At 42.1% G+C, this 72,089-nt stretch overlaps 2 long non-coding RNA genes across 2 annotated transcripts in view; both read left to right on the forward strand.

Annotated features, from left to right (window-relative positions):
• Positions 1–48,886: 48,886 nt before the first annotated feature.
• Positions 48,887–57,458, forward strand: LOC149310398 (uncharacterized). The gene is made up of 3 exons (XR_016281575.1): positions 48,887–48,974; positions 50,489–50,618; positions 57,268–57,458. It is a non-coding gene; the product is annotated as an uncharacterized LOC149310398 (long non-coding RNA).
• A 6,094-nt stretch (positions 57,459–63,552) lies between these two features.
• LOC149310399 (uncharacterized) overlaps positions 63,553–72,089 on the forward strand; it is a 12,644-nt gene continuing 4,107 nt past the window's right edge. Inside the window, exons 1-2 of the long non-coding RNA XR_016281576.1 lie at positions 63,553–63,647; positions 67,761–67,899. This is a non-coding gene — a long non-coding RNA (uncharacterized LOC149310399). The remainder of the gene's footprint in view (positions 63,648–67,760; positions 67,900–72,089) is intronic.

The following is a 72,089-nucleotide window of genomic DNA, read 5'->3' on the forward strand; positions in this document are numbered from 1 at the left end:
GCAGTGGATGCTTGAATTCATAGATAAAAAAATCTCTGGATATGGAAAGCTGACTGTACAACAGCAGCCAAAATCCACAAAACGATACCTTTATTGAGCTATGGATGCTCAAGCCCCATTAAATATAATGGCATTGTAAAATGGTATTCCTTATATAAAATCACAAAATCAATTGCTTTTTGGAATGTGTGTGTGTGTGTAATTTTTTATCCATGGGTAAAGAATCTGTGGATACAGAGGGCTAAGTGTACAGTTTTATAATATTCTATTTTGAGTTATTTTCCAGGAACAAGAAAGCATATAAATGAAATAAATATGATGAATGGATAGTTAACAAACCAGTTAAGAGTAGTTGCTTCTCAGAAATTTTCAATGTTCTGTTCTTTGTGCTTGAACCACATAAGGAGCAGCATAAAATGGTCTCACTGTACTTAGATTCTGACTATCATGGCTTCTCAAGACAGCATTTCATATTTCTCCCAGTTTCCTCTGGGGCTTGCAGTTGTCCAGTAATCTATATATTAGGGAGGCCTTCCATCTCCATTTCTGTGGGCTATCAGAACTTCAGTAACATTTAAGCAGCCATGAAGCACTTTTACCTACTCTATGGCTTCTTTCTCTTTTCCTTCTCCTTCTTTCTGAGGGCCACAGGTAAGCTTTTGAGCCATATCCAATGACATGTAGTGAAAGGATCAACAATAATGTTTTAGGTGATAAAGTATCGCTTCTGCTATGCCTCATAAATCCTCCTTAGTAAGGAAAGTAATGATTAGAAAATATTTTCTTTGAGGAAAAAAACCATTATTTTTCCATGTTCTAATATTGCTTCATCCTTTTGAATTTCAACTACTGTGTATCTTTTCAAACAGAAAACAATTTCAAGTGAAATATAACATTAATGCTAAAGCCTATGTTTATGATCTTAAGCTGATGCTTCTTTAATCAAATTGGGCTATGAAAAAGAATGAAAGAATAATATCTGATTTTTTGCATCATCATGCATCTCAGGCTGCATCTACACTGCAGAATTAATGCAGTTTGACACCACTTTAATGGCCATGGCTCCATGTTATGGACTTCTGGGTTTTTTAGTTTTGCAAGATATTTAGCCTTCTCTCTCAGAGAGTTCTGGTGCCACAGCAAACTACAAATCCTAGCATTCCATAGAACTTTGCCATCTTGACCACCCTCTCATGTCACATGGCAACACGTGTCATGGTTTTCATCTGGGAAATGTTGGATGCTACAGGGTATTGGATGCTATATAGCCATGGCAGTTAAAGTAGCGGCAAACTGCATTAATTCTGTAGTGTGGTAGCAACCTATGAAACTAGGGGCACATTCACACTATACAATTACAGTGCTATTATTCCACTTTAACTGCCATGGTTCCATCATCCTATGGCATCCTAGGGTTTGTAGTTTGGAACACTTGGGCTATGAATTCTAACGGCCAATCCCAGGATTCCATGGGGTATTGTCATGGCACTTATAACGTAATGCAGCAGTATAATTGTGCAATGTGAATGGGCCCCTGGTCATGCAGATGGCATCCTAGATGGTGTTGAGCCCTGTATCCTGCTGAAGGACCAATTTCTCACTTTTCTGAGTTGGGTGATGGCCCTTTGCACTCAGCAATATCTGCTCCCTATAGCATCCAACATTTCCCAGATGAAAACCATGACACATGTGGCCATGTGATATCAGAGGGTGGTTAAGATGGCAAAGATGGCAAAGGAAGAACACACAATTTGTGAGGGGCTGCAGCAGTTTGTTTTTGCTTGAGCTGCCTGGGAAGGACAAGATTCTACATCTGGTGAGTTATATGAGTGCAAACTGATTTACACTTTGAACTCAGTTTGTAGCAACTAAAGATAACACTTAAAGGGGGGGAAGTAGGAGAAAGGAGAGACTAAGACAGTTTAAAGGCAGCTGAAAAAGTGGGATGACATTAGATTAATTGGGATTATCCTGGCCAAATCAGGACAGTTGGAGGGCATATCAAGTTTGAAGCCTTTTCACCATCCACATCTTCAGTATTGCAAAATGTTATGTAGATAGAAATGTAGAATACTATATAAGATCCTTATGACTGATAATTAGCACAAGATATTCAAAGTATTATTTCCCAATTGGTAATTGTTCTCATTTGCAATCAAGTTGACTTTGACTTCTGGCAGCCCTAGGAATGAGATATCTTCAAGGGCCATGGTAGTCAAGTGCCTTGTTTCAGTTTTTGTAAACTCAGGGCTATGATTTCCTTGATGGAAACAATCCACCAGTAATATAGTCTTCTCTTTTCCTACTAGCTTCTATTTTACCAAGCACTACAGGTTGAGTATCTCTTATCTGAAATGCTTTGGACCATAAGAGTTTGGGATTTTGGATTTTGGATTTTGGAATACCTGTATTTGCATGTATGAACATAATACAAGATAGGACCCAAGTCTAAACACAAAATTCAATAATGCTTCATATACACATTATGCACATTACTTGAAGGTAATTTTATACAATATTTTAAATAATATTGTGCATGAAACAAAATTTGTGTAAACTGAACCATCAGAAAGCAAAGGTGTCACTCTCTCAGCCAGCCATGACAAAATTTTGTTTATATGTCAGAATTCTAGATAAGGAAGACTCAACCTTCCATTTTGTTTTCCACTGAATCTTGTCACCTCTTGATACAAAATACAATAGCCTCAGTTTAGTAATCTTTCCTTCTAGTGAGAGTTGAGCCTTGGTTTGTTAAATAATTGGTTTGTTACTAATTGGTTGTAAATCTAACTAAAAACAAGTCAATTTTTGATTTGGGTGGAGTGGGGTTCTAAAGTTACTATTCAGTCAGCCTTCCATATCTGTGGATTTGACTTTTTCCAATTTGATTATTTGTGAATTTGATTAACATGCTATTTCCAGGTCCTCCAGCATAACTCTACCAGAAATTGACCATAAAGTCATGCTGGGGGCCTTCAAGATTCCTAGAGAAAACACTTCTTTAGGCATTTTCAAGTCATCCAGTGCTATTTTATAGTCTGCATCTGGCAGATGTTGACCATAAAGTTGCACTGGAGGATCTATATATTTGTAAAGAGGTGTTCTCCCAGGTATTTAAAAAAATGTCTTTTTTATTTATCTTCCCCCCAGTTTCATGGCGGTCCTGTGTCTCTAACCCCAGCAAATGTGGAAAGTCCACTGTACATTTTAACAATATATATTTTTTAAAAAACAGCATATGCTCCACCACAAAACATGGCAGAATGTGAGCAACTAGGGGCAAGATGTATGTTGATGAGATGCCGCGATCGCTGGACAAGAATTGGAAGGTGTATGAGGAGTAGTGTGTGCTGCAAACTTGAGTAAGACCCCCACCCACCCAACACAACCTGTCTGCTTTGGAAAGCCATTTTTAAAAATTCTGCTGCCTCTGTGTGAATGAGGTAGGAGTAACCATATCCAGTGACAGCTATCCAGTGTGACTTTTATGTAGTGTTCTGAGAATCTTCCTGTTTTGGGTCCATAGCACATTCTTATGACAGCCAGTGTGATATAATAGTTTGAGTTGTTGGGTTAGCATTCTGGGAGACCTGGGTTCAAATTTCTGATCAGCCACAGAAACCTACTGGATGAACTTTGGCAAGTCATGGGGTTGTGTCTACACTACCAAATTAAAGCAATTTGATACCACTAAAAATATACAAGTTTCAAGGCAAGTTGAGTCAATGTATAATTTTTGCCAAGTCAAGTCCAAGTCAAGTCGTTGAAGTGAATTAAGTCCATTTAGAATCATAGAGTTGGAAGAGACCACAAGGGGCATCCAGTCCAACCCCCTGCCATGCAGAAAATCCTAATCAAAGCATCTGCAAGACATGGCCATCCTGACTCTGCTTGAATACCTCCAAGGAGGGAGACTCCACCACACTCCAAGGAAGAAGTGTGTTCTACTGTCAAACAGCCCTTACTGTCAGGAATTTCCTCCTAATGTTGGGGTGGAATCTCTTTTTCTGTAGCTTGCATCCATTGTTCCGGGTCCTAGTCTCTGGAGCAGCAGAAAACAAGCTAGCTCCCTCCTCAATATGACATCCCTTCAATTATTTAAAGTATCACCTCTTAACCTTCTCTTCTCCAAGCTAAAAATTCCCAGCTCCCTTTCCTCATAGGGCATGGTTTCAGTCCCTTCACCATTTTAGTCACCCTCCTTTGGACATGCTCCAGTTTCTCCACATCCTTTTTGAATTGTGGTGCCCAGAACTGAACACAGTATTCCAGGTGGGGCCTGACCAAAGCAGAATACAGTGGCACTATTACTTCCCTTGATCTAGACACTTGATGCAGCCTAAAATCACATTGGCCTTTTTAGCTGCCGCATCGCACTGTTGACTCATGTTCAACTTGTGGTCTACTTGGACTCCTAAATCCCTTTCACATGTAGTCTCATTCAGCCAAGTGTCGCCCATCCTATATCTATGAATTTCATTTTTCTGTCTTAAGTGCAGTACCTTACATTTCTTCGTGTTGAAATTCATTTTGTTAGCTTTGGCCCAGCTTTCTAGTCTATTCAGGTCATTTTGAATTTTAATTAAGTCAGTTGACTTAAGTCCACATCACTGTGGCCTGGGGACATGAGCTGAGCCCATGCTATCCTGGCTTGTCTGCTCAGTCCCACAGTTATAGTGCTATGATTCCATTTTTTACTGCCATGCAGTCTAGAACTCTCTGGGTGACAATTCTAGATGCCCCTTGGTAAACTGCAAACCCCAAGACACCATAGGCTGCAGCCGTGGCAGTTCTAATGGAATCATAGAGTTATAAATATGTACTGTGAAAGAGCCTACAAATATACACACATGTATATTGTTATTTTTTATTTAAAAGCTTCCAATTGCCCTGTTGTTGTTTTTCCTTTTGGACATCTCTATCCTTAGTATACTATTTTTTTACTCTGGTATCAGATTTTCAGTGAAAGAAGGAATGCCCAGAATTTACTTTTTAAAATGAGGTATTTCTCTATTGCTAATCATAGCAACAACATAAATCAAACAAAGAAAATACTTTAAAAATTTATGCAGTGTATATGACATATGTAATGCACCATCAAATATAGAAACAACGTAAGTGTTACAGGAAACACAAAAAAGTCTGCTTGTATAAATTCTATGTTTCTGGAGCTGCTGCCACACTGAAGAATTAATGCAGTTTGACACCTCTTTGACTGTCATGGCTCCATCCTATGGAACCCTAGCATTTGTAGTTTGTTGTGGGACCAGAACTCTCTGACAAAGAAAGCTAAATATCTCACAAAACTGTAGATCCAAGAATTCCATTGCATTGAGCCATGGCACTTAAAGTGGTGTCAAACTGCATTAATTATTTCCTTTATTTTATTTTATTTGTATGCTGCCTTTCTACCAGGAGTAACACAAGTTGGCTCACAGATAAATGTAGGTGTGTCCTATGTTGCCTATATTTCTATTTTTTGCATAGGCTGGGATTCTTTTTTTAAAAATGGATCAAATAAAAATCTCCAGTTCCCAGACCCATCTCTGACTCTGTTCAGAAAGTCTGAAGAATTCTGGGAGTTGCAGTCCACAAAAGTAACATTTCCAAGTACTGGATATTACATATCGCATATCAATCATTTCTTCTCATATTGTTTTACTTGCCTAGTGAACAATTTGTTAATATTGTAATATATTTCACTGAATTTTTTAAAATGCATAATCTGAGAATATATTTTGCTTTCCTTCATGCAGGTAATGAAATAGCCCAACAATATGAATCTTCTACACGACCATAAAAAGATCACCGCTGGAGACCACTAACACATTTTGATGAATCCTATAAATTCTTTGTATAGTGTTTCAGTTCTTCTATGAATGTTGTGTACCTTTTGGTCTTTAACCTTACATTTGATTCTTCATGGCCAAATGTAATTTATATTCCCAAATCTCATTTCTCTCTTTAGAAATGCTGTATCTAGGATGAATTCATATACTTCTTCCATGATCATTATTTGTCTTTTCTTAATATTCAGCATTAAGACTATTTTAGCACTTTCTTCTTTGACTTTCTTTAGTAATTGCACCAGGTCATTGTTGTTTTCTGCTACCAGTCTGGTGTTGTCTGTATGTCTTAGGTGTTCCTTCCTCTGATCTTCACTTCTCCTTCCTCTGAGTCTAAGCCTATTCTGAATACAATATTTTCTGCATACTGGTTGAATTAATAGGATGATAGTATGCAGCCTTTCCTGACACCTTTGCATGTCATACTCAACTTTAAACAATGTACAAAACTATAGCTTGTCTCCATTGTTGTTCCGGTTCTCAATATAACACTATTAAAGAAGTACTCACTTGATCCCAATGGCAAGTACTCACTTGACCTCAATTCTTCATTTTTTAGATTTATTGCTTTCTGCCTACTTACTTACACTTCATCTTACTTTAGTCTCTATTTTCCCCTTTGTTTGAGAAGGAGCACTCTTGTGTGATCCCTCTTCTTCAAATTTACAACAGCCAGCTTTACGGGTTTCTATAACTATAACTATTGTAATTTTTTGTTTATCTGCTTTCCTCACTTTGGATGGCTTTTCCGAGGTAATGTGCATATATATTCTTACTAAGAGCACCCAGAGTAATCATTCCTGTTTCACCACAAGGTCACACAAAGGTTTGCTAGAATGCATTACAAAGGGTCCAGATGCTTACAGTTGGTAACATGATCAATGGGAGAGACACATGGAGAATAGGTTCCTTGGGGGAAACTGTTTTTCAGACATTCTGAATGCAACTTACACTCACATTCTCAATAAAACCTTTGTTGAAGACTGAGTTCTCTCTCTGTCTTTCTATTTATCACACAAAATGTCTCTGCTGCAATAGACAGTGGGTTAAGGATGTCCTTTTTAAAATTAATCACACATACAGGGGAGAACAAATCATTTAATAAATGTTTTCCCCACTGAGGAGAGTCTTCAAAAACCTGTGAAGTTCTGGAAGATGTTCTCACCGTGGAGATGAAGTCTTCCATCTCCCTTTAACCTTTGCCCTGTCCCCTTGCTGAATGGCCATATAGCAACTGGTGGAACTCTGCTGCCACAACAAACTAGAAATACTAGGATTCCATAGGATGGAGCCATGACAGTTAAAGTGGTGCCAAACTGCAGTAATTCTGCAATGTAGCAGCAGCCCCTAATCCCCCTCTAAAAGATGCATCCATGTAGTAGCTGGCAGAGGAACCAAATGAAGACCATTAATTATCATCAGCTTGGCTTTTCTCTCGCTCCATTGTGACACTGAAAGGATTGGGTGGGGTGAAGGAAAGCTGAGCAAAGATCAATGAGGGCTATAGCCATTTGGGAGCTTTGCTTAGCTTCCCACTTCCTCTGAGACATTGGACATGCAATGCCACTGGCAATCCTTACTTGACTTCTTCCTTGCCATTCTTATTATATTGAAATGGCATGGGAAGATGCTCAATGAGGGTTATCAAGGCTTGTAGCTTTTCATTCTCTCTTGAGATATGGCCATATAATACCATCAGCAAACCATCTTTAGCTTCCTCCTCACCCCTCTCCATGACAATGGGAAGTTCATAGTGGGGAAACTGAATGAGAATTGTCCACAAATGGCACCTAGTGACTGAAGAAGGCTTCAAACACCTGGAGAAAATGATGGCTGGCTAGGGTTCACTCTGCTTGGTTTATAGCTATACTTAGGGTGCATCTCTACTAGTGGGACAGCCAAAATATTTTGTCCCTCAGACTACTACTACTCCATTTCAAAATGCATTGAATACAAAACTAAGTTCTGTTTAGCAAAATCTGTCACCTAAGATGGAAGATAGTATTGCAAACTTCAAACACAGTGACACAATTAATATGCTTGCACATCCAAATACAGTGGGCACTCGTGATGCATGGGCTTCCCATTCACAAATTCAACCACTTGCAAATGATCACAGATATGATAGTCCTGTTTAAATATTTGAAGGGATGTCATATTGAGGAGGGAGCAAGCTTGTTTTCTAATGTTCCAGAGAACAGGACCTGGAGCAATGGATACAAGCTGCAGGAAAAGAGATTCCACCTCAGCATTAGGAGGAACTTTCTGAAAGTGAGGGCTGTTCAACAGTGGAACACAGTTTCTAGGAGTGTAGTGGAGTCTCCTTCCTTAGAGATCTTTAAACAGAGGCTGGATGGCCATCTGTTTGGGATGCTTTGATTGAGAGTGCCTGCATGGCAGGGGCTTGGACTGGATGGCCCTTGGTTAAATGCCTGTTCTGCAGCCAATCACTCAAAACCACAAGGTTGTGAGTTCAAGACCAGCAAAAGGGCTGAAGCTTGACTCAGGCTTGCATCCTTCTGAAGTCGCTAAAATGAGTACCCAGATTGTTGGGGACAAATTAGCTTACAGTTGTAAACTGCTTAGACACTGCTAGTTCAGTGTGAAGCAATATATAAATGAGGCTTGTTTGTTTGTTTGTTTGTCTCTTCCAACTCTATGATTCTATTATTCTATTATGCTATTCACACTTCAGTGTGTTTCCATTCATGTCATCATCATTGACATCCAGGGTGTGACCGTTCTCCTTTTTTTGACATCTGCAGGCCTCCCTCTGTTGATATGGAGGGCTCACTGTACCATCCAGGCAAAGATAGGTTTCCTTTAATACACTTACCAAGTTTCAAGTGTCTGGAGGTGATGGGCCTGGAACTGTGACAGACACACATCTACTTTATTACAGTCAGCTCTCCATATCCATGCATTCATCATCCACAGATTCAACCATCCACCACTTGAAAATATTTTTAAAATACATAAATTCCAAAAAACCAAAACCCTTGATTTTACAGTTTTATATAATGCAGACTATTTTGCTATGCCAATTAAAGACAACTCTATTCAGGCAAGCCTTCCAATTCTCATCTTGACTTTACCATTGTATGATTTTATGATTGACTATTCATATCATATTTGTATTTTTTCTTAAATCTACTGTTTAAAGTTACTACAGCGATATGTTATTAATTTTATAATTACTTGTTGGTGGTTTAGATTGTATGCCATAGGCAGGCTTTTATTTGTATTTTGGATTGTCCTGCTCTGTAAAGCGCTGTGTAAAGACTATGGCACTCTATAAATAAACGTAACAACAACAACAACAGCATTGTATATATTAGAACTAGAGCATCCATGAGCAGCACATTTTGCTGTTTCACTGTTGTTGTTGCTCTGCCCTTATTGTCACCTTCCTCCTTCAGGTATTCATTGTGGCTGGATGGCAGACTGATACAAATTGAGAGTGGTTTGAACCTAGCCAATGCTTTCCTCCTCAAATGCCAGGATCTGGCCAGGAACAACATGCATGGCTACACTATAAACTTTTGAATAGGAGTTATCTAAGAGGACATCTTATCCCTGAGGCATTATCCTGCTTATCATAGTGTATATACAGTGGTTTGTGTTGGAATGTTTATTCTCTTTTAAGGACCCATAACTTAGAAATAGAATATACAATTTTCATTCAGAGATGCATGGAATTAACCAAAAATGTCTTCAGGGGTTTCTTCAATGTCTTTCTGGTTACAAGGCTGAAGGAGGTCCTTGTATAAAGAATAGGTAGATACCTCTTGTGGAGGTAGTTACCTTTCAATGGAGTAGATTGCTTTGGGTTAGATGAATCAATGGTCTGAAACTGTGTATGGCAGGTTGTTGTGAACTTTTATTCTATTGTACTGTGGACGAGGAACTGTCCATTGGCAATTCAAAATAGTTCCTGTCTGGAAGCTGTTACCCATTCTTCTTGTGGCAGAACCACAAAATCAGACACACAAAGATGGTCTCTCTGTATTTAGATTCTGATAGTCATGGCTTTACAAGCTTGCATCTCATATTCCTTCCAGTTTCCTCTAGCGCTTGCTATCCTCCAGTGAGCTATAAATAAGTCAGCCAACTATGTAGATCCAAGTATTTCAAGAGAATCTAAAAAGCCATGAAGCACCTCTACCTGATATATGGTTCCTTCTTCTCCCTCTTCCTTCTAGGTAAGATAAAGGGATGTATGGATAATTCTATGGCTTCTACCCAAAGAGGAGGCATATTGTTTTGAGGAACAAGTCAAATATTATTTGCAAGTGTTTTCACAGCATAATAAACAGATGGGAAACCATAAAATTTCGGTGAGGTGAGTAAACAAAAAAGAATTGATTAGAAAATTCTAAACAATATTTTTGGGATTTTATTTTGCTGCAGTCCTTAATGTTTCAGATACTGTGTGTCTTTTGAAAAATAACATATATTCAAATAAAATCTAAAATTAATATAATATAATATAAGTGGTAACACTTATAAGTTCAAGTTGATGTTGGGACTTTTTATTGGGCAAAATGAGCTAAGGTCTGCCTTTTAACTGAAAAATAAGGGGGAATCTCTGGGGGGGGGGGGTTGGGGTATGTAGCATTCAATACATTTGGCACTAAATGATAATCATATTTGAGACCACATTCCCCCCCCCCCCCATATATCTAACAGTCGTCGTCTGTGTGACTGTATGAATCTTCTTTCTGAGCTCTACAGTTTATTATGACTAGGTCTATTCAGAAAGCAATCTGGCAGAAATAAAGGGAGTGTATTCCAATATAAGTGTGCTTAGGGAGCTCTGGTGGTGAAGAGGTTAAATGCTAATACTGCAGCTCCAAGGCTTTGAGTTCGATTCCAGGCAGGGCTCCAAGTTCCACTCAGCCTTCCATTGTTTTCTAGTTTGAATCTAGCCAATGTTTCCCTCTTCAATGAAAATGAGCACTCAGCTTGTTGACACTGTAAAGCAGGGGTAGGCAACCTTTTTGAGCCGGGGGCCGGGTTGCTGTCCCTCAGACAACTGGGGAGCCGAAGCCGGGGGAGTGGAGCTTCCACCCTCCGGGGGCGGAGCCGCACGTGGGGGGTGGAGCTTCCACCCTCTGGGGCGGAGCCACATGCCAGGGCGGAGCTTCCACTATCCGGGGGCGGAGCCACATGTCAGGGGCGGAGTTTCCACCCTCTGGGGGCGGAACCGCATAATAATAATAATATCTGCAAAAAGCTACTAGGCAATGCCATAACACAGGAAAAATGCATGCACACTGTCTCAACCCAGAAAAGAGCAAGCAAGTCCATGTGGGGGGATTTTGCAAAGAGAATACCAAAGGATAACAACAATAATAATAGCAATATTTGCAAGAATGGAAGCGACTAGGCAAGGCCACAAAACAGCAAAAAACGCATGCCACTGTCTCAAACCACTTTCTTTCTCTCCCTTCCTCCCTCCCTCTCACTCCCACCCTCCCACCCTCTCTCTCTCTCTCTCTCTCTCTCTCTCTTCTCCCCTCCCTCCCTCTCTTTCCTCTCCCTCCCACCCTCTCTCTCTCTCCTCCTCCTCCCCTCCCTCCCTCCCTCCCTCCCTCTCTCTCTGCCTCCTCCTCCTTCCCCCCCGCTCCTCCATTTATAGGAGGGAGGAGGGAGGGCGGAGCCAGGAGGGAGGTGAGCGGCGCCCATTGGAAGGCCCGCTGCGGTTGCTGGAGCCCCGTTTCTGGGCTCCGGCTGCCGCATCGGGCCTCCCAGAGGCCTGGTGCTGCTCCTGGAGCCCTGTTTCAGGGCTCCGGAGGCCGCAGCGGGCCTCCTAATGGGTGCCGCCATTTTGCCCTTCAAAATGGCGGCCAGAGCGGCTGAAATCGGCGGCGATTTCGGCGGCAGGAGAGACCGGGGGCTGGCGGAAAGGTGCCCGTGGGCCGCATACGGCCCACGGGCCGGAGGTTGCCGACCCCTGCTGTAAAGCATCAAGGGAGTGCTATCACGTTATCACTGATAAGCAGCATAGAAATGTACTTGCTACTGCTATTGCTATTTCTGCAATAAATAACCTTTTGCCTTCTCCCCTCTTTAGCTACAAATCAACTCCTCCTTGTCCTTCTCCTAACCATTAACACCACCACCACCACCACGTAATAATAATAATATTAATAATGATGATAATAATACTAATATTTTGTCCTGTTTCCCCCAATTAGAACTTATAGGAATTTAAAAGAACAATTTTTACAAAATAACAATACAGCAAAAAAACATATAAAAAGAGAGAATTAAACTCACTCTGAATTAAACTCTGAGTTGTCCTCCTCCTCCTTGTCCTCCTCCTCACCATTCACACCATGACCACCACCTAATAATAATAATAATAATAATAATAATAATAATTTGTCCTGTTTCCCCCTATTAGGACTCCCAAGCGTCCTTACCAGTCCGCTCCTAATAAAAGATCCTGGTATACTACAGATCTTCGCCAGGTGAAGCGGGCTGCACAACGACTAGAGCGCTACTGGTGGAAACATCGGAACTTATCCGACAAGACACTCCATGAGAACATGTTACGTTCCTACGGAGTGGCAATCGATGCAGCAAAGAATTCATTCTGTGCTGCACGGATTGCATTGGCAGAGTCTCGCCCAGCAGAGCTGTTCAGGGTGGTCAGGGAATTAACACAAGTACCGACCACCCTGAACACTTTATTAGAACCAACTACAGCCTGCTGTGACGCTTTTAATGACTTTTTTGCCGATAAAATCTCTCAGATAAGGGCCAATCTCAATGCCAGTCTTTTGACAGAACCTATAGCAGAGGCTTCCAGTGACTCTGGAAACAAGGTTATTCTGGATCATTTTGAGTTTGTTAATACCGAGGACGTGGACAAACTCCTTGGTCAGGTGAAAAGGACGACTTGTCCTCTCGATCCCTGCCTTCTTGGTTGACCGTCCAGGGAGGAGATGTCATAAAAACTGCTTTACATCTTATAGTTAACACATCTCTTCGGGAAGGTATATTTCCATCACCTTTGAAACAGGCTATAGTAAAACCTTTTCTGAAGAAACCTTCCCTTGACCCCCTGCTAATGAGCAGTTATAGACCGGTCTCCCTACTACCATTCTTGGGCAAGGTGATTGAGAGGGCAGTCGCCTTTCAACTCCAAGCAGTTTTGGATGAAGCCGATTATCTAGACCCATTTCAAACTGGCTTCAGAGCGGGACACGGAGTCGAGACTGCCATGGTTGCCTTAGTCGATAATCTCCGTCTGGGCATTGACAGGGGAAATGTGACCCTGTTAGTGCTCTTGGACATCTCAGTGGCCTTCGATACCATCGACCATGGTATCCTTCTGGAACGCCTGGGAGAGTTGGGTATAGGGGGCACTGCGCTCCAGTGGTTCTGGTCCTACCTCTTGTGAAGGTTCCAGCCGGTGAGGCTGGGGGATAGTTGCTCTCGTAAAAGGGAGCTGACATCTGGCATTCCTCAGGGTGCCATTCTATCCCCCACACTGTTTAACATTTACATGAATCTGCTAGGAGAGATCATCCGGAAGCATGGAGCACAGTGTTATCAGTATGCTGATGACACCCAAATCTATCTCTCCATGTCTCCGACTAATACAGTGACTAAGGATGGCACCTCCCCTCTGGATACCTGCCTGGGGTCAGTAATGGGCTGGATGAGGAAAAACAAACTCAAGCTGAATCCAGAGAAAACAGAGGTATTTGTGATAGGTACCCCAAGCCCAGACAGAGATATTTGCCACCCTATACTGGACGGGGTTACTCTTCCCCTAAAGGATAAAGTTCGCAGTTTGGGGGTACTCCTGGACTCATCTCTACAATTATCATCTCAAGTAGATGCGATGGCCAGGAGTGCTTGGTACCAGCTGCGGCTGATACGCCAACTGTGCCCCTGTCTGGACAGAAAGGACCTAGAAACTATAGTACATGCACTGGTAACCTCTCGCTTGGATTTCTGTAATGCTCTCTACATGGGGCTACCTTTGTACCAGGTTCGGAAGCTACAACTAGTTCAGAATGCTGCAGCCAGATTGATTACAGGTACCCCAAGATCGGACCATATAACACCTATATTAAAATCTCTCCACTGGCTACCTATTAGCTTCCGGGCGCAATACAAAGTGTTGGTCATCACCTATAAAGCCCTATATGGCTTGGGCCCGAGTTACTTAAGGGAGCGCCTCTCCCTACATAATCCGCCCCACACCCTCAGAACAACAGGGAAACTTTTACTTGATTGCCCCAAGTTAAAACTAGCAGCTACCCATCAGAGGGCCTATACGGCGACAGCCCCCACCCTATGGAACGCACTCCCAGAAAAGATCCAACTCTGTTCCACAGTAGAAGCCTTTAAGAGGGAATTAAAAACCCACCTCTTTCAAGCAGCCTTCCCTTCCGACTCTGTTTAGATGAGGAAGTCCCCCCCCATAACTGATGAATTTAATGGTTTGTATATGGCTCAGGTTTTTATGCAATCTGTATGAAATTGTGATTTGTAATTAACGTAATTTTTACTGTCTTGTACTGAGACATGTGTCACATAACTGTTGTATTGTAAACCGCTTTGATCTACAGGAAAGGCGGTATATAAATAAAGTTTTTATTTATTTTTTATTTATAGCAATTTAAAAGAACATTTTTTTAAAAAGAACAATACAGTGAAAAACATATAAAAAGTGAGAATTAAACTCATTCGTAAAGTATTAAACTTTTAAAAGAAAAAAATACAGATTAAAAAGATAAACGCTCTTAAAAACAGTTCAGTTAAAACAGTACAGCACCCCTTAGCCTGTTCTTTAAAAAAGAAATCTGTTTAAAAAGCCTGTCTGAATCAAAAACGTTTTGGCCTGGCAAGGGAAGAGCAACATAAAGGAGTTCCAGAGTCTATAAGGGACAGCCACCAAGAAGGCCCTGTCTTGTGTCCCTACCAACCGTGCTTGAGATGGTGGTGGGACTGAGAGAAAGGTCTTTCCTGATAATCTCAAAGCCCTGGCCAGTTCATACAGGGAGATCAGTCTACCAAATAGCCTGGACCTGAGCCATACTGGGCTTCATAGATTGCAGACCTTGAACTGTGCCTGGAAACAAGCTGTTAGTCAGTGGAGCTGTTTCAACAGGGGCTTTGTGTGGTCTTTGCTAATGGCCCAGTAACATTTACCACAATTAAAATGTTCCTTGAATTTAGCTTCTTTTCACAGCAATGAGTTCACCTGTAAATTAAATATTGGAAGCTGGTTAAATTAGTGATCTAATCAGCTCCAGATGATGTTTCCCAAGTTTTCACCTTTCAGTAAACAATTTCTAAATTTCGCTTTCTGTTGAGCATCTGATATGGAACCCATACATTCGGCAAAGTATTCTGGGGCTCAGACTCAGTTGCTAAAGGATGTGATTTGACTCTTTGGCCAGTGCCTACATCTTTGTTCTAGAGAAGCGGCCCAAACATGTTAACCTTGCAGTTGAGGTAAAGAAACAAAATGACTCACAATGGCTAATACATAGCTTTTTGTGGGTTTTTTGGCCTATGTGGCCATGTTCTAGAAGAGTTTATTCCTGACATTTCGCCAGCATCCTCTGAAGATGCCAGACACAGATGCTGGTGAAATGTCAGGAAGAAACTCTTCTAGAACATGGCCCTGTAGGTCGAAAAACCCACAAAAAACTATGGATGCCAGCCATGAAAGCCTTCGACTTCACAATGGCTAATATGCTCTTCACTATCCTAGTTCATCCTGATGAAGATGTGAAGGAGATTAGCACAGAGCAGCAGGAAGAAACACGTGAGTACAGAACAACGGGAGCATCGGAGGTGGGTTGGGACTAAGAAGTAATGTGACCTAAGTGAGTTAAGCATACTCAGGAAAAGAAATCTTTACAAAATTAGTAGTGTTTGATGAGACAAGATGTCTGAACACGTTTTTAAAATAAATTTTATTATTAAAACTTCTATACATAATTAACCATACACATCTATTCTAAACATTAATTTCCATTAGACATATAGCATTTAAACATTTAAAATGACATTAAATAATATAAATGTCTTCCTATCCTTTAATTTGAATATTTCTATTTTCTCACTTTTTTCTTTTGATTTTCTGACTTTCGTTTTTCTTCTAAATAAAAAATATGATATGTAAATATATACATATTATATGTAAATATTCTTTTCCTATAAATCCTTTTTCCTGTCTCACTCTGTTACTGATGATCCCTGACATTCCTTCCTTTTTAAATCTTCTTTGAAATATTATCACAATTAACATCGATTTATTAAGCATCAGATATTTTTCCTCTTTCTTGTTTTATCTTATTCTATCAGTCCTGTTGTCCCAGTTTCTCCTCATCTTTGTTAGAGGTATTAAGACAGACAATTCTTTCTCATATTAGGATGTCTGAACATGTTGAGATACCTGTTAGAAGTATGTCGGCCTCCCCAAAAATGCCCACCTCCAGTGTGAGAGCAAAACTCTGAAGATGCCAGCCACAGATGCTGGCGAAACGTCAGGAAGAAAATTTTCTAGAACATGGCCACATAGCCCGAAAAACCCACAAAAAACCATGAGAGCAAAACAGATTATCTGTACAGAGCTTGTACTCCCCTTGTCCCTTGGAAAACAGAATTGATTTTTTTAAAAAGCAGAAGACACAAACAATCCATCTGATGTTCTGATATTTAGAAATACATGCAATAAGGTGGCAGCTATCATTATCTGCACAATTTATGCAAAAACATTTAAGCAAATGCAAAACCTCTATCAAGGATGACAGAAAATATCTCACTATTTCACAGAAGAATGATTTTGTGGGTTCTTATTCTTGCAGGTGAGAATAGGGCAAGCAACCATTTACAGCCTTGTGCCAAAACCATTGTTTCCAGCTTCCTTCACATAGCATAAGTGTACATATAGCTCATAATTAGACCATGGAATTCACTGCCATAAAATCTAGTTATGGCTACCAACCTTAAAAGGGGATTAAATATATTCCTGGAGGATGCAGGTGTTTTGTTTTGTTTTTTTAAGGTTAAGCTATCATTTTCAGTATTAGAAACATGATGACTCTATATAGCAGCTTCTGGGAGTGCAGAGTGGATGGAGCAGTTCTGTCACGATCAGCACACTCAGTTCCCAATAACCAAGAGAACATCTTAGTGTAATTAAAACAAAATATTATTTATTCCAGAAATTGAGACAGAATTTCCTCTGTCCAGGGTTTGTGTCAGAATTGAAAAGTTTCCCCCTGGATCATACTTTAAAAGTTCCCATCATCCAGCCCTCCCTCCCCAGCTACCATTCTAAACCTTTGATCTGGATCAAAGTGACATTTTTTGTTTCCTCTTTCCTTTCCTGCATTATCATTCAATCTCACATAAGGAGGGATAGCAACCCTGTTTTACAGCCCCAATCTGCTTGCAGCAACAACAAGGTCATAAAACCACAAATGTCTCTTGCTTCTGGCCATTTGCCCCCTCATTTTGTTTTCCAAGTTTAACTTTCCATGAGATTCCTATTCCCCTATCAATAAACCAGCATCTATCATAACGCTATGTCACCACGTCATCTTACCATCATATCATCATGACAACACCGTGCACATGGATCTGACAAATTTTGCCTAAGTACTGTTGGTGGTCTTCCCATAAACAACTGATTGGACACTTTATGAACAAAGGCTTTTATTCTGACCGAATAGTTTCTTTTATGTTCTGAAAAAGCAGGCCACACTTTCTTAGCCACTGTATTACCAGTCCCAGATTAATGTTTGGTGACAATGTATGAAAGGACTTTCTTGGCTGTCACTCCATTACTATAGAACTCTCTAGGCAGAATTCAGAGACATAGCCATGTTAATTTGGAGTATCAGTATACAAAAGGGGTCTTGTGGTACCTTTGACTGTATAGAAGAAGTTGAAAAATAAGCTTTCATTGACTTAGCTCTCATATTTCTGAAGGAGACCAAGCCTATGAAAACGTATACTACAACATCTTCTACATAATTAGTGTCAAAGGTACTAGAAGATCCCTTTGCACATAGAACTCCGTACTGAGGGCAGTAATCTACATCTCTCCTATAGCCTTTCTATTGGCAAGTAAAAAAAATACCTTATTTTAATCAGAGCTGAATATTGGAGTCTGATACAGCTGAAGATGGGGCCTATTACTGAATGCATGTTGCATTTTTCCTAATGATGTGCTCAAGGATGCTTCTCTGTAAAAACTGCTGTGGAATGACAAGTCATCTCTAAGTGATATCATTACCACTGACAGGATGTATTTATTGAACTGTTTTATTGAACTGCTGTATTTTATTGATTGTATTGAATGTTTTTTATTGAGTTATAACCCTGCCTCAATCCTTAGGGAGAGGTGGGGCAATATAAATAAAAAAATTATTTAGTTATTTATTATTTTGTTGTTTGAATTGTGCTTTTGATTTATTTTGTCTTAACCTTTATTTTATATTTTAGTATCATTTTTTAATTTAATATTACCAAGGTCTCTTTTGAATCCCATCTTTGGGAGAAAGGCAGACTAAAAATCTAGCCCTCTGTATCCATGAATTCTGCATCCATGGATTCAGTCATCCATGACTTGTTTTGTTTTTTAAAAAAATCCAAAAGCAAACTTTGGCCTGTTACAGACTGCCAAAATAAAGCTGCTTCGGGTCTCTTTGGAGGTATGCTGTTTAAAGGACGCATGCATCCTAAGAATCTGGAAGCTGCACCAAAAGCTGCACTCCAGTGCTTAGGAATGGAGTGTGGCTTTGGCATGACCGCCGGATTCTTAGGACCCATGCGTCATTTAAATAGCATACCTCCAAAGAGACCCGAAGCAGCTTTATTTTGGCAGTCTGTAACAGGCCTTTGATTTTGCCATTTTATATAAAGGATACCATTTTACTCTGCCACTGTATATAATGTGACATGAACATCTATGGATTTTGGTATCCACAATAGCCCTGGAACCAAACCCCAGCAGATAGCAAGGGCCCACTGTACATAAATAAACCAACAACAGAGTTGAGGCAAACAAGGTTAACAATGAGTCTTTCCATGATCTTAGCTTGCATTGATGATGAATGGCTTGAGCAACAAAAAAAGCAACCAACAACCCCAGAGCCAGAACCAGTACCAAGCCCTGGTAAGTAGGCCATGATGAGACATTTGTGAGCAGGGTATTATGTGAATTAACTTCACATTGGACCTATCTAAGGTATCTTTGGATTCCTGTCTCATGTATTGACTTTTGTGCTGTTAGAGTCCGGGCAGGCAGTAGGACTCTTTCAGCACTTTGACACTGTATACCTGACATATTCTGACTTTTCCAGGTCTTTTTGATTGTATTATGATGAAGCATTTAGAATGAAGCAATTGTTAATCTGCTCTTTTGGAATGAAGAGCAACTGCAGTTCTATTGCAAATAATAACCTTTGACAGGCCAATTCAAGGGGATGCATTAGATAGCTAATGCGTTTTGTCTTATTTTACTCCTGCTGTTCCTTCTAAGAGTTTTGTTTCTTCCTGCTCAGCTGGGATGAGAATACAGTTCCCCAGTCTCTGAAATGGCATTGCTAGCATGTGTTCCTGGCATATTATGACTTTTTTCTTTGGACCCACTTAGGTATATTTCGGCAAGCCATTTCAAATGAGCTGAATTGTGAGCCTTTTCTGTTAGGAAGAGCAGCAGCAGCTGTCTTGCAAATAATGAATGTACTTAAAAGATCATCTGATTCATCTGGAAGTTGAGATCAAGTGGGAAAGCTCTGCTTGTGATATCCTAGAATTATGTAGCCAACTGGACTTCTAGTTGTAGTAGTTTCTCATGGCTACCACCTCGATTATGGAACTCTCTGCTATCAGAGGTTAGGTTGTCCCCCACTCATTGTACTTTTAGGCTCCAGCTAAAATGTGCAAACTTTGTGGGAAGGAGCAATTGTTTCATTTGTGTTTGACTGCTGCTTCTTTGGCTGCATCCACCCAGCAGAAACAATCCAGTTTGACAGCACTTTAACTGCCATGGCTCAATGCTATGGTATTCTTGGAAGTGTAGTTTTATGACATAAGCGGGATACAGACGGGCAAAAAGGGGTGTATTCATGACGTCATGAAGGTAGAGCCTTCAGACGGCCCTTACCTGAATGCCGCCATGAACACGCCCCCCGCATGCCCCAAGCGGGAAGAGGCGGCATTAAAAAGGTGCTGCTTTTTTCCGCTTCTTTTCCGTTTGATGCGCAGCTGCGCAGCTCTGTCTGTAAGCTGCTGCACCGGTACGTCAGAATTGCCACGCCGCAAATATAAGTTGCCCGTTTAAAAGCTCCGTGTCAGCTGCGTCGCATATTGGGTCGGGGTCCGGGACATGCGTGGTTTGCAGTCAGGCTTTAATTGCAGCGTCCGCTGCCATGCAGCTGTGGAAGCTGCGGCACAGCTGCGGCGCATTTTAAGTCTCGTAACCCTAACCCTAGAGCTCCATGTGCGCATGCGTTGCTGGAATCGCGGGAAGTTGTAAGTTTTGCCGGCGGATGTTTTGGTTGTAGAAAGTGATAAGGGAAAGTTTGAAATTTAAAGTGACCCCCTACACACATTCCTGCGCCATTTTCACCTGGGAACGGGCACAGTTCAGCTGCTCCTGGCACAGCTGTGTGGCGGCTCCCCTTTGGCACCAGGCAGGATGGCACAGCCATCCACCAGCACCCTGAAAAAAGGCAGGGGGACGTCTTGGTCTCATGCGGAGCATGTGAGGGTCCCGGCGGGCCAGCCAGCCAGAGCGGAGCCTGTGGCGGTGGAGGAGGAGGACGAGGATGAGACCCCGGACCTTGAATGTGCCCAAGACCTTTCGCCTCCCAGGGCATGTGTTCCCTCCCAGCCCTATCTAATGTATTCTACCCTTCCTGTTCTCTCCTCCCACCATGCCTGGCTCACTGGTCCCCAAACCAGCAATGTCCAAACTCTGTCCTTCCAGGTGTTTGGACTTCATCTCCCAGAATCCCCAGCCACCTTGCCCTGTGGTCTGGGATTCTGGGAGATGAAGTCCGAACGCCTGGAAGGACAGAGTTTGGACATTGCTACCTCCCAGCACTCCTGCCTAGCTTTAGACTGCACAGTTACGCCTAAGCTGTAACATTCACACACACAGCCACACTGCCGCAGTTGCGCATAATGAACCACACAAGTTTTTTTTAAAATATTTTTTTTTATTAATAACAACAATAAAAATCTTATTTACAACTATTTACAAAGGGAAGGGGGATGGTAAAGGGTGGTGGTGAAGGGGGATGGCACAGGGGGCAGGGGAGGGAAGCTGCTTCAGGGAGGGGGAGGAGGCGGTGGGGCGGGAAGCCGGCGGAGGATCTCTTGGAGTGTCTGCTCCATGGAGGACACTCTCTCCGCCAGCTTCTCCACCTTCTCCTCCAGCGCAGAGAACCTCCACTCCGTCCGGTTCTCTGTGGGGGGAAAAGAAAGAGGATGGTTAGGGTCAGCCTGTGGAGCCCATCACCCACTCCCACAGGCAGGGTTTTGGGTACCCCCACTCCCTTCCCTGGGTTCACCTCCACACTTACCTTGCTGCCAGGCTTGGAGCAGGCGATCCATGGCCCTGGCATCCAGGGCCAAGTCCTCTGGCTGGCCAGGCAGGCGGCGGCTCGGGCCAGGCTCCTCGGCGGCGGCAACAGCAGCAAGGACTTCAAGCCCTGCAAAAGAGGAAGAAAAGGCCCAAGTTACCATGCTGGCATGGCAGACGAGGGCACAAGTGTCGTGGGGGCTGCAGTCAGGCAACCCCCACCCCTCACCCTGGGGACCTACCTGCCGCCAGAGGAGCCTGCTCTGGCTGCGGAGGGGCCACAGCAGCTGGTCCTGGCTGTGGCCCACCCTCGGGGACCTCCTTGTCCCCCGAGGATGGTGGAGAGGGCGACCTGGCACGGTGCCCTCCCTCCCTCCGCCTCCCCCTCGGCCGCACGCCTGCAGAAGGGAAGAGGAGGGATGGCATTGGCACCATGCAGGAAGGAGAGGAGGGCAAGGGAAGGGTCAAGGAGGGGAGGACAGGGCATGGCAAGAGCTCTGACTTACCTGGAGGACGGCGATCTTCCGGTCTGGGCCTATCTCCCCTGATCCACAGGTCCTTCAGCCGCGAGAAGAATGGTGGCCGCCTGTCAACCGGGGGCTCCTCTCCGAAATCCTCAAGGGTTTCAAAGAACGCTGCCTTGAGAGTTTTAAACTTAACTCTACATTGGTGCAGCGTTCTTTGAAACCCTTGGTTTCGGAGGGCACGAGAGGACTCGAGAAAATGCCCCCGGTTGGGCTTGTTGGTGCTGGCCATCACCCTCCTCGCAGCTGCCTGTGGCATCAGGGAGTCCAGGAGGATCCCGACCTCCTCATCGGTCCAATAAGCGAATCGGACCAGGACCCTCCTGCGTGGCGCTGCCATGTTGATCGCCGTCCTGGGGTCTTGCACAGTTGCGCACGGGTATATATGGGCATCTGCGGCTCAGGGCCGTTAGGCCAAGGTGGTCCTAGGCCAATGATAGCTCTCAGAGGAGCAGTTTGAATCTGTCCCCCAATAGATGCCCTCTGGGTGCCCTACTGATACATTCAAATGGGCCATTAGGAAACCTTGAATTTGAGGGGGATTGATACATTGTCAAAGGGGTAATTGGCAGTTGGAGCTGATGTATCTTTTTCACCCAGGAAAACAGGCGCCAGGAGACCTTTTGTGTGTGTGTGTTTGTGTGTGTCCCCCTCAGGCACGTGGCAAAACATGCCCACAGCACAGATCAGGAATGATAGGCAGACACAGGCTGTGGATAATGGGATACATTTATTCATGTGCTTATGCTATTACAGGACATTGCACTCTGACATCACAGATGATGGCATAGGAGCCATCCTTCAGATTCTACTTGTCAGAAAAAAATCTGCCAGGGCATTCCTCACAGTCTCCCCTGCTTTCTTCTTCTCTTTCTCTTGAGCCTCTGTGATTGGTGCCAGGGTGGGCAGCACAAAACGGCGCCTATATTGCATGCCCTCATTCAGGACCCTGCCCTTGGTCTCACAGATGTTGTGCAGAATGACACATGATGCCAGGATGGGCACCACGTTCTCCTCTGCCACCAGCAGTGGGGCAGTGAGACAGCGCCATCTCGCCTTCAATCTGCCAAACGATCTCTCCACGGCCCCCCTCACGCGATTCAACTTCTTGTTGAAGAACTTCTGTTTGGGAGTGCGGGGGGTCTTAAACGGTGTCATGAGCCACTTCCGAATGGGGTAGGCACAGTCAGCCAGTATGAGGGGCCCGATCTGCTGGCCTCTGATGTTGATGCTGGGGTTCCCTTGCACATAGATGCCAGCCTCCATGGCCTCGTAGATGAGAGAATTCCGGGCCACCCTGACATTGTGGGCTGACCCATGTCATCCAAGCTCCACGTCCACAAATCTTCCTGTGTGGTCACATGTCCCTTGCAGGATGACAGAATAGGAGCCCCTTCTGTTGACATAGGCATTCCTCAGCCCCAAGGGTGGTATGATCAGGCAGTGGCACCCGTCCATGAGGCCAACCACTTGTGGGAAGCCGCGGCGACCAAAGGCATCCATAATCTGTGGGGGAAAGGAAGGGAGAGAAAGAGAGGAATTGAGATGACAACTCTTTTACACATGCGCAACTGCACCATAGCAAGAACAGCAAATGTACAGTGAGGGGGTGACACTTGATACAGAATATCACAGAGCTGCCAAAGATGAAAGGGAAGGTGGTCTGGCTGTCCCTACCTCACGTGCGTTCCCCAGGTACACGGTCCGTGACAGCAGCAGCTTCTCCATGGCCAGGGCAAACTCCACCACGATCTCCCCCACGGTGGCAACGCCAGTCCCAAACAGCGCCCCCGTCACAATGTAGCTGGACTTGTGTGCCAGTGAAAAGACACCAATGGCCACTCTCTTCTCCACCAGGATGGCTTTCCTCATCACTGTGTCTGCCTTCTCCAGTTCTGGGCGCAGGATGCCCACTAGCTTGTGGAAGAGGGCACGGGGCATTCGGAAGAAATGCCTCCATTGCTCATCAGACCATATGGTTGACACAAAGTTGTCCCACAAGTCTTGGGATGCAGGGACCTTCCAGCATCGGCGGAGGCGTGCCACTCTGGCCAGGGCCATGGCACTGCCAACAGTAGCCTGATGAAGTGCTATGGCAGCCACTGCCGTGCGCTGTTCTGTGTCATCATCATCATCACTACTGCTGTCATCCAAGTCTACAGCTGTTATGGTGGTGGATGATGGGACCTCCATTGCAGCGGCAATGGAGGCAGAGGGGCCGGAGGGGGCGGAGGGGGCGGAGGAGGCGGAGGAGGCAGAGAAGACGGCGGTGGCAGCGGCAACAGCTGTGGCTGTGGATTGCAGCTTCAGGAAGACCACAGGGAACAAAGGAGAGGAGGCATCCATGATGCCAGTGGTGGCACTCGCAATGCGCAAGCGGGCAAGGATGCCAACACCAGCTGATCACCAGCTGGCAGGAGGCTACCTTTGTTCTTGGGCAGGGCGGGGAAAAAAGTTTAAAGGGGCCTGGGCGCTTTAAATGTGCACATGCGCATTGTGCAGCCGGCAAATGGGAAATTGCCGGCTGCTGCTGGAGTGCCGCAGCTGCGCACATCTCATGCGGCAAAAGGAAAAAAAGCCGCGGTTTGGGCCACCCGTGTGGAAGCTGCCACTTTCTTTGCGGCGTCCTCCGAGGCGGCGGTATAGAAGCTACGGGTCCGAAACGGACCCAGGTGAGGCGTCTTCACTGCCCCCCGTGTGGAAGCCCCAACACCTGAAGCACGCCCCCGGGGCGGGCGGTCTGGAGGCTCCGTATTCAGCAGAATACACCTCCAAGACGTCTTCCCCTGCCCGTCTGTATCCCGCCATGGTTAGCCTTCTCTGTCAGAGTGCTCTGTTACCACAGCAAACTACAAATCCCAGATTCCATTGCATTGAGCCATAGGAATTAAAGTGGTGTCAAACTAGATTATTTCTGCAGTGTGAATGGAGCCCCAGTCTTGTCTGTATAATTTTTTGACAGATATCTGTAATGTGTGATTTAAATTAATGATTTGTAATTTTAAGCATGTATTTAGACTTGTAATTTTAGGTATTTGTGACTTTTGTTTTCAAGGTTGTTATATGTCTTGGAAGGTTGTTATCAGGAAGGGCGGGGTATGAATTAAATAAATAAATAAATACATAAATTACAGAGAATCACTGACATAGTCTATTGACGACAGAACAATAGAGACCTTCCAGAGAACAATTAGCTGGCCTTGATTTCATGCACAGAAACATTGTTGGAATAGTGCCCACAGGCTATTGAGTCCAACCTACTGTTCAATGCAGGGACTCCAAATGAAGCTTTGCCAGCATGTAGCTGTCCAGCCTCTTTTGGAAGATGTCTAGAGAAAGAGATCCCACCATCTTTCTAGATACCGTCCACCCTTCCCTTATATGAGAGATCCATTCGGGACCCCCTTCCCATGTAAACGGAATTCCATATATGTTCGAGTCCTATTTAAATTAATGGAGCTCGTGCACATGGCAACACAGCGGCACAACAGCATGGGTGCACCATGGGCGCATGCACCATTACCCATTATGGGATGTCCCACCCCTTTTCCCAGTGCAGCTTTCAGCATATGGTACAGAGAGATATCCATGTAGGCAGAGGCCCTTTCTTCTTTATGGTCATGTGAATTCTAAGAGAGAAAGATTTATAAAGTCCAGGAAATAAAATTTAAACTCCATTAGCAACACAAAAGAAATCTCCTTTAAGATCCAGTTTGTCTCTGTCCATTTTGACTGGCCCAATAAAGGTATCACTGCTTTGCGGATTTTGGATGTTATTGTACTCCAGGCTATGTGTATAAGGTGAATATGATACATAAGTGAATTTTGTGTTTAGACTTGGGCCCCATCACCAAGATATCACATTATGTACATATAAGCAAATGCAAATATTTCAAAATACAGCGTGCCTGCCCCAACTGTGGGTTTGCCATCTGCAGATTTGATTCCCTTTGATTTCAATGGCCTCACATACATATGGTCCTGGTGGAGCGACAGTGCATGCACACTGCCATTAAATCTTGCAGGACTTGAGGTCTCACAGTTTTCACCATCTGCAGGGGATCCAGAACAAAAAAGGAGAGCCCAGTGTACAAAAAAGAAATAATATTAAAATCCAAAACACTTCTGGTCCAATACATTTTTGGTAAGGGAGAACTAACATTTCTCAGCTTCCCGAGCATAATTCTTAATCACAACTCTAACCCTGTTCTCTATTTCCTCCCATAATGTACACATAGGAGACATCCGAATCAAATGGTGCCCTGGTAGATGCACGCCTAAATGTGCAGAAGATGAACAACGAGGTCCAAAAGTAATATGCCAAGTTCACAGCAACATCTACTGCTGTAAAAAAAATGCATGAGGAAGAGATCACAAGGTCATGAATTCTCAAAGCAAATAGGTATGCCAGTCTATCCAAACAATGAAATACTATCTTTCTCTTCCCCCCGCCCCAAATATGTCCACCAAGAGGGATTAAGATTCCAAGGGTGGGGGAAGAGAAAGACCAAAATAGAAGCCATTATTTTCTATGTCAGTTTGATCAGTTTAGGAGTCGTTTCACACAACATAATTCTTATTCTTATTAGCTTTCTTTTATACCCACCTTTCCCCCAAACTGGGACAGGAGGTAGCTATTACAGCACTATGATTTTACTTTAATTGCCGTGGTTGCAATCCTGGGGTTTGTAATTTCGTAAGGTATGAGTCCATCCTAAACAATAAATCCCAGGATTCCATTGGGTAGAACCACAGCACTTAAAGTGGAATCATAATACTCCAAACTGTATAGTTTGAAGGGGACCTTAAAGGAATATATTTTGAGGGATAGAACCTTCTACTACTTCTAGGTATTTGGTGATCTTTGGTGGGTGGAAAACCTCTTTCTGTTCAGAATTTTGAAGGCAGCTTGTTGTTTTTAACTGCCTTTGAGGCAACTTTTACTCATGGCGACTATGTGAAAGAGATATTTTGAAGACCCCTGTCCTAAAGCACTCCACTCAGGTCTTGCAGGGTCAGGGCCATGGCCTCTTTGACTGAGTCTATCCATCTAGTATACAGTCTTCTTCTCTTTCTACTGCCTTCCACCTTTCTCAGCATTATTGTCTTTTCTTGTGTGCCCTGTCTTTTCATAATGTGTTTAAAGTTTGACAGCCTCAGTTTAGTGATCTTGGCTTCCAGGGAAAGCTAGGACCCATTTGTGTGTCCTTTTGGCCATATCCTCAGCACTCTTTTCCAGCACCATATCTCAAATGAGATCATTTTGAAGGAAGCACCGTGAAAGTAAAAAAATCTATAAGAACATCTTGGGATGGAACCACAGCTTGATGGTGAATAGTACATGTGACTAGTGTGATGTAGTGGTCTGAGTGCTGGAGTAAAACACCAGGAAACCAGCGTTCAAAGGCCCACTCAGTCATGGAAACCCATTGGTTAACTTTGTACAAACCCAACTCTATCAGCCTTAGAGGAAAGCAATGGCAAGCCTCCTCTGAATAAATTTTGACAAGAAAACATTAGGCTAGTATCCTCCACAGGTTGTAGTCAACTTGAAGGCACATAACAACAACATGCATCTGGTATGCATAAGGATCTTTTTTGCCATCAGATGGCGGTATACAGTCCGCTCCAAAAGGGCGGTCTGCTGCCGCCTCCGTTTCTGCCGGTGGGAAGCCTCAGGCTCCAAACGGCGAGGCTTCCCATCGGTGGAAAAAGAAGCCTCAACAAGCGGCTTCTTCTTCTGGTGCCCTTGTGACACCATAAGGTGCCAATGGCGCACTTGCAGTGTCACAAGCACACCAGGACGTGCGGACGCTAGGCATCCATCACATCAAAATGGCGGTGTCCGTATGTACAGGGCGCCACCATTTTGACGTCCTGGCACTGTAGTAGGGTTAGGCAGCATCTAAAAACTACGCTCCTGGGCAACCCTAGTACATCATCAGGATGTACTAAAAGGCCCGTTTGTACAGGGCCAGATATTAGAGAATAAAGACTCTCAGGATTGAGAAAAATCAGAGCCTAAGACCTTGAGAAGTTGTGCTCATTAAAACAAATAATTCTGAACTAAGACCTTGTCTACACAGGCCAAAAGACCCCATACTGGTGTTCTGTTGTTCAAACAATGTGCTGTGCAAAGGTTATGGTGTAGGCAGTCTAAACAACATGCAGCTTTCCTGCACCAGAATTGGGGCATAAGGTTAACATGAATTTTAAAACAGATAAAAATGTATCTGTAGCCTCTGTTTCCATGCCACAGCGGCAGTCTGCATAGGTAACCCACTGGGGTGCCTGCTCAATCCGCCACAGCTGTGGGTTGATGAAATCAGAAGGAGGTGCCCAACATGTGACCATTGTTTTGAGTTATATTTCATATTTTCTGATAATTTCTCCATAAGCCATTGATCCCAAACTCTTTTCCAGCAGCTATCCAGGTATACAAAACCTGTTTTGCAATTATTAGCCACTTCTAATCAAGTAGCCGTCAACAAAAAAGAGATCAACTTTCTATTTTTTCAGGATTTATTACTTCTTGTGTATATTGAAAATAACAAAAAGGGCTGGGCAAAAGATTATTTTTTGTTTTGTAATTGAAGCAATTTGGTTGATCACGTCGTGCCAGAAGTGGTTAATTTTAAAACAGGCTAACCACATATGGATACAAGTCCCTAGGACTGGACAACCTAGTCTCTGGAGCAGCAGAAAACAAGCTTGCTCCCTCCTCAATATGACATCCCTTCAAGTATTTAAACAGGGCTATCATATCACCCCTTAACCTACTCTTCTTCAGGCTAAATATCCCCTTCTGCCTAAGTCGTTCCTCGTAGGGCATGGCTTCCAGACCCTTCACCATTTTAGTCACTCTCCTTTGGACATGCTCCAGTTTCTCCACATCTTTTTAAAATTGTGGTGCCCAGAACTGGACACAATATTCCAGGTGGGGCCTGACCAGAGCAGAATATAGTGGCACTATTACTTCCCTTGATCTAGACACTATACTTTTATTGATGCAGCCTAAAATTGCATTGGCCTTTTTAGCTGCTGCATCTCACTTTTGACTCATGTTCAACTTGTGGTCTACTTGGACTCCCAGATCCCTTTCACATGTAGTTTCATTCAGCCAGGTGTCGCCCATCCTATATCTGTGCATTTCATTTTTCCACCCTAAGTGCAGTACCTTACATTTCTCCGTGTTGAATTTCATTTTGAATTCACAATTCTGGAGAGTGAATATCTTTCCATTTTTTCCAGATCTCAATGGTAGTTTTAAACCAAGGGTTATTTAGTTCTTTAATCTACTTTCCTGATAGTTTTTTTCAAAAATAGGTGTGTAGATCTACATTAAGTTCCATTTTTACCCACGAGGTATTATGGTCAGATTTATTTTAAACAATTTGAATTGTTTAAAACCTTAATAAGGAATATCTTATTAATTTTAATAAAGAAGGAATTTCAATAGTTTGAAATTCTTTATACCATTGTCTTATGATTGTAAGATTTTGTATGATATATTTTGAATACATTTTATTTTTTAAAAAAGTTTGTTAACTTTTGCAGTGTATTCTGCTGGTCAGGAGTCATATTAAAACATAAAAATTTAGATTTTGTATAATTAATTTGAAGGCTTGCAAAATGGTCAAAAGAATCTAAAATAACTTTTAATTCCATAAAAGATTTATGAGGGAATTCTAAAAAGAGTAATATGTCATCTGCAAATAAATTTAATTTATGAGTTTGGCCTCCAATCTTTGGACCTTATATATTATAGTTACATCAAATGAAATTAGCTAAGGGTTCAATAGCTATGGCGAATAGAAGTGAAGACAGGGGACAGCCTTGTTTTGTCCCTCTCTGCATAGGAAAGGGTTTTGAGATTAGTTTATTAACAATAATAGTTGCTCGGGAGCCACTGTATAAAGATTTCAAGACTTTAATAAATCCTGTACCAAAATTCATCTCCTGGAGTACACCAAATAAGTATTCCCAGTCTAGATGATCAAACACTTTCAATATATCAAGAGACATTATTGCCAATGGAGTCTCTGCGTAAGAAGCATAATAGATAACATTCAGCGCTCTACGAATAGCGTCTAATATTTTTTGAGTTGGCATAAAGCCTGTTCGATCTTTATCAATATAATCAGTGATAAAGATGTTTATTCTCTGAGCCAATATAGTCGTGAATAATTTGGCGTCTTGGTTGTTAAGTGAGATTGGTCTAAAGGCTGAAACAGGTGGATTAGGATCGTTAGTTTTGGGAATTGGGATAATTCTAGAGATGCACCAAGTCTGGGAACATATTCCTTGACTAAGAACTTCATTAAACAGTTTCAATAGATGAGGAGACAAATCTTTATAAAGTCATTTATAACACTTTCCTGAAAAACCATCTGTTCCTGGTGTTTTTCCAGTTTTTAAAGAAAGTATTGCTTGCCTTAATTCTGGTTCTGTGATCGGATTATATAATAGTTCTTCTACATGAGTATCTGATAGCTTTTTTATATAGATTCGCTTAAAGAAAACTTCTAATTTATTTTGAGAAAATATTTCCTTAAATATTTTTAAAACTCACAGAATATCACATTGCCACTCTTAACAAATTTATCACTACCGAAGAATTGGGTAATGCTCTCAAATGGATCCGGCTGGGGAAATCCCTCGGCCCAGATGGCTTTACAGGGGAATTTTATAAATACACCATCCACGCATACACAACTGCATGCCTGGTTTCCTATAGGTCAGTCCCAACTACAATAGATCTGTTGAATAAGTTTCTGAAATGAAGACAGATATTGATTTACCTACTCTTGCCAGGACTAACATGAGGATTTAGATCCGCGTGAAATGAATACATATGTAGAATTCTGGTTATACAGTTATGAATGCAATACACTCACAGCACAACGGTCAAATGGCATCTTTAAGAACTTATACACATGTATGGCACCAAGAAGACTCCAATCCTGAGAAGAATTTCAGCCAACCCAAGAAGATATGCAGCATCATCACCTTTCTGAGGTTTCTGAGAAGCAGCAAACTATATAGACAGAAAGAGAACACGGAGTCATTTAAAATGCCTGTAAATATAAGAACATCCTGATATGTGGCCAAAAATGTTGTTGATATCAAATTTCCTTAGGAACAATAGTTCAGAGTTGGGTCTTACTGTACTACACGCTGTGTCACAATGAAAGTCATAGTGACAACTCACTAGTAAACTCAACCTCAATTTGATGTGTGTATGTGTGATGTCTTTGGATGCTTTTTTGCTCTACAAATACTACTTTTTAGATCAGTTTTGCCTTTGCCAAGAACACACAGTAAAGACTTAGAGGGGGTGTACATAAGCATTAGATTGTTAAGGAACTCACAGTCCTTCAACTGATAGCGTGTTCCACACAGGATTCTTCTGTTCCCCAGTGAAATATAAATGAAGATTTTCATACCTAGCTCCATCGCTGCTAAAACGTCTCTAAAAAGGGGAAGGAAGCACCTGTGTCTGAAAGCCAGGTACACTTCCTGAATCGCCATGGAAACGTGGCTCCCTCCTTTGCATCCCTACTGGATTATAGAAATTAATTATTTATAATTGTATTAATCTTTTTTAAAAATGATTTTCAGCTATTGATGAACCTAATTTTGCTGATAAGGGACCAGTCTGGACCAATGGCGAAGGAATCTATCCTCAGCATCTACATGCGGAAGATAATAAATGAATCTAATTGGAAAGAAGGTTCTCAACTGCAGGAAATCATCCTAGAAATTAAACTTCTCTTATCCTTCATTTGTAGTTTGACCTTCTGTCACTAATCAAAGCAACTCAGTTGTGGCTATGAATTGCTAGGTCATGGATCTACATACAATGAGAATAACAGTCAGTCCATCTGGGGGAGAAATATTTTCTGATTCATTTTCTTAATGGTTAGAAAATAAAAGAACCAGTGAGAGACAAATACAGACATGACTGTGTGGTACTTTTCACCCTCTCCCACCCCCTATTCCCCTAATCTTGTATTTCTTCTCTTGATGCTTTTACCCATGGAGCAAATTCATCCCTGAAAAGATGGCCAACATGGCTGTAAAGAGTTCAGAGACATAGCCCTGTTAGTCTGGAGTATAAGTATGCAAAGGGATCTTGTAGCACCTTTGACACTAACTGTGCCAAAGAAATAGTAGAATAAGCTTTTGTAGACTTGGGGTCTGTACAAATAGCCCCTAAGGGCTGACTCTATGCTGCCCCTGAAAGCGCTGGGTTGGGGACGCGGCAACCGCATGTCACGCCCCCAACCTGGTGCAAAAAGAAGCCGCAAGAAGCAGCCCTTTTTTGCACCTCTGAAAGGGCATCATAGGCACCACAGCGTGGCATTATGACACCCCTTTGGTGCTGCATCGTGTAGACTGGCACACGCAAAATGGCACCATGGGGGCAAAGTCATGGCATTGAGCATGCGGAGGCTGCACCATGACTCCACCCACAGGCTGACACAAAGTGCCGGTCTGTATATCCCCTTGGTCTACTTCCTTTCAAGGCAGTTTACAAAAATGCACAAACAATTACATAATACATACACAACTAAAAATTCATCCCCTTACCTTAATTAAAACACCAGCATCAATGGTGGTCATGTAAAATACAAAACAATATTGGAGAAATATAACAAACATAATTGGAGAGATTTTGAATATAAAAATTCAGCAAAACCAGAATTTTGTTTATTAAGTATGCTAGGAAATGAGATAGAGAAAAGATATGAGAAAATCTGTTTTTACATAATCACAACAGCAGGAATGGTATACACACAAAAGTGGAAATCTAAATTAATCCCAGGGGAAGAAGACTGGCTATTAAAACTTCATGATGCATTAGAAATGGATATTCTATCACAGAAACTAGCAACGAAATCGATGGAGAATTTGAGATGAATGGAAACCAGTTCAAGATTATTTACAAAAGAGATGGGGTAAAACATTACAGATGGAATTCTAGATGTTATAATAACTGAGTGTAAGAATAACAAGAATAATTGATTTTACAAAGGAGTAGTAGTTCAGAAATATCAAGAAGGAGAGAAGAAAAGAATATGATGAATACAAAATACAAAAATAATAGGTCCTAGGAGATAGTGGTATAGCTTCAGATTGAAAAATAAGATGAAAAGAAGAAAGAAGATAGTTTAAGGAAAATAAATGTAACAGGCAAGTTAAACGTAAAACAAATTAGTAGATATAAACAGATTACCGTATTTTCCGGTGTATAAGACAACTTTTTGACCCTTGAAAATTGGGTCAAAAGTCGGGGGCCGTCTTATACACCGGGTGCACATGCTCGGCCGCCAGCTTCTCAGGCCTCCTAGGCCTCCAGGGGCCTGGGAAGCTGGCAGCCCCGCAGCGGCCTCTAAGGGGCCTCTGGAGGCCCCACAGAAGCCGGCACGTGCGCTCTGGGGCTGCCAGCTTCTCAGGCCCCTGGAGGCCTAGGAAGCCTGCAGCCCCATGCTGGCTTCTAAGGGGCCTCCAGAGGCCCCTTAGAAGCCGGCATGCGCCTGCATGGTCGGCTGCCGGCTTCTGAGGAAGAGGGGTAGCCTTATACGGTGAGTATATCATAAACTCTTTATTTTTATTTAAAAAGTTAGGGGTCGTCTTATACGCCCGGTCGTCTTATACACCGGAAAATACGGTATATGAAAGCAACTTGCTAAAGAAAGACTATAATGGAAAATCACATAGAATAAATTTAACTGTCGGAAGTTGAGAAGGAAGTCAGGATGAATGAGGAGTTGTTGACTGAAGATATGAGCAAGTTATTTTGGAGGTTAGAGAAGGTGGGAAAAGATGAAGGAAGAAAAGAAAGAAAGAAAGAAAGAAAGAAAGAAAGAAAGAAAGAAAGAAAGGGTTTTAATGAGTTAGGAGTTGGAAAGAATAAGGAAGTAGGAAAAACGTTAGTAGGATAAACGATGGAAGAAAAGAAGAGAAGAGTGGAAAAGGAAATCTAGATGCATAAACAATAGATGAAAATAGTATAGTTTGACAAAGATATTATTTTAATGTAAACTAATTATTTTGTAATTAATGATACTAACTGAGATATGATATTGGATGTATGATGTATGAAATGTGATACAGTGGACCCTTGTTATACGCTGGGGTTTGGTTCCAAGATCCCCCGTGTATAACAAAATCCATGTGTGCTCAAGTCCCATTAAATATAATGACAGAGCAAAATGGTGTCCCTTATAAAAAATGGAAAATCAAGGTAAATTTATACTTTTTTGGAACATTTTCAAACCATGTATGCTTGAATCCGTGTATAAAAAATCCGTGTATAAGAAGGGCCGACTGTATAAAAGTTTTGATTTTAATAATAAAGATTAAAAACATCAAAATACAGTTAAATTAATTGCATTAAAATATATTAAAATATACCCTCCCCTACCAGCTAAATGGACTGGCCATTGCCCTTGCTTCCCCTGAAAGCGGCTCCCCCAAAGGGGCGACCCTTCTTTGGCGTCACCCCCTGCGGCGGTGACCCAACCCGCGTTGGGCCCACCACAGCAGGCACCCAGCCTTTATCCCCTTCCAAGGGAAACAGGTGTTCCTGGCTGGGTACCTGGGGCCTGGATACCTGGGGCCTGTTGTCCAGGAAGAACCTTTACAATCAGACTGTATGAATAGCCATAGAAAGATCAGAGGGGTTTTTCTTCCAAAGTTTCAAAAGACCACTCTATTCATCAGATAAGATGCTCCACAATCTTCCTTGCAAAATCTCTTGGGTAATAACAGCTTGCATGTTTCAACCGCAATCATCTTGCAAATCAGTTTGCACCATGTCTTGGATTACCTTCAATTTCCCATTCACTTCAGATATCTGAGAGTTTCTCTTGTGGTTTAAACTTTCAACAACTTCCCTCAAGGGATTTCTTCACATTCTTTATTTGCAAATAGTGGTTTGACAAACCAATTTTTTTCTTCTCATGCACTGATAACTTGATGAGAATTTTTTAAAAAAAAATATTCGTTTCACAAGTCCCACTTTCAAAAGGTGATTTTGTCTTTCCCTGTCAGCAGCTAGAGAAATATTTTTCACAGATTTCCTGAATGACAATAAAAGGCAAGTCGAACATTTACGCTAATTACGGGTATTGGTGCTAATTTAATTTGCATTTCAAACTCAATTACCATGTCAAAAGGAAGTTTAGCAGATGTTTAAAGAACATTCATCTGCTTCAAAAAACCTGAAGGCACTCACACATTAAGAAAAAAAAACCAATCTCAACAAAGAAACTTTGATTGAAGCCCCAACAAGAAATGGTAGAGTTGGGGGGAACCTCAAGGACCATCCAGTCCAACCCCCTTCTCCTATGACGTAATACATAGGAATACATAGGATCCTAAAGGACATGTAGTCTGACCCCCTGTTCAACAACAGGATGGCACTGGAAGATGTGGCAAACCAAGGGTTTTCTTGGCATAAAGAGTTTTGCCATGGGCTGCCCCTGAAGATGAGACAGTGTGACCCTCACAAAAGAGAAGGGGGTGGGTGGGGTGGCAAGTGGCACTGCTCCTCTGTCAAGCAGGAATTCTCAAGAAGGGACGGGATGGGGTGCAATGGCAGGAATTCTGCCATGGGTAAAATTTAGCATTAGGGATTCCCAGGGGTTATCCAACCCCCCTTCTACCATGAAGGAATACCTAGGATTATATATTTTGAATGTACAAAAGTATCACGAAAAACATAATGAGAAGAAATTGGCCCTGATATTTATAGACTTAGAGAAGGCTTTCGATAATGTAAAATGGGATTTTATTTTTGAAATATTAGGTCACATGAATATAGGAGAAAATTACATAAAATGGGTAAAGACAATATATAAAAAACAATAAGCAAGAATATTAATAAATGGTGAGAAAACAAGACAGGTACAGATAAGGAAAGGGACAAGACAAGGGTGTCCCCTCTCACTCTTATTGTTTATATTAATGCTAGAAACCCTTCTCATAAACATTAGAAATGATTAAAAGTATAAAGGGAATAAAAATTAAAGGCACCGAATTTAAATTGAAGGCATTTGCCAACGATATCGTGATTTCATTAAGTGACCCAACTAATGATGTGGAACAATTAATAAATAAATTTAAAGAATTTAGCCTGAAATCAGGATTAGAAAGAAACAGAGAGAAAACAACAATATTAACAAAAAAAAAACCTTAGAATACAAAAAAGCAGAGATATTGGATAAAAGATCAAACTTCAAAATAGTAAAAAAGACAAAATACCTAGGTATTATGATGACGAACAAAAATACAGATCTGTTCAAAAATAATTATAGGAAATTGGGATTGCAAATTAAAGAACAACTTAAGAAATGGAGAAACTGGCAACTATCATTTCTAGGAAGAAGAGATGCATATAAAATGAATATCTTACCCAAATTTTTATTTCTATTCCAAAACCTACCAAGAAGTTTCAAAGACATTTATTTTAAGCAATGGATTAAAGACTTAAGTACTTTTATTTGGAATGGGAGAAAACCAAGAATTAAGCTAAAATACCTACAAGACAGCCAAGATAGAGGAGGTTTATCAATCCCAAATTTAAAGTTGTATTTTAAAGCGTCCTGTTTAAATTGGTGCTGTAACCCAACACTGAAAGTCTATTTTTCTCCAGTCCCCCTTTACCATCGTCCCAGCGCCAAGGCTGCTTTTGAAAAAGAAACTATCAATGAGACAGATGACAAGAAGGAAAAGGAAGGCTGAGTGGATATAAAGACTTTTTGAAAGGGAACTTCTCTGCCAGAGGCATTGTTCATTGAGTTATGCTTGTGTTGGTCTAATTGTATGCCAACCTGAGATCTCACAATGGAGAGTAGGATAGAAACGTTTCAATTAATTAATTAAAATGTTTTCATTTTAATTGATTAAATGACAGGGAAAGAAAAAGAAAAGATCAACATGTGTTAAAACTTGGCCTAGATTCTTCCTAAGGCCTGGGTAGCTTGCATCTTAGATGAAAAAAAGGAGCAGACAGAAAAATGAGTTGTGAAATCAGTTTACCTAAGGCTGTCTTGCAAATTATGTTGTGCAAGTGCTTGGAATAGCTTCAGTTTTTTGCTGACATCTAAAGTCCATGTTTTTCTCTTGTTGTAGACATTTTCAACTACTTCCCCTTAATTGTGCCCCTCTCTTTCTTCATTAGCCAGTTTCTGCATGGCCAAGAACAAAAACATGCTCCATAAGAAACAAATATGTAAAAGAGTTTGAAAAATTATAACTGAGTATTTCTCACTACATGTGTGTCAGTGTGTGTGCATGCCTTCATATTACCTGTCCATTTATGGCAATCCCATGAGTTTCATAGGGTTTTTTTGAGGCAAGTAATACTCAGAGATGGTTTTGCCAGTTCCTTCCTCTGAATCCACAGCATCTGGTATTTGTTGGCAGACTACCATCCAAGCACTAAATAGGGATGATCCTACTTTGTTTCTAAGATCAGGTGAGACTCCTGTTTAGTTTAGTTCAGGTTCAGTTTAGATAAACACTTTTCAGTACAGTGACTTCACTTTACTGCAGCTGTTAGCCAAACAGAAGTTATTTTTGTGTGACTTTTCCACTTAGAATCAAGACAATCTACCTTAAGGGAGCTAAAGAACAAAAGAACATACACAGAACATAAGCAGTTCAAACCAAAGACCTATGCAGTCAGCATCCTGCTTCCCATAGTAAGAACATAAGTACAGTCATGTTAGATCAAACCAAACACTTATCTGATCCAACATTCTATTCACTTATCTATGAGAACTCAGCTGCACTCTGCAAAGTGGCCACCTTGATATGTATGGGAAGCCGCAACGCAAAACATAAGAGCCATACAACCTTACCATTGCATGTACAACAGCAACCGATATTGAGAATCATGTCCCCCTCTATTGTATTGGATGCATCTGTTGTCCCACTTTGTTTTCCAAAGGTCAGTTTCTCTCCCCACCTTCCCACTTTCTTTCTTTGACCTTGGCTTATTTCATAAAATCATAGAATCATAGCATTGGAAGAGACCTTAAGGGCCATCCAGTCCAACTCCCTGCCATGCAGGAATACATAATCAAAGCATCCATCCCTGACAGATGGACATCCAGCTGCATCTGGATATGTCCCCATTGCTAGACAGAGACTGATGGCATAATCTGTTGAGGTCCACTGGATTTTCCCAGGGGTCTCAGTGGATGATGTAATAATACTGCATCTGTTACAGGGACATAACCAGACATTTATCCAACCAACAACCTGCTCTCCTCCAGCCATGACTGTTGATGGAGTGGAGGCTATTACAGCAAACAATGAACTGGACAGAGAGGCTTCAGTCATTGCAGAGGGAGGGAAAAAATGCCAATCTTCCTTAACGATCAAAAGAGACCTAGGCAGGCATACGTTGGACTTACAGTTGTGTATGGCACTTACAGGATGTTGGCATTAATTGGGACTAACTATAGGAGCAATAGGCTCATGTTTACCACATGACCCCATTCTCACAATCGTGATTGGTGATGAAAATGGAACTCTACTTGTTTGCATTGTAGCCATCACCGCACATCTTTGCAACTGTCACCATTGCGCTATCTTCCTGACTGGAGAAAGATATTAAGCCAATAAGGCTGCTTGGGAATGGCAAAGAGGAGGGGGAACAAGAAGAGAGGAGGAGACACTGCCAATATCACAACTGCCTCAACAGTGACATTTCATACTAGGAGACTAGATTGTGATTGTGATCTCATTGATGGGTTTCCCCCAGCAATGAAACCATGCTTGGAGAAGACAACAGCAATGGTTCGGAGGCAACATTGTGTCATAAGGATCACCAAAGCCATTTTTTCCTGGTCTAATCACAATTTAAAAGTCGCATGTAGTAATCTCCGAAGAAGATAGCATACCCAAAATGAGTTTACTAGTGCAAAAAGATCTCCCAAAACCAGAAGTACACTTCACAAATGCTCAAATGCATAGATTTTTATTGGCATGAAGAGAAAGACAATTCAGCATAGATCAAACTGCTTGTGTTAAAAGCTCAAGCATGTAGCAATTCCGGAAGAAGACTGGCAGTGTAAGCAAAGCACTTTAGATCAATGGATAGTCAAGCTGTGGAAATCCATCATCAGTTGCCAACCTGCAGAAAAAGAAATGCACTGTAAGATTCAATGATTTTTTAAGTGAAATATTTAATTCATATCTATATAATGACTATAAAAATGAAATGTTTACATACTAGCTTCAAATTAAAGGGAAAAGAAGGAAAACACAACATTATCACACTTATTATTGAAATACCTTCCTAGCTGTTAAAAGAATATTTCCATTAAAATTTTAGAATAATCTGAACTGTTCCAATGGTTTATACTTCACCCTGATATAATAAAATATATCAACTTTAAAAGCAGTGTGTTCACTAATTCGTGATAATATTGGGATGACATCTGACACAGTGTGAACAGACTTCACTATGCCTGTAACCACAATTATCCATGCCATATTGTATTACAGCTCAGCTATAACACTTGAGGAGACACAGTTGCCTATTGTCCAGGACAGAGGCGAATTCTCCCAATTGTATGGTTTTAGGACTGTAGCTCAACTTCCTGATGGTAAGAGCAGTTCAACTGTGGAATAAGCTGCCTTGGAGGTATGGCCATTTGTTGGGACTGCTTTGAATCTGTGTTGTGTACGATTCTAGGATTCACTCATGTGTGACAAATAATTACCAAAGGGACTTTGACTTAGATGAAGTGCGTGTAATTTGTATACCAGTGTCAGCTTATCCTCCATTTAGAAAGCAGCTGTTAAACAAGGAATGGGGAAAGTGCAGCCCCTTTTTGGTACTTTTGTTGTCTCTAATGCATTCCACCAGCCCTCCACCCTTATTTTACAAAAACTCTTGCAGAGAATTCCCTAAAGGCACAAAAACACAACCACCATAATGAATACACAGAGAGAGAGAGACCCCATAGGTCCATTTTCATTGAATTTCATAGAATATGAACTATTATGTGAGGTCACATCCTGTTAAATTTTGATATAAACTCAGAAGCGGGGGGGGGATTCAAATAAGATAGTGTTTCCCTATAGAGTTCTTACTCGTCGCACACGTTTGCAGCACACAGCCCCACTCTTGTCACACTTCCCAATAGCTCTGAAGTTTCTGGGGCAACGGAGAAACCTGCACACAGCACCAGCACGATCACATTCAGCAAAAGTCCTTGGCTGACGAGTGAATGCTGCAAGAAAAGAAAGACTTGCTTAATATTTTCACTATGGAAAAGTCACTGCTCTTAGCATCATCACTCATTCTAGTAGCAGACTGAGCTGCCAATGGGACTATGGTCAAAACAGAAGCACCCAGAAATTAATCATTTGCAGAAGCAGATCTGATGCAACACACAGGAAAGTAGGGATGTATTTCTTTACTAATTTCAACCTGAGAAGAAGCAAGGAGTAATTTTAGCAGTTTTCTTCCCCAGGCAAGAATGTTTCCAAAAACTGTAATCAAAGACTATTCACAATTCGGGACTTATTCTGTGCAAATTTTGCACATGGTCCTTTCTGCACAGAAAACAGCATTTTCTATGCAGGAAAGAACATTTTCTGAGCAGAAAATGCTTCTTCTTTGTGGGGAGACTTCCATGAAACACATTTTTATCATTTTCCGAGTATTTTCAAACATTTTTTACATCCCTACAGAAGAGGGCCTTCTTGGTGGCTACTCCCAGATTTAGGCTAGTTAGGTGGATTTTTAAAATATTTTGCTTCATGATGATGATGATGATGATGATGTTTCTAAATAAATTAATAGGTATTTTGACAGTATAAATAATTTCATTCATATTTTAAGATGCATCATTTATTGTGTTTTCAGCTGAAGCTTTTAAATTCTTTTGGAAGATGCCTTCTATCTAAACCCTAGATGAAGGGCAGAATGAAACTCAAATAAATAAATAAATAAATAAATAAATAAATAAAGAGGAATCCTGTTGTTAACATACACAGATCACTACCACAAAAGCTGCTCAGCACTTTTGTCTGATGCAGAATATCTGCACTCAGTTAAGGGTCTCTTTGTGCAATAGTAAATGCACAGTGATTGTTTCTGCAATCCCAATTAATAAGTTGACACACGGAAGACATTAGCAAATAGATACACACCATCCAAGAACTTATAACTGTATGGCTGGAATCCTGTTGGTTAGTCCCAACTAGAGCAAACCCACTGAATGAACTGCTGAATGCATTGCAAATTGATTCAGTGGTGTTCCTCTACTCAGGACTAACATGAAATTGTTACACCTGTCGAATTCCACGTACAAAACCATGAACTGACTATGTCCATTGCATAATGGTCCCCAAAAGTACAACCACATGTGTAAGTGAATTTACACAAGTGTATAACACAAACAGGATTCTGGCACATGTATTAATTAATACTAATGAGCATTAAAGCAGTCAACCACCTCTGTGACATTTGAAAATAATGCAAAACAGAATAAATCAATACATGATTTATCAGAATTAGAAGAGAATTTCAGGCATCTTCTAAAGAGGAGGTGGAGGCATAAGAAGCGACCCTTGGAAATAAAACAGCAGTGTTACCAAAACAATCTCTTTGATGTGTGAATTGTTAAAGGGAATGGAATTTCCTTAGGTCCAAAACACACTGCAGAAATAATCCAGTTTGAGACCGCTTTGGCTTCAATATGTCAGGGGTGCTCTGATTGTGTGTTCCTGCATGGCATAATATTGGACTTGACGCCCCTGCAGGTCTATTCCAACTCTATGATTCTATGATTCATTTGGGCATTTTAGGTCCAAGACAGGTGTTTTGTTTTTTTCAAATATTAAGTAACCAAGTGACTTGTGTGGGATTCTTCCAGTGAATGAGTACCCACAAAACACATTTTAACCATTTTTCAACTATTTTCAAGCATTCTCTCTATGATTCTATGACTTCCTTGTGGACTTGGAATACCCAAAGAAGACCAAAAATGAGATGATGTTGGGAGAAAATGTAAGGGCACTTAGGGCAAAAAAATGAAATGCACAGATATAGGATGGGTGACACCTGGCTGAATGAAACTATGTGTGAAAGGGATCTAGGAGTCCAAGTAGACCACAAATTGAACATGAGTCAACAGTGCGATGTGGCAGCTAAAAAGGCCAATGCGATTTTAGGCTGCATCAATAAAAGTATAGTGTCTAGATCAAGGGAAGTAATAGTGCCATTCTATTCTGCTCTGGTCAGCCCCCCCCCCCCGAAATATTTGAATTGTGGTGTCCAGTTCTGGGCACCACAATTCAAAAAGGACATTGAGAAATTGAAGCATGTCCAAAGGAGGGCGACTAAAATGGTGAAGGGTCTGGAAACCATGCCCTATGAGGAAGGACTTAGGGACCTGGGGATATTTAGCCTGAAGAAGAGTAGGTTAAGGGGTGATATGATAGCCCTGTTTAAATACTTGAAGGGATGTCATATTGAGGAGGGAACTAGCTTGTTTCCTGCTGCTCCAGAGACTAGGACCCGGAGCAATGGATGCAAGCTCCAGGAAAAGAGATTCCACCTCAACATTAGGAGGAACTTCCTGACAGTAAGGGCTGTTTGACAATGGAACAAACTCCCTTGGAGTGCAGTGGAGTCTCCCTCTTTGGAGGTCTTTAATCAAAGGCTGGATGGCCATCTTTCGGGGATGCTTTGATTTGGATGTCCTGCATGGCAGGGGGTTGGACTGGATGGCCCTTGTGGTCTCTTCCAACTCTATGATTCTATGATTCTAGGAAAACAGTGAAAGCATACTTGTTCGTAAGAATTTTAGTGCCAGAACTGCATAAGGGAATACAATCACAGAACCATACAGTTAGAAGGAAGCTCAAGGACTATCATCTCCAATCTCCTGCCATGCTGGAATACACAACTAAAACACTCCGGAGAGATGGTCATCCAACCTCTGTTTAAAGTCTTCCAAGCAGGAGAGTCTACCACACTCTGTGGAAGTCCCTTACATTGTTAAACATTGTTAAACAGCTAACACTGTCAAGAAATTCTACCTAATGTTTAGATGGAATCTCTTTTCTTGGAGTCTGGATCCATCGTTTTTTGTGGGTTTTTTGGGCTATGTGGCCATGTTCTAGCAGAGTTTCTTTCTGACATTTCGCCAGCATCTGCAGCTGGCATATTCAGAGAAGATCTGGATCCATCATTTGGTGTCTAGGGCCTATTCTATATGACATCACTTCAGAAATTGAAAGTTGGCTATTGTATCACCTCTGAGGCTTCTCTTCTTCAGTCCAAACCTTCCCAGCTCTCTAAGCCATGAGCATATAAACACCAGCTACACCTTTCCTGAAATTTCTCATTTAACCAAAGTTTACAGGACACCTTACCTGGAGCAACCATCAACATCAAGAACAGAAAACTTGAAAGGATGGTGAAGATCTTCATGGCTGAAGAATGGAGCTGTTTCTAAGGAGATGGCAAGATGGAGAGACAACCAACAGAATGTTATCTCAGAAGATGGAGAAATGACTGAAAGTGCCTAGTATTTATAGGACAATTCTGTGATTATGTCACAGGCTATGAACACTTGCAGGTGTTGGTTGAGGTTTTTTTGCAATTTGTGGGCAGTAATAGTTGCTGTGCAAATAGACCACAATGTAATTAGGAAAACATTGTGAGGAAACTGTATTCCAAACTAAGAGAAAGCCCGATATCCATACATGGCATTGAATATCAAGAGCAGGCATGCAAATGGGCTAGCATAGGAACATAGCTAAAGAACATATTCCTAGGCAGGAAAAATGAAATGGATAAACAAAGAATGGGTAATGCTTGGCCTGAAAGGAGTACATGTAACAAGAATCTAGATGTCTTAGCATACTACAAGCTAAACATAAACAAACAAGGTGATGCAGAAGCCCCAAAAGCCAATGCACTTCTGGGCTTCATCAATACAAGCATATGTCCAGATTGAGGGAAATAGACTCTACTCCATTCTGTCAGGCCTCATCTGGAGTACTGTGTCCAGTTGTGGACACCACATTTCAAGAAGGATATTAACAAGCCAGAAAATGTCCAGAAAAATGTGACCAAGATGAACCAAAGTAGGGAAACAAAGCCTTATGAGGAACAACTTAGGCAGCTGGATATGTTTAGTTTGGAGAAGAGGAACACTGAAAGGTGACATGATCGCTATCTTTAAATATGAAGGGATGCATGTAGAAGATGGCGCAAACTTGTTTTCTGCTGTTTCAGAGACAACAGCATGAAACAATTGATTCATATTACAAGAAAAGGTTAGAAAGAACTTCTTTGCTGTAAGAACTGTTCAACTGCGGGATAGAGAGCCTTGAAAGGTGGTAAATTTTCCATCTTTGGAGGTCTTTAAAGAGAGGTTGGATGGGTATCTTTCAGGAGTGCTTTAATTCTATATTCTTACTTTCCAGGAGGCTGAACTAGATGGTCTCTTTCGCTTCTAAGATTCTATGATTCTATGAATCACTCTTCTATTGAAGTAGATTGTTATGCCTTCTTGCTCAGTTATCATCTACTTCTAAGTAGCAGTGGTCCTATGGGGTATCAGATGAAGGATTCTAGGATGCAGTTCTCTGCTATTTTTGTTCTCACACATACATGCACAGAGGTACACAGACATACACAACTTCTTTGTGCTCCATTAAGGCCTGGCTCTATCATTAGGTAGAGTGAAACAGCTGCATCAAGCAGCATACTGAAAAAGCAGTAAACATTTAAAATGTTATTATTGCACTTTTATCACTAGAGACAGAAAGAGGTGATTGAGAATGTTTGTGCCTTCTGTTAGGGATGTAAGGGCGCCTCTATACTATAGGAATAATGCAATTTGATACCACTTTAACTGCCATGGCTCCATCCTACAGAGATATGTAGTTTGGTGAGGCACTAGCACTCTGGCAGAGAAGGGTAAAGATCTTGTAAAACTATACAGTGGACCCTTGTTATACGCTGGGGTTTGGTTTCAAGATCCCTATGGATAACAAAATCCGTGGATGCTCATGTCCCATTAAATATAATGACATAGCAAAATGATGTCCCTTATAAAAAAATGCAAAATCAAGGTTTGACTTTTGAAATTTATGCTTTTTTTGAACATTTTCAAACTATGGATGCTTGAATCCATGTATAAAAAAATCTGTGTATAAGAAGGGCCGACTGTATATTCCATAGGATGGAGCTGCAGCACTTAAAGTGGTGTCAAACTGCATTATTGCTGCAGTGTAGATGGCCCCTAAATTTCTTCGCCAAGGGCCTGATGAGTATTTTCAGCAATTTTCTTCCCACTGCAAGAAAATCTTCGAAAATGACCCAGTTTTCGAAGGGTATTTCCAATTTGTGGCTTATTCGGTGCAAAATTCACACATGGTTGTTTTGTTCATAAAACAGCATTTTCTGCATAGAAAATAATATTTCAATGCAGAAATATTAATTCCTGAGCATAAAACACTATTTTCTGCACACAAAAAAGTTGCTTTCTATGCAAATCAACCCAGTGCAAATTTGATGCTTAACAGACCCAATAAGTTATAACATTAAAACACATTCAAAGATGTTGTCAATAATAATAATATAATAATTTATTGTTTATATTTTCCCTCCTCTCCCTGGGGATCAATGTGGGATTTCAACAATTAAGACAGTCGAAACAGCCACTAAATTAAAGCAATTTGGACATTTTAAAATATACCAGAGGGGAAAGAAAGAAAGAAAGAAAGAAAGAAAGAAAGAAAGAATAGCTCCCCGATTAGGAGCTCGTTCCTCAGTAGCCAGTCAGTTGTTATAAGCCCATCTGAATAAAAAGGATTTTTTTCCTGGCAGCAGGATGCCAGGGATGAAGCAAACCGAGCTTCTGTTAGGAGCAGCAGCCATCAAAAAGACCCTCTTGTGTCCTCACAAAGCATATCTATGAGATAAAGGCCTTTTGTAAAGTTCTCAGTTAACAGCCAGCATGGTATAGTGGTTTGAGTGTGGGATAGGACACTGGGAGACCAGGGTTTGACTCCCCACTCATCCAGGAAACCCACTGGATGACATAGTTTTTTGTGGGGTTTTTGTGGCCATGTTCGAGAAGAGTTTCTTCCTGACGTTCCACCATCTGTGGCTGGCATCTTCAGAGAATGTTTGGCTGGAAAGGAGTTGATGACCACTGGATGACCTTCGGCAAGTCACAATCTCTCAGCCTCAAATGAAGGCAAGGACAAATGCCCTCTGAACAATTTCTGCCAAGTAAATCCCATTATAAGGCCACCTTAGGGTCAGAAATGACTTGAAGGCACACAACAACAGCCTCAGATATGGCCCAATAACATGACAATTCAGAGCCTATCTAGGAAAGAAAATGTCTCAAGTTTTGCTCCTGCACAAATCAATTTTATTTGGGAGAGCTACATGACATTTTCCCCATCCCAAAGTATTCCCAGGGAAACCGCAGCATTATGAAGGACTTTTCATTCCCAGTCTCCAATTCAGTTTAAAGAAAGCCACTATTCTGGAAATAAAATGTACCTCTCCATGGTTGCCTATATTATACCAGAAGTAGCTAGAATGGCCACCACCAAGAAACATGATGATTTGGGAGGTGGAATGCAAATTCAACCAAAATTAAGAGAGGGAAAGAGGAATGCTGGCAATAAAAGAAAGAATTTGGATGCAAAACCATGAATATGTAGGTAAAATCAAAAGAAAAAGAACTGAAAAGTCTCAGTCTTTCTGGGAACTTTTTTTTCTTTCTGGATAAACCCTGAGATAACCTGGACCCCAGGTGTATAGGCCTTTAGAAATCACAAACAGTGCTTTTAATTATATTCAGACACAAAGCAGGAGATGGCAAAGAATTTGTGCTGCCCTTCCAATACACACATAAACACACATAGGCTTAGTTTTTGGTGGCTTTTTTGAGCTATGGGGCAATTTTCTAGAAGAATTTATTCCTGGCATTTCAGCAGCAGCTGTAGCTGGCATCTTCAGGGAATGCTGGCATGGAAGAGAGTGGGGTATATATACTGCTGGTTGAGGGGAAGCAATTTACATGTTGAACTGTTTATTATTCTGGTTTTGCATGGCAAGGTCTCAGATTGTCTACTTAATTAATAATCCATTGACTGCATGGAAACCCACCTCACCTTGGGTGGTTTACATTTCCATTTGCTGGGTCTTGATTTTGGCGTTTTTCAGGACTGGTAGCCAACCTTTGTTTACTTTCAGGGTTTCTTCTTTTCTGTTGAAGTTGTCTAGGTGTTTAGGGATTTCAATGGCTTCCCTGTGCATTCTGACCTGATAATTGTTGGCACGGTCCAGAATTTCAGTGTTTTCAAACAGCATTTCATACCCAGGATGGTTTACAACATGTTCTGCTACTGCTGATTTTTCTGGCTGATTCAGTCTGCAGTGACTCTCATGTTCCTCGATCAAATTCTTAAAGTAAACAAAGTTTGGCTACCAGTCCTGAAACTATGGATGCCGGCAGGGAAAGCCTTCAACTTCACACATAGGTTTGATTACTCTCATTTCTGCCTAGTGGTTTGAGTGTTGGATTGCCTCTCTGGAGACCAGGATTCAGTTCCCAACTCAGCGATGAAACCCACTGGGAAACCTTGTGCAAGTCACACACTCTCAGCCTCAGAGGAAGGCAATGGCAAACCTCATCTGAACAAATCTTACCAAGAAAACACCATGATGGGGTTGCCATAAGTCAGAAATGACTTGAAGGCACACAACAATATCTCCCAACTAGAATAAATCCATTGAATCAATTGGATTTGGCTACATTTTGAGTCACTATTGAGAATTAATTTAATGAGTCTACTCCAGCTGGAATTAACTTTGGGGTCTCTTCCAGATCCATGATTCTAATTAATAGGATTCAAGCCATTATTTTTCAAACTATTGAAAGCTTCCCTTCGTTTGAAGGTCTTTGAACTACTGAAATACTGCTTTTCCCTTGCTCACTCCTCAGAATCATCCCTTTGACTCCTTAGCCATAAGAGGCTGAGAGTCAACCTGCCTCAAATGCATATGCATTTGAGGAAGTTGACTTTAGTCTGCGAAAGCTCATGCTGCCAACCTCTTTCTTTCAGTTAGTCTCAAAGGTAATACAAGATCTCACTACATACTCATTCTACAGACTAACACGGCTATAACTTTGAATTCAACCCTCTTTTCATATAGAAGAAATATTTGTAGTTGTTGTTATGTGCTGTCAAGATGAAGACAACTTATGTCAATGCTGTGAATGAGGGACCTCCAAGAACCCCAGCCATCAAATGTGGTCTTCTTCTATTCCCAGTGCCTGCAACTTGACCAAGGAAGGAAGAAAGCCTCAGGTTGCTGCCACATTGCCGCCTTAATGAAGATTGACACTACATTAATTTCTATGACTCAGTGCTATGAGACTCTGGGATTTGTAGTTTTGTGGGACAGATAGCCTCGTCTGTCAAGAGAGCACTAGCACCACAACAAACTAGAAATGCCAGGAGTCTGCAGGATGGAGCTACAACAGTTAAAGTCATGTGACACATTAATTCTGTAGAGTGGCAGCAGCCTCAGTTTAGTCAATATGGCTTTACCATGATTCAGGCTTGAGTTGTTCTCTGACACATTTATCTGTCTATTTTTGGCAGATTGTGGTAAAAGGAGAACTCTCCTGCAATACCATATTTCTTTCCTGTCAGTTGACTTCACTGTCCAGTTTTTGAATCCAGACATAGAAATCAGAAATATTTTAGCCTAGAAGATGCTGACTTTGGTATTCACTGAAGAGATGTGTGGGTTTTTGGTCTTGATGTTGCCAATGGGCAAGCCACATTCCTCTGAAGAACAGGCTGCTCTTCTCCCACAAGATTTCTCTTCCTCCTCCTCTGAATTATTGCTGTTCCTCCATCTTCTAGCCCCAGACAGAGTGCAGACGCTCTGATTTTCAGCCATGAAGATCTCATTCTGTTCATTTCTTGTTCTCTTCCTTATGTTGCCAGGTAAGATATTTGGTGGAACTTTGCTTTTCTGCAACTTATAGGTAAGAAAGAGGAAGCCATCAAATACATTTAACAAGGTGTGTAATTCCCTCCTTGAGAAGGTTAAGTCGCCCCCTCTCAGTTTTCTTTCTGCCATCAGATAAAGACCTTTGTATTCAGGCAGGCCTTCAACTTATAATTCATGTGGCAGATCAGGCTTCTAATGGGGATGTTCTGTCTTTTTGTTGTGTTTTATATTGTTTTATCTTTGGGGTTTTAACTAAACTGTTGTTTAATAGTTTTGCCAGTTCCTTCCTCTGAAATATAGCCTGAAACACCTGGTATTTGTTGGCAGTCTTCCATCCTGTTTTATAACCAGGATGGACCCTGATTAGCTTCCAAGATCAGACAGGATCCAAGACCAGACAAAATACTGTTGAGTATGTAGGCTGCAGCAGGATTAACTATGACATATGCAATGCCAACTTTGATGTATCTGAATGCAGTGTACAAAAAACCCCTCAAAAACAACTAAAGCATGAGGAAAAACAATGCATGAAAGATGAGCATATTTCAAGCACTGTGACAGCATTCTCCCATTTAAAACATGTCTGTCCCTCATATTCCGCCCCTCAAACTTTTCTCTTCCCATGTGACAGTAGCTCTAAAAAACAAACAAATGGATCCTTGAAAGGATTAAGCCTAAAATACCATTAGAAACCAAGGTGATCAAATTGAGGCTGTTGTACTTTGGCCACATCATGAGAAGGCATGAGTCAGTGGAAAAGACAATAATGCTAGGAAAGGTAGAAGACATCAGAAAGAGAGGAAGACCACATGCTAGATGGATAGACTCTATTCAAGAAGTTGCAGGTCTGAATTTGCAAGACCTAAGCAGAGCAATGGAGGACAAGGGGGCTTAGAGGTGTCTCATCCATGGGACACCTCTCCATGATTCAGGGCCAACTCAAGGGCACATTACAATAAATTGTTTTATAACCTTGTATATTTTGATTATACATTTGGCATAGGACATTTTACTGTTTCATTGTATTTAATGGGACTTGAGCATCCATAGATTTTGGTATTCATGGGGGGTCCTGAAAGCAAACCCCAGCAGCTACCAAGGGCCCACTGTGTTGTGTAGTTTTATATTTTTATTATTCCTTGCTTCCCACCCACCCCTCTCTTTGTGTATTGTTGTTGTGTGCTTTCAAGTCATTTCTAAATACGGCAACTCTAAAACAAATCAATTATGGAATTTTCTTGGCAAGGCTTGTTCAGAGGGGGCTTGTCATTGCCTCACTCTGAGGCTGAGAGAGTATGACTTCCCAAGGTCACCCAGTGAATTTTATGGCTGAGATGGAAATTGACAGTTTAGATTGCACACTTTTGTCAGGACCCATGGTTTTGTTTGTTTTACTTGTAAAGCACCATGTATATCAATGGTGCTAAATGAATAAATAATAATTTCTACTAAGAAAAAATCAGGTCTATTTTAAAATATTCTCTTTTTTAAAAATAATTCTTCACAGATTTTCTTTCAGCCCGTCTTAGGAAGGGAAGATGTCCAGATGGTGTTTGCAGAAATAAATGGTGTTACCGGGAGGAAAGAAACTGGGGAAGCTGCCCTTATGACCGTAACAAGAAGTTCTGTTGCTTTTGGTAAGCAGAGTCCCTTCAAAGAGTAAAATAAATGTCTGCTCAGTCATATGTTGCTGTAGGGCCGCCTTGTTTTGCCACTTGAGGCAAAAATAATACATAGCCTTTCATTCACCCACAGACCTGAAATGGCAGCTGAATCTACCTTAGAAGTGACACTGTGATGGTCTACGTCACCAGGGACCAGAGGGCCGGATGAATGGGTTTAGGGTATTCTGTGTAATGAAAACAGCTGCTACTGTTGTTGATAATAATAATGATGATGTTGATTTTACACTCATTCAGTCCAAAAATCATACCACTTCACAAATTCCAATATTTTCCCAAATTAGTATATCCCACCTCCCTCCTCTTCGTAATTTAATATAAATATTGTTGACATCATCCTGTACAAAAAAACACTAAAATAATATATATTCTCTATACTGAACAATAACTTAATTGCACATTCCACTTCTTAAACATCATCAGGGTTTTTTTATAATTTCATTGATGCTGCATATCTTACAATATAATTGTTCATATCTGTGTAGCTCCCATTATGTATCTTATTCTATTAATCCATAATACTGAAAATAACTTTCATCTTAACTTTCATAGACTTGAGTCTACTTCCCAAGATGTATAGGGTAGAATAGAAATTCAGAGAGAGACCTTTACAGCAGTCTGTGTGCATGAATGTCTATAGCAATGCAAAATTTTATGGGTGTGGAGATGAGGTAAGAAGTTCAGGTTTGACAATGGTAATTGGGGACAAGGCAGGTGGAAGGATCTTACCTAAAGCCAAGGCAAGTGGATATTCCTATGAATGAGCATAGGGATGTAGTTCAGGTACCAAAGAGAAGAAGTGAGTTCCACAAAGGTCTAGGATTCTATGTATTCCTGCATGGCAGAAGGAGGTTGAACTGTATGGTCCTGGGGAGTCCCTTCCAACTCTAGGATTCTATGTAAAATGCCAGTCGTGCTCTTTAGGACTCTTTGCCCTTTCTTTAGTGCCTTAGGCCAGATATGCCACAGGGCCAGGTTTAGCTTATCTGGCTACAGGGGCTGCAGAGATATCAAAGAGAGAGAGAGAAAGAGAGAAAGAGAAAAAGAGTGTAACACATACATATGCCTTCAAGAACCCCACCAACCTATAGGGAGGCTTTGAATTTCCTAAGGTTTTCTTAGGTGAGGAGTCCTCATACGTGATTTTGCCAGTCCCTTCCTCTGAAAGCTAATCTACACCACCTAGGGGTCATTCCCACTTACCTATAAAGCGGGTCATGATCCAAATTTAGGGTGCATCGTTCCCACTGAAGCTCGAATTTAATCTCCATTACCCCTCATTCGTTCCCACAGCATCTCGAATTAGAATCGAATTAAAATGAATAAATCGGATTATTAGCCTATACAGTTTTAAAAAATAGTAGGTTATAACATGAGTTATTTTTGAAAGCGGGGGACGATTCGCTGTATCCGAATGGGAACAAAAGGGTGTCTGATTCAGGAACCTGGCGATGGGAGGAGCAGCGCTCAAGGGGCTGGCCTGGGGGTGTCACCCTCTTTGTTCTCTTTCTGCATCACCAGCACCATTTTCTTCAATTCACATAGACTTCCCCCCAGTGGATTGCAACCTCCCCTCCGCTCCTCATTCATAGACCAATGTGTGAGGAGAGCCATTGAACAACATTTTTAACTATTCTTTTTTTCTTCTTTTGCCTCTGCCTGAGCGCCTGTGCAGCAGATGGGCTTTGCAGTACATGCCTGCTTGATCTCCCTCCAAACAGCCCAAGGAGCAATGGGGGAGGCAAAGCAATTTTGGGGAATGGAGAGCCTGGACGCCCAGGTATCGGGGGGGGGGGGGGTTGAGCCTTATCTTCTCTCTTCCCCAAAGATTCTCTCCCCAATAATGAAGCCCACTCCCTTCTCCTCCTTGATCCAATTTGCCAAGCCTTCTTCTAGTCTGGGGAGACACAACAGAAGAGCCTTGGATACAGCCGATTTTCATTGGCTGCCCTAAAAAAAAAACCAAGACTTGTGATGTCTGAAGCCTATTCACTTGATTGACAGCTTGTGGACACAAATGGGAACGGGGAGCAAGTTAATCCGCTTTAAAATAAAGCGATTTAAAATAAATGGAAACGAAAACAAGGTTTAAATTAATCAACGTAATTTGCCCCTTTTAGTAATGGAAACGATGGGAAAAATTAGAATTATTCCCGGAACATAATCCGAATCAGAATCGCTCCAATATAATCTGTTTTATCTGCCAAGTGGTCTGTCTCCCTAGTATTCCCTGGCAGCCTCCTATCCAAGTACTAACTATGGCTGACTGACCCTGCATAGCTTCCACAATCTGGATGTTTCAAATTTTAATTTTTAATTTTCTTTTTTAAAAAATTAATTTAATTCATTAAAAACATCAATTTTGCCAAATTTTCACATAAAATTATGTATCTAAACGTATTTATTCTGCGTGTATGATATCAAAGGTATAAATTTAAGTTTGCTAGTTGTTTATGTCACAACTATTATACATTCAGTGATATATGGGAATTACAATTTATAGGTAAATTAGTACAGAATAAATTACTAAGGATTCCGTATGTTGTAATATGGAAAGAATTCAGTTGGGGGCTGCTGACACCCACCTTAAACTCAAGGAAGCCAATTCAAGTGATGGAGGTCTGTGGCTTGGGCTTGTGGGGTGCTTCAGGATGGGACAGCTAGCCCCCTCCTGCCCCCTGAGCCATGGTGCATAAACAGCAGGTTCTGCTTGTCATATCGCAACTTAGGGGTGGGGGGTGGGAGAGGACTAACCATATAACTCTGAGGTGCTCCACTGATCTGTATCACAGAGCTCCATTGCTCAGAGAGACTCACTCGAGTTTAAAATGGGTGTCAAGAGTTGATTCCTTTGCTCATAACACTTACATGGCTTTGAATATGATGGAGAGTCTCAGCCTATGGTTTGTATGTTATGGATTTGCTTTCCACGGCATCAATTTTTCTGGATAGTTTAATTACATTTGAACAATAATTTCTTGCATGTTTTTACTCACATGTTTGTAAGTGCTTTTAACTGCATTTGTTTGTAAGGGACTTTGACTCCCTGTTTGGGAGGAAAGGAATAATTCATCATCATCATCATCATCATCATCATCATCATGGAATGGAAGGTGGGGCTGTGTTAAGCGGGGCTCCCATTGGAGTAGTGTGGGGCAGGGGGAGATATAGCGGTAGGAGGGTGGAGACATATCGCAAAGGAAGGCGGGATCGATGCATAATATCTATCTCTCCTTCCATCCACTCTCCTAGCCAAAGAGGCCTGTGGGTCAGTCCAACTGTACCACAAACCCTGTCTCTGCTCCTATGCAATGCCAGGTCTGTCAGGAATAAGACCCACATAATATACGATCTGGTGGAAGATAAGAACTGCGACCTGGCTTGCATTACCGAGACCTGGCTTGGGCCTGAGAGTGAAGCGGTGTGGGCACAGGCCCTCCCTGCCAGGTACTTGGTTAAGGACCAGATCAGGGTAAGTGGGCGGGGGGGGAGTTGCCTTGATCTATAAAAACACCTTCTCCTTGACCAGGAACCATGTTCGACAGACTAATTGCATTGAGTGTATTTACCTGACCCTGAAGGCTAGGGACAGTTTAGGGATTCTGTTAGTCTACAGGCCACCCCATGCGCTAACAGACTCCCTGGCCGAGCTGACACAGCTGGTCTCGGAGCTGGTGCTGGAGTCCCCTAGGCTTCTTGTCCTGGGGGACCTCAACATACCCTTCGAGGCTAGTCATGCTCTAACTGGTGCGGCTCAGGAGTTCATGACTACCATGACTGCCATGGGCCTGTCCCAACTGGTCTCAGGGCCCACGCATTCTGCTGGTAATACACTAGATGTTGTTTTCTGTACGGACATGGAGTCTCCGTGGGCAGAGGTAACGAATATCTCTGCCCTGTCATGGACGGATCATTTTCTGGTCGAGGCTAGTATCAAGGTGACAACCCAGATCCCCCCCGGGGGTGGCGGACCTATTAGAATGGTCCACCCTCGAAGGCTGATGGAACCCAAAAGGTTCCAGGAAGCCATAGAGGGCTACCTGGTTGGAACTGACGGCGATTCTGTTGATGCCCTGACCAACACCTGGGATATTGATCTCTCCAGGGCTATATACAGTATCGCTCCCAAGTGTCCTTTCCGGCCCGCTTCCAATAAAAAGCCCTGGTATACGGAAGATCTCAGGGCAAGGAAGCAGACTGCGCAACGACTAGAGCGTAAATGGCGGAAACACCAGCACTTATCCAACAAGACACTCCTAGAGTCTCTTTTGAAGGCCTACGGAGTGGCAATTGGTGCAGCTAAGAATTCGTTCTATGCTGCACGAATTGCGTCCGCGGAGTCACGTCCAGCAGAGCTGTTCAGGGTGGTGAGAGAGCTTATCCAACTGGCTCCCCCCCTGAACCCACTATTGGAGCCATCTAAAGCCTGCTGCGACGAGTTTAACAACTTCTTCGCGGATAAAATCTCTCGGCTAAGGGCTGATCTTGACTCTGTTATTGGTTCAGAATCGAGAGTAGAGGCGTCCAGAGCTTCCGTGGACTCAGTTATACTGGATCAGTTTGAGTCTGTTAGTACCGAGGATGTGGACAGGATCCTCGGCAGCATTAGGAAGACGACCTGCTCTCTCGATCCCTGTCCTTCATGGCTGGCAGTCCAAGGGGGAACGGCGTCAACAGAAATGTTGCGTCGTATTGTCAATTCATCATTCAGGGAGGGCCGTTTTCCATCTAATTTAAAGACGGCCATTGTAAAACCTTTATTAAAGAAGCCCTCCCTTGACCCCCTAATTCGAAATAATTATCGGCCTGTGTCACTGCTGCCATTCTTAGGGAAGGTGATCGAGAGGGCAGTTGCCTCCCAGCTGCAGAGGGTCTTAGAGGATACGGATTATCTGGACCCATTTCAAACTGGCTTCCGGGTAGGCTATGGGGTTGAGACTGCCATGGTCGCCTTAGTCGATGATCTCCGTCTGGGCATGGACAGAGGTAGCGTGTCCCTGTTAGTGCTCTTGGACATCTCTGCGGCCTTCGATACCATCGACCATGGTATCCTTCTGGAGCGCCTGGGGGAGTTGGGTATCGGGGGCACTGCTCTGCAGTGGTTCCGTTCCTACCTCTCGGGTAGATTCCAGATGGTGGAGCTGGGGGACTGTCGCTCCGATAAGAGGGCCCTCACATCTGGGGTCCCTCAGGGAGCGATTCTGTCCCCTATGCTATTTAACATTTACATGAAGCCGCTGGGAGAGATCATCCGGAGACACGGGGCGCGGTGTTATCAGTACGCTGATGACACCCAAATAGTCTTCTCTGTGTCTCCGACTGATGCAGTGACTAGGGATGGCATCTCTCCGCTCAATGCCTGCTTGGAGTCAGTAATGGGCTGGATGAGGGAAAACAGACTCAGCCTGAATCCAGAGAAAACGGAAGTACTGGTGATAGGCTCCCCTGGTCCAGGGATGGAAATTTTTCCACCCGTCCTGAACGGGGTCACGCTCCCTGTAAAGGACACTGTTCGTAGTCTGGGGGTGCTTCTGGACTCGTCGCTCCACCTAACTTCTCAGGTGGATGCGACAGTCAGCGGCGCCTGTTATCAGCTTCGGTTGATACGCCAGCTGCGACCTTACCTGGGCCGGGGGGACCTTGAAACAGTGGTACATGCACTGGTAACCTCTCGACTCGATTTCTGTAATGCGCTCTACATGGGGCAACCCTTGTACCAAACTCGGAAGCTTCAATTGGTTCAGAACATGGCGGCTAGACTGGTTACGGGTACCTCCAGAGCCAGTCATATAACACCGGTACTGGAGGACCTACACTGGCTGCCAATTGGCTTCCGGGCGCAATACAAGGTGTTGGTTATAACCTATAAAGCCCTAAATGGCTTGGGCCCAGGGTACTTGGAGGACCGCCTCTCCCCATACAATCCGCCCCGCACTCTCCGGTCGGGTGGGAAACAGCTTTTGAGAGTTCCTGACACGAGATATGTGATGTCTGCACATAGGGCTTTTTCTGCTTCGGCCCCGCAGGCTTGGAACTCTCTCCCTGTTGAGCTCCGCTCAGCCCCCTCCCTAGAGTCTTTTAGAAAAAACCTAAAGACTCATTTTTTCCGCCTTGCTTTCCTCCATGTCCCTTAATTCCACTCTTCTCCTTTATGCTGTTGTAATTGTAATGTAATGGATGTCTTTGGGGTTATTGCTGTTATTAGTTTTAATGGTTTTAAAAGGTGATTGAATGATGGATATTTTTATTGTTGTATTTTATTGCTTAATGTGGGGGGATTTCTTTTATTGGATTTGTTGTATCATATTTTAACTGATTGTAAACCGCTGTGATCATTGGAATAGCGGTATACAAATAAAGATTCATTCATTCATTCATTCATTCATCCTTCTCCTTTGTTGTTGCTGCTGCTGCTGACTGAGGCGTTCACCTCACTCCGCCTATGGAGCCATTATGATTTTTCCCCCTAAATTTTGATACCCTCTAAAATGGGGATTTGAGCCAGCATCAAAATGGCCAACAGCTCCCCTATGGGCCACACCTTATTCAACCCTGGTGTAGGGACATCAGCTTTCTTATACTATTATGTTTTTTTCTCCCTTAGGCTGACCCCTATGAATTTCCTTAAAGGTTTTCGTGATCAAAAAAATGTCAAGGCCATCCACGGACCTTCATGAGCCCTGTCACTTCCTGTGCTGACATCAGATGCTCATTCATTTGAGTTCAACCATGTGTGTGTTTTTTCAATAAAGAAAAATGCTTCCTTTTCTAACTGTTTATATTTTCTTCCATCAATAAAAGCAAAGTTCCCATAAGAAGAGAATGTATGATTTATTTCCAAAGAGCAGAAGGGTAGTGAAGGGTTTTTTCTTTCTCTCACTCTCTGGTGGGTTACAGACCGCCATTAAAGTACGCGCAGAGCACGTACTAGGGTTAGGAAGGGGTGGTGCTTCCGCACCCCCCTAACCCTAGTACGCGCTCTGCGTGCACAAAATGGCGGCGGCCATTCCACACGGCCACTGCCATGATGGTGTCACGAACGCGCCGCCTCCAAATGAGGCGGCGCGGACGTGACGCCATCGCTCTGCATGAGGGCGCTTAATGCGCCCTTTCGGCGGAGCACGAACAAGCTCCGAAACGGAGCTCCTTCCTGGTTTGCATCACTGGTGCAGCCGTGTGAAGGCTGCACCAGCGACACAAATCAGAAAGGGACCGAGCGGCCCCTTTCTGGGAGTCCCCACTGCCGTTGGGGTGTCTTTGGGGCTTGAAGCCCCAAGGACACCCCTTTCCAGGCTGCGAGGAAGCGGCCTTTTGCCGCTTCCCCGCAGCCTGCAAAGCGGCAGATCGGAGCCTCAGAGGCTGCCGGTCTGGCAGCTGAGGCCCCAATACAGTGGGGAAAGGGGCGAGTGCAGGCCGCCGCTTTTCGGTGGTCTGTAACCCGCCTCTCTCTCTTTTTCACTACTTTGTCAAAGAAAAAAGGCTGGAATCCACTTTCACAATTACAGATGAGTACCTAGGATTACACATCTGTAAGTGATCCATAACACATGATTCGTAAATATTCAAGATTGTGGCACTATTACCATAAAGGTAAAAGTCCCCCACTCTTGTTTTACTTGGCAGCAGCTGCTGTTAGCAATGGGGATATGTTCTCCTACCATTTAGGGCACAGAATACTGACATTTCCACACATACGTCCTGCCAGAGATTTCTGGTTCAAGGAGGGACTACAACAGTGATCCAGCTTCTGGCTGTCACACTGAAAATTGCTGGAGGGAGAGGTTGGAAATGTTAGTATGCTAAAGCTCCCAATCAATGGGAGAACTGACCTCTGTCATTCACAGCAACTGCTGCCCAATAAAGTAGAGTGAGGAGGGATCAGGTCAGGAAATTCCAGGATACTTAGGCCTTGTGCACACCGGCAGTTTGTGGGCGAAGTTGGGGCGGAGTCGCGGCATAGCATCTACATGATACACACCCTGGCTCAGTCCCCAGAGTAGTGTGATGTCGCACACCACACCACATGGCACATGGCACGCAGCATCACAGTGCTCCTCCAGCGCTATGTCCGCACGATGCAGTGCCGAAAGAGCACCATAAATCGCATCCTTTCCAGGGCACAAAAAGGAGCTGTTTTTTGCGGCTCCTTTTTGTGCCATGGAAAAGCCGGATTGGGGCCATGGTGTGTGGTTGACACAGCCCCAATCTGGTTGGAAAAAGGACGGTAGCAGGCTGCCTCTTCGGAGCTGTCTGCACAGCCCCCTAGCTAAGTAGCAGATCTAGGATCCAAGTTGTAGATTCTCTATATCTTTGAATAAAGGCAAGAGTCCTATGTAGAGAGAAAAGTGGATATAAATACCATAAATAAATAAATAAATAAATAAATAAATAACTTTACAGAAGGAATGCAAATACCTATTCCAGGCCAGAAATTACTGGCTGGCATCCTGTTTGTTGCACACACTATCCTACCTCACACAACATATATGGAGCCATTATTTCCACATAGCCTAATGGCTGTATTTAACTGATGACAGCAGATATTACCCAAAATACTGGGGTCCCAAGAGGGCACTCACAGATTAACAAGATCTAGGGGAATTTTAAAGTTCAAATGATGTTTTGGCTGGGGCAACAATTGGCCTTGGAATCTTAACCCTACTTATTCTAGTTCCAGATCCCAGAGAACCCTGTGGGCAATTCCAAATAGGTTATTATAGTTTTATTAAGGGAATAATCAACACACACACAAGCACCCACTGACACGCACACACAAGAACTAACAAAGCAAAGGTGAGAAGGGAGAAAGTGTAGACTTTGTTAACGGTGATTTGTTACCAGTTTTGAAGCTTAGTTCAAGTTGATAGGAATCTGGAATGGAGAAGGCTCAATAGCCACCGAGGAAAGTGGGGTGGCCAGCTATTGAGGTCACAAGTCAAACCAACAGCAAGTCTGCCTGTTTACAACTAGACTAAATTGTTAGTTTGCAAGCAGTGGTACAGTATATATACCAAAAATCATGTCCGGGGGCAGAAGCCAAGGACTGAATGGATTAAATTCCTGCTAAATGACTTTCCAGGAGCATAAGAATGGTCAGGAGCAGCAGAAAATCTTTGGTTCATTGACATGAATAGCTCAGACAAAGGAAAACCCCTTGCTGCTGAAGAAGTGTCCTTTGTCTGTGTATGTACATTCACCTTCTTTGGCCATGATCCCATCATCACCTTCCATAGACAAAAGGGATTATGCTGACACCTTGGTTGATCTAATTGTGTAGGGTGTCCTTGCTTATTAGCTTGTGAAAGCAAACCAGATTTCCAAAATGGTACGGCCAAATTTCTGCCTCACTGATCACCTACTCTAGTGTCCCTTTTAATATTAATTTGATATCAAATATGAGGGGTGATTGGGAGCCTAGTCTTGTGATAACACAGAAGTGGAGTTGCCCTTGCAGAACTATTGTGCACGCGAATGTGCAAAAGGATACATTGTGTAATGGGAATGTGTACACACAGAGAAACTGAAAACATCATGATGTGGACAATCTTAACTTTAGGATTCAATGGCACTTCAGGATGTTGTCAAGTTCCTTCATAGCTGCCCTTCCAAATCCTAGGCTGAAACTACACTGCAGGATTAATGCAATTTCACACTGCTTTAACTGCCAAGCCTCAATGCTATGGAATTCAGTGGTTTGTAGTTTTCTGAGATATTTAGCCATCTCTGTCAGAGAACTCTGATGCTACAACAAGCTATAAATCCCAGGATTCCATAACACAGAGCCATGGCAGTTAAAGCGGTGTCAAACTACTTTATTTCTACTGTATGGAAGAGCTGCTAGTCTTCTGATGTCTTGACTGCAGGCTCCATTCTGATTAATGACTGAGCCAAAGTATGAAAAATCTTGAGCTATTTCATTGTTTTCATTCTCTGTTTTAACATTTTGTAAATCATCAGTGGTCATTTTTTTTTTGTTGTTGCATTATTTTTTATGTGATCTCCACTCAGAGTGTGGTGGAGTCTCCTTCCCTAGAGGTCTTCAAACAGAGGCTGGATGCTCATCTGTCAGGGATGCTTTGATCTGGATTTCCTGCATGGCAGAATGGGGTTGGACTGGATGGCCCTTGCGGTCTCTTCCGATTCTATGATTCCATGATTACATAAGTGAAAATGTTGTAAATTCTGCAGAAAAGGGAGACCTCTTGTGGCTTTCAGCTGCATATGTACATGATCTAAAAAAGACTAGCAAACCTCTATAGTCTTTATTGAATATGCTATGTAGAGGTGGTGACAAAATCTAATGCAATTCCACTTGTATAGTTTTTTGTGGGTTTTTCAGGCTAATTCCACGTGTAGTTTACAGTGGAAGAACTATGATTTTTGAGCTCTACAAACTGTCTATCTGATAGAACACGTAATATTACCAAATAAAATTTTCACTGAAGTGTACAGCTACAGGGAGCGCAAAATGAGGGGGAAAATAAAAATTCTGTCCACAAATGAAATTTCCCTTCCATCTTCATCCTTGACTTTAATATCTCAAATGAACATTTAGTAGTACAGTCTAGAGAACTAAAGAAAAGGGGCAGGCAAAGGTACCAAGGGAATGTAAACACCAGGATCCATCAATTACAGAAATCCAAACATTTGGGAGGTTAGCACATGCAAAACTAATTTAGGTTCTCAGACTGCTGCCACATTGCAGAACTAATGCAGTTTGACATTGCTTTTACTGTTACAGCTCCATCCTGTGGAACCCTGGGAGTTGTTGTTTGTTCTGGAAGTGGAACCAGAGCTCTCTCTGACAGAGCTAAAAATCTCACAAAACAACAAATCCCAGAATTCCATAGCATTGAACCATAGCAGTTATTGCAGTGTCAAACTGCATTGATTCTAGAGTATAGATGCAGCCTAATACAGAATGATTCTCACTGTCTCACCCTCTGCAATGTTAGACATTTGGGGACTGAAGCAAAACATCACATGGAGATAGATTTATTAATTAGAGGCAATGTCCTTATTTCATTCACACACAACCCTGTAGCTATATCCCTGAAAACAACAGCCATTCCTTGCACACCTACATCAAAGATTCATTCATTCACTCACTCTTATTTGCTGGATTATCTGGATTATTATGCATCTGTTCTGATGTAAAAGTAACATTTTCTTCCTTCAGAGTATGCAAAAGGATCTTATAGTACCTTTGGCTCTAACAGTGCTGAAGAAGCTGTAGCCTAAGCTTTCATAGACTTGGTCTACTGCCATGCATAAGCATATGAAAGCTTATGATACAGCTTCTTCAGCACAGTTAGAGCCAAAGGTGGTACAAGATCCTTTTGCATACTCTGAAGGATATAATACCTTCCTGGTGGCAAGTTCAGAGTTAACAATGGTTATTGGAGACAAGGCAGGTGGAAGGGCGTTGCCTAAAACCAAGGTGAGTAGATAACCCTATGAGTTACTATATAGGGATCTAGTACAGGAACCCAAAAGAAGAGGTGATGAATTGGCCGAGAGAGTCCCCATGAAGCTGGGAGTTAGCTAGTTTTATAATGTGTGTTGTGTGTGAGGAAACCATTGTCTCTGTTCAACCCACTGTTGATGGAGTGCAGTTTGTGGATATATTCCAATTCCGCTGTTTCTCTTTCCAATCTTCCTTTGTCACTTTTGTTGTTGTTGTTGTTGTTCAGTTACCACTGCCCATTGATTTATGTTAGTTAGGAATAAACAGGATTCTGTTATGAATTTCAAAGAAAATAATAATGATATAGAAAATTCCATTGGTTATTGGCCAAAACAGACTCTAGTCATCCAAAACATTACCTATAATTACCTGTTAAGAATATAATTGTATTTTAATGTAGTTCTTAACTAAATATGTCATGTCCAATGTACACACGATTTTGAATAACAGCTTGCAAACCTAAGCCATGTACCAAACATTTTCAAGTAAAGATTTTTAGTCAGTCCACTCTTGCTGGGTGACCCAAAAAAAGATTTCTTTTTGCCAGTACTCAGATCTGCTCTTGGCAACTCTGGCTATAGTCCTGTTAGTGTCATCCACGTGTATAAATTACTTTGAAGATATTGTTATGCATTTTTGTCCATTGGGGAATATTTAGTACATGGTTACATAAACTGATTTCTACAAGTGTAACCATTTCATTTGGTCTTAAATCCTAATGTTAGTCCTGACTAGAGTAGAACCATTGTCTCTATGAGTTAATTCACCATTCAACGGTTAATTCAACAGGTCTACTCTAATTGAGAGTAACCAACAGGCTTCCAGCCATAAATTTCTGGCTGGTGCATAAGTATTTATCCATGCCTTCAGTGTATCACCTGATTCTTTGGGATTGCAGAAACAGCCACTATGCATTCCCCATTGGATCATGGGGAAATAGTTCAGTATTGTCAATTGGCAGACTGACAGAAACACAGGGGTTGCATAATGTTGGTATTTAAGTGAAAGGTGGAGCAACACAATTACTGTGTAAACTACATGAATATAGATTCACATAACACAAATACAATTTGTCCTTGGCCTAGATGTTCCAAACTTCTCCCAGAAACTATGATCACTGGCTATGCTACCTGGGACTTCTGGGAATTAAAATGCAAAACATCTGGAATACCACTGCCTTTGCTTATCCAGAGAACCATCACCTTGGGACGGCTAGCAGCCATAGAGCAATACATTCACAAACAATTGAGAAGGGTGTTGAAACTAAATACCATTCAAATGAAACTGCACCTCTCTACTGGAATAGATACCCAACAATTTCTCCTAACAAGAGATCAACAGCTCAGCATGTTGCAATCCTTGTTGCCCTATAAATTCACTAGATGTTCACCTCTTATCATCAGCAGTTTGGTTCCTTTTTGTTCAGTGATTCCAGATGACCCATCCAAATCCAAGCATGAAGAAAACTGTCTTCTTCTGGTATCTTATTGCCTACGTCATACTTCTGTCTGCATCAGGTAAACTAGGCAAAGATATAGATATAGATATAGATATAGATATAGATATAGATATAGATATAGATATAGATATAGATATAGATAGATATAGATATATGGGGATTGGCTGCAAAGTTTTTAAAGGGGTGGTGTGTAGGATGGAACATGCCTAGAATGCTTTCTTTTAGGAAGAACACATTTCTCTTATCACAGTAAATGAAGGAAACTGAAGACACTCTTATTTGCAAATTGAACTTTGCAAATAGATCCTTGTCTAGCCATCCATGCTGATAGAAACTTTCCACCAAGCAACCAAGAGGTGAATTTTATACATGATTTGTCTTGTAATTATAACTAATATGAGCAAGCGCAGCAAGATAATAGTTGTTTTGAAGTTCCCCTAATATATTCTAGGTCAGGATTTCTTGGAAATGATATCCAAGGTATACAAGAGGCAGTGATAATTATGTTATAAAGCAAGGGTGGACAATGGCAGTGGAGATGGGGGGAAATTCTACCCTCATACGCCTGTGGGACTCACTGGGAGGACTGATACCACCCAGAAGTGATACCAAGTTAGTCTGGATTTGGATTTGGGTGATTTTATGCACCAAGAGTTTGTTGTTCAGGACTAATGCTTTGAAGTCATAGGAGGGTAGATTTCAACTGAATATTTGAAGGAACTTCTTGACAGTAAGAGCAATCGACTAGAGAGATGGCATGGTCTCTTTCTCTGGACATCTTCAAAAAGAGGCTAGAAGCCAAATTGACATGGGTTCTAAAGGATAAACCACTGGAAGACTTTTTGAAAAACTGGAAACAAGTCATCAAATTTTTGAGCAACAAGAAATCCAACAATGTAATAATTTATGGCTATGGTTTTTAGTAACTGCAGTAGGGTTATTCAACTGGATCTCTAATGGTAGAATAATTTATTTTTTCATTACAGTCAGGATGGGGAAGGATCAGAGCCCTTCTGTATATTAGTTATATGTCTTTTTTGTCTCCCCCCCCCGCCCCTTTCTGTCTCTTTATTTTCTGAACATACATTCACTTTGCTTCTACAGTTGACCTTTCCCATCCACAAGGATTCAGTTCCATGGAGCCCTTGGATGAGAGAAAATGCAGATGTGAAAGCCCCATATTTTCAATAGGCAGTAATGTATACATGCCCATGTCAGCACATCCACATTCATGCATCTCCATTGAATAAATGAGGCATGGCAATCCATGGGTGGTCTCATCCACAAATTGCTAGCCCATTGATGCAGTGGACCCAGTAAAACCTAAGTAATTCATATTAAAAAATAATTTTTAAAAAGAGGCTAGACGCTACCTATTTTGGATGTTCTAGCTGGAGTTCCTGCTCTGAGTGAGTGGCTGGACTCAATGACCTCTGAGACCCTTTCCTTCTATTATTTGGGACTGTATTGAGGGGGTGTTTAAGTGTTTAAGCTACCTGTGGATCCGGGAATGGCTACAGAAACAAAACTGCAATTTATTTATTTTTATTATTTTTGGAGCTTTTGGATTGTGTTTGGCAGGTTGAGGCAAAAATCATTTTTAGGGTAGTGTGAAGGGTTTGGGCACCTTTAAAAAGTCTTCAGGGGCTACAAAATTGGGCCACTTTCCTTACCCACCTTCTTACAACAGTTTTCTGCATAGGCAGCAAAGACAGCAGTGTGGAGGAAAGGGCAACATGGCAAAATGCAGTATTACAATAGGGTTGTTGTTGTTGTTGTTGTTGTTGTGTGCCATCAAGTTGTTTCTGACTTATGGAGACCCTAAGATGAACCTATCATGGCATGTTCTGGGGTTGAGAGTGTGTGACTTGCCCAATGATACCATAGTGGGCTTCCATGGCCAAGCAGAGAATTAAATACTGATCTCCAGAGTCATAGTCCAACCCACAAACTACTACCCCATACTAGCTCTCAAAGACAATGGGGAGGCAGTAGAAAAAGGTATCTCCATCACCACTCCAGCTCCTGAGAAGATATGATCCAGCAGAAAAGCTTTCTTCTCAACAGAGAGGGCTTCTGCTGCCACTCCTGACATCATAATTTTCATGGCCACATTATCCCTAATACTACACCAGCACTTAGGGCAGAAAAATGAAATGCATAGATATAGGATGGGGGACACCTGGCTTAAGGAGACTACATGTGAAAGGGATCTAGGAGTCCAAGTAGACCACAAGTTGAACATGAGTCAACAGTGTGATGCGGCAGATAAAACGGCCAATGCAATTTTAGTCTGCATCAACAGAAGTATAGTGTCTAGATCAAAGGAAGTCATAGTGCCACTCTATTCTGCTCTGGTCAGGCCCCACCTGCAATATTGTGTCCAGTTCTGGGCACCACAATACAAAAAGGATGTTGAAAAACTGGAGTGTGTCCAAAGGAGGCTGACCAAAATGGTGAAGGGTCTGAAAACCATGCCCTATGAGGAATTACTTAGGGAGCTGGGGATGTTTAGCCTGGAGAAAAGAAGGTTAAGAGATAATATGATAGCCCTGTTTAAATATTTGAAGGGATGTCATATTGAGGAGGGCACAAGTTTGTTTTCTGCTGGTCCAGAGACTAGGACCCGGAACAATGGATGCAAGCTCCAGGAAAACAGATTCCACCTCAACATTAAGAGGAACCTTCTTACAGTAAGGGCTGTTCGACAGTGGAACACACTCCTTCCTCAGAGTGCAGTGGAGTCTCCTTCCTTAGAGGTCTTTAAACAGAGGCTGGATGGCCATATGTCGGGGATGCTTTGATTTAGAGTTCCTACATGGCAGGGGGTTGGGCTGGATGGCCCTTGTAGTCTCTTCCAACTCTATGATTCTATGATTCTAAGAAAAAATACAATATCAGGAGGCATGTGTAGATGATAAGACTGGGCCTCTCCTGCACCATCTCCCTAATTGTCAATGCTGTAATCCCAAGAATCTTTACTCACCCATACCCATTTATTAAATAATAGCAGCCACCTAGACTGAATAATAATAATAATAATAATAATAATAATAATAATAATAATAAAATTTATTTGTATCCTGCCCCTCTGAGAACAATCGGGGTGGCTAACAAGTTAAAAATATACAACATATCAAATCCCTGGTACCCTCCCCCCCTTAAAAAAGTATTAAATCTAACAAAGAATTAAAACCATACAGGTTAAAACTGACCAAAGGGTCAAACAACAAGACAATACAACAGAACAACAGAACAATAATCAATACAACAGTGATCAATGGGAGCAGCAGTATCTCTTTATGGGAGTTTCCTGAGGCCGGGTTGGCTATTCTGGAAAGGCCTGCTGGAAGAGATCCGCCTTAACAGCCTTTTTAAAGCTGTCCAAGGATGTAAGCAAACGGATCTCATCCGGCAGGCCATTCCACAGTCTGGGGGCGACGATGGAAAATGCCCTCTGGGAGGTAGCCGAGAGCCTAGATTTTTGTGGCTGAAGTAGGCCCTCCCAGAGGAGCGGAGTGCGCGGGGAGGATTGTAGGGGAGAAGGCGGTCCCGAAGATAGTGTGGACCCAAGCCATTTAGGACTTTAAAGGTGATAACCAACACCTTGTACTGGGCACGGAAACTAATAGGCAGTATCTACACTATGCTGATATGAAATGCTGATCCCATTTCAACTGCCATTGCTGTTGCTTTAATCCTTCAAGTCACTGCCTAATTATGGTGGCCCTAAGCTGAAACTATCACATGGTTTTCTTGGTGAGATTTATCCAGAAGACGGTTACCACTGTCTGCCTCTGAGGCTGAGAGGGTATGACTTGCCCATGGTCACCAAGTAGGTTTCCAAGGCTGAGTGGGGATTCAGACCCTAGTTTCCAGAGTCGTAGTTCAACACTCAAACCACTACACCACACTGGATCTATACACCTCCACTTTATGGTATTCCTGAGTTTATAGCCTTATGCAATACTGATCATTCTCACTATGCAAGACTTCTGTGTACCTGAGCAAAAACTACACATCCCAGGATTTTATAGGGTAGAGTCATGAAACTTAAAGTAGCATCAAACTGCTATAATTGTTCAGTGTGGATCTACCACTGCCACCCCTACATTCTCCAGTGTAATTCATCCTTACCAAATTAGAATTTTGTATTTTTCACTCAATGCAGGATGGGGGGAGATACGCCACAAGTTACCAACAAATGACGAAGAATGTATTAAATGGGGAGCTTTTTGTGGCTTCCTCATCTGTGTTACACCAGATATTGCCCGAGGCCAATGTGGTTTTGCACGTCCCTGCTGTTTCCGGTAAGCTTGCCTCACTTGTGGGAATATCACATCATAATTTTAAATTGATAAACTGGTATGATGAGACACTGCCCTATGATCCTCCAACATAGTGCAGAATATAAAAGTAGTCATCCATCTATCCATATATTACTAAATATTCAACCATATCTTCTTCAACATATCCTGTTTCATCTGATTACAGAACAGAGACAGATCAGGCCTGGTGAGTAGCAGGACTTTGGACAGGAAATCTCTAGGGAAAAACAGGAATCTCCAAAAAAGGGGGGAGGGAGGGGGCTTGGATAGATTCCTGCTGGAAATCCTGCTGCCAGTCAGTGTTGACAATATTGCCTAGTTGGCCCAAGTGTCTAAGGTTTAATGTACATGGAAGAAATAGTGCAGTTTGACACCGCTTTATCGGCTACTGCTCAGTGCTATGGAATTTGGGCATATGTAATTTTATGAGATATTCTGCCTTCTCTATCAAAGAGCTCTGGTGCCACAACAAACTACAAATCCCAAAATTCCATAGCATTGAGTCATGGCAGTTAAAGTAGTGTCAAACTACATTATTTGTGCACTGCAGAGGCAGCCCATGTCAATGTAGGGCCACTTCCTCTGTTCATATCCCGTGTGTGTGTGTGTGATTGTAAGCCCACTTCTTCTGTTCCAATCATAGATAGATAGATAGATAGATAGATAGATAGATATGTGCACACTTACACACACATACATATTCAGGTGCCTGTCCAGTCTGCTTTTGTATATGGTTAGAAGAAGATGCCATCTTGTTCCCCACCTCAGGCCTTTTTGTTGTTATGGTTCAAAAGTTATGGTGGTTAGCATCAACCATAACCTCGGACATCTCATAAATGAAAACTGGGACACACGTGGCCAAGCAACATCAGGGTTCAGTCAAGAAGACATAAGTTATTAACAAGGGAAAACACACAAGCTAAGAGAAGGTGCAGCAGTTTGCTTTTGTCTGAGCTTAGTGGGTAGTGAGAGGTTCTGCTCTTCCTTTCTCCTCCTGCTTGCTGAATTAATTCAGTGCAAACTATTTTTTTCATTTTGAGCTCAGTTTGCAATAACTGAACTAAGATGATTAAAAGGGGGAAAGTGAGAGGAAATGAGAGAAACTGGGATATTTTAAAAGCAGTTGAAAAATCAGGAAGAGAGAAGATTAATCAGGATTGTCCCTGCCAAACTGAAATGGGTAGAAGGTACACTTTTCAACAGGCTGCAGTAGAGGGAGATGAGACGGTATGCCAATCCACAGATGCTGCTAAAAGACCAGTTCCTTTCCCCCCTCTTCCTTCACTGTCTCCCTTTCCTCTTTTGTTATACCTTTTCAGGTTGTCAAGCTGCAGGAAGGCAAGGGTATATTAAAGTAGGCAATGCCCTGAAGCAGTTCTCAAAAGACTATCCCCTTTCTATATGTGATCTATATAGGAGTGGTGTTATAAAAAATAAAAAAATAAATCATAAATACACCACGAATACAGAATTCTTCATTTGGGAATCCCTGCCAAATCAGCATTAAGTCAGCAGGAGGACTCTGTTTCTCCCTCACTTGACTCAACAAATAGTTCAGCAGGACTTGATCCATTGTGAGCCCAGCCCTGCCTCCTAGACCTTGCTTTGGGACATTCCTTAGCTGCCTTCTTGTTTCCGTCTCTGTTCTGTTTGCTGATGCTGCCTTGTCTGTGCTTCCTAAACTTTGTTGTTAGACACTCAGCTATGCTTTGTAAACCTTGTTATGAGACACTCTTTCCTGATTGCATGCATCTGATCTTGGCTTCGCTTTCAGACATTCATCTCTTTTCTTTTTCTGACCCCATGTGTGAGCGATCCTGGCTTTGCTTCCTAGGTCAGAGTTGGCCTGACTACTAACCTCAATCAAACAATTCACTTAAGCAGTGGCACATCAGATGTGGCAAATTTGCTGCCCCTTTCCCTGCCCTGCCCTGCCCTTCCCAGAACATTTGTTTGTTGTTGTTGTGTGCCTTCAAGTTGTTTCTGATTTATGGCAACACTAAGGCAAACCTATCATAGGTTTTTCTTGGCAAGTTTCCTCAGAGAGAGTTTGCCATTGCTATCCTCTAAAGCTAAGAGAGTATGGAGATTATTGCATTTTTGGAATAAAATAATTTACAAATAAGCAACTGCTCCCCAATGGGAGACAGTTGCAATTTGGGTTGCTACTAGGAATTATTGCATGCAATGTACCACCGCTGCCAATAGGTGGCTGCATCCTGGCTGCATCCTCGGTCCCAGGTGAGCTTCAGAGACTGCTTTTCCAAGCCGGGAGCTTTCCCACTTGGAAAAGTGACCTCCAAAGAACGTCTGGGAGCCAGGGTGCAGCCAGGATGGAGCTGCCCAGCAGCAGCAGTGGCAAATTACATGTGATAATTCCTGGTAGCAACCTAAATTGTGACTGTATCCCATTGGGGAGCAGTGGCTTTATTTGTAAATGTGATAATCTCCTATGGCTTACTGAAGGTCACCCTGTGGGTTTCTCTGCTCAAGCCAGGATTCAATCCCTGCCTTCTCAGTATTATAGTCCACTCAAACCATTACACCATGCTGTCCCAGAACATGGTGTAATGGTTTGAGTGGACTAGAACACTGGGAAGTCAGGGTTCAAATCCTGGCTTGGCCTTGGAAACTCAATGGGTGACCTTGGGCAAGTCACAAAGTAGCTGCACAGTTTTCCAGAGTTCACAATTTTTCTTAGTCACCATTTTGCCTTCTACCTCACAATGCTTAAGGAGCCCTGGTGGCGCAGTGTTAAATGCCTATACTGCAGCCACTCACTCAAAACCACAAGGTTGCGAGTTCAAGACCAGCAAAAGGGCTCAAGGTTGACTCAGGCTTGCATCCTTCCGAGGTTGCTAAATTGAGTACCCAGATTGTTGGGGGCAAATTAGCTTACAGTTGTAAACCCCTTAGACACTGCTTAGGCGGTATGAAGCGGTATATAAATGAAGCTTGTTTGTTCACCTTTCCCAGCCATGCATCATCTAATTTCTTAAGAAGTTCACCTGTGCCAGTTGGTGACAAAGGTGGTGGTGGTGGTGGTGGCATCAGGCTAATGGTGGTGAGGCATAAGCAGCCCATGGGGGGAGGGAGAAAGAGGGAGGGAGACTCTGTGAGCCAGTAACCTGCAGCTTCCTAAATACCTAGCTCTGGGTGTGAGGATGAATTACTTTCACCATTAACTCCAGGAAAAAATTGGTGTCCATGTTGGTGAGTCTTAGATCCACCTTTATTGAAAAAAGTATATTTTTGTCCCACACCCTGGGAAGGGAGGCCCCAAGTTCAGCATTCAAACTTTCTAATATAGAAAGTGTCACTCACAGTATATTGCACATGTGCTGGAGTAACTTTCTATCCAATGAACATTCCTGACCAAATGTTTACAATATCTACACATGTTGTTGTTGTTGTTGTTGTTATATAAATAAAAAAGAGAGAGAGAAGAAACTCCAGAAGAGAAGCTAAGATGGGCTCCAGCCTGAGCCCTAGAAAGCATTTGTCAGCCAGTGAGTTAGCAGTAGACAAAGGAGCTTATCGCACAGGCACTAGAGAACGGGCCCGGCAGGAACAGAAGGGAGTGGGAAGGGAATGGAATGGGGATATCATGTATTTTACCACATGGGGCAACACCACCGATGCCGCCGGAAGTCCCCATTCCAGTCTCCATCCATTCCACAGAGGCCAATTTTCAAGAACTGTTCTATCAAGGATTTTCTTGAACCTTGTTTGACTTGCAATGTTCTTATGTTTTCCTATTGATTGCCACTGTATGGATATTGCTTATTGTTATTGGCTGTTTTATATTGCTGGGGGGCTGGGAAGGGATTAGTTTGCTTTTATTGTATTTTTATTGTATCTTCACTGTTGTTAGCCACCCAGATTCCTTGTTGATTGGGAGGAATAGAAATAAATTATTTATTATTTATTATTATTTACCTAGAGCTGGGAGATCCTTCACCATGGAAGGTTGAGCTACTCTTGATTTTAGTACTTGTTCTCTCTGTGGTGACTTGGAGTTGAACATGAACTGTTCCACTGCTAGACCCCATTTCTTCAGAGATTTGACACTGGTGTCAGAGCTTCTGTTCAACTCAGAACACCTGCAGGAGGAGAGGCAATGACCTTATGAATGGATTGCTGCCTCTGTGGCAGTGGATTCACCAGCCACC

The sequence above is a fragment of the Sceloporus occidentalis genome, unplaced genomic scaffold (assembly GCF_023333645.1).
Source record: "Sceloporus occidentalis isolate IW3139 unplaced genomic scaffold, rSceOcc1.0.p SCAF_6, whole genome shotgun sequence".
NCBI classification, from domain to species: Eukaryota; Metazoa; Chordata; class Lepidosauria; order Squamata; family Phrynosomatidae; genus Sceloporus; species Sceloporus occidentalis.